This window comes from Lactuca sativa, chromosome 1 (genome assembly GCF_002870075.4).
Source record: "Lactuca sativa cultivar Salinas chromosome 1, Lsat_Salinas_v11, whole genome shotgun sequence".
Lineage (NCBI taxonomy): Eukaryota > Viridiplantae > Streptophyta > Magnoliopsida > Asterales > Asteraceae > Lactuca > Lactuca sativa.
This window is the reverse complement of record NC_056623.2, coordinates 214,334,253-214,406,341: the sequence shown is the minus strand read 5'-3', so window position 1 is coordinate 214,406,341 and position 72,089 is coordinate 214,334,253.

Below are 72,089 nucleotides of genomic sequence, written 5' to 3'. Positions count from 1 at the left end.
ATTCCAAGCTGTTTTATCGATTGAAATCAAGTTGAGCTTCTCTTAAGATAATAATTATGTTCAAAGGTTTTACAAAACTTATTTATGCTTTTATATTATAAATTGCATGCCTCTATATGTATAGTTATATAAGAAATGTTTAAAAGACTCAGGAAGGCTATCCACCCTGTTTCCTTTTCGCGTATAGTCTGTGTGTGTGCACTTGAAAGAGTGTGCATTTTCCCAAATCCGACTATCATTATCCAAAATATAGCTTCTACATTACCGTGCATCGTGTGAATGTTCATGAACTGAATGTAATTGGAAAAAGAAATAGTACTATGGTATGGTATTGAATAACTACAACTGTACCTAGGCCTAGCCAAATCAGACTCTAACTTCTCAATTCACATGCGTTGCTCTTCACTTTTGGTCGAAACCATGTCGAGTTGATCGGTTAAGTTGGAATTATTCAAAAATGTTCTTTTTAAACTTTCGCTGAAACTAGAGATTGTATATTTTAAATCATCTAATTCAGTTTCATACCTAGACGAGGAATATTTAGAGATTCAAGAATACTGTGTACCTTGTTAATCACCTTCTAACACTCACTGATCTGCTCAGGGACTGGTTTCGCAGCGAAATAGTTGTCGGAGACACGGCCACTCCAGTAGTGTGATTTTAGGGGTTTTATTGCAAATAAGGAAGCCTACTCGACGAGTTAAAGGCCCCAACTCGTCATGTAGAGAGTTGCCGACCCGTGTGATTTATGCGGTCTACTCGACGAGTTCGAGGACCTTAACTCGACAAGTAGGAGTGGAATGAGGAAACCCTAATTTTTAGGGTTTTCACCCTATTTAAAGAACTTATGGGTCATTTCTAGCCTCCCTCATCGTCATTACAGCCAGAGGAAACCCTATATGGAGTCCTAAACCCCCATTTTGTGTGTTGAGAGCTTGAAATGTGTCATTTGTTGATTTTGGAAGGGAAACTTAAAGAGTGAGAAGCTTGGAACGGGAAGGAGCTTCTAGATCCAGCATCTACATCGTTTTGGCTACCATTTGAAGGTAACAAGTTGTTACCTTGATCATTCTAGTGTTAGATCTCCTTATTCTTGGGTTTAAGGCCATTTTTTGCATATATGTGGATCGTTTCGGGTATTGGGCATGATCTGAAGTTGTAACTTTAGATCTGGACTCCTCTAAGTCCTGATAGTCATAAAGTTATTGAATTAATCAAGATTTTGTTAGATATAGTGTCTATGTCCATAACTATATTTGGTATGTACTTGACCCGACCCGACATGGTCCATTTGGGTTGCACTTCACTCGAACAATTTATGGATAATCTGTTAAGAATAGTACAAGTTATGATTTATTAAAATATTATAAGTTCTAATATATTAATATAAGATCATATTATTTAATTAGTATTGATCTATAATTAATCTAGGATTAATTTAGAGATCAAAGATATTACTAATTAAATATGGGCTTCTATATTTATATAGCGTGGGCTAATGCTTATTTGGAATGGGCTAGGCTTGCATGGAAAAGTCCATGGATACTCCATGGAGCTTTAACCCATGGATCTCATGGAAATGAAGAGACATGGGTATTAGGGTTTACATGGATGTAACCCTAATCCACCACACTATATAAAGAAGGCTTTGGTTCTTGAAATCACACTACTTGACACTTGTTGAGGTGAGGGCCGATATCAAGATAGTAGTGACTATTCTCTCAAAGTTCCAAGTTTGTGGTCATTTGTGATTTCCATTTGAGGCATCCACACTATTGGTGCTAGGCTCTAAAACTCTAAGGAATCAACTACAACTACAAGGTAAGTATTTCTACTAGCTTTATTTGATTCAAGTTCCCCATGCCATGCTAGTTAGGATATGAACCTTGGAAAAATAATTATCTGCATGTATCTTAGACAAAGATAGATCCAAGGTTTATTAGGGTTGCATATACACTTAGGAAGTGTTAGAATGCTCATAACCCATCAGTGGTATCAGAGCCTAGGCTTGTTTGTTTGATACTTGGTGCAAAATAGTTGAAAAAGTTGAAAAACTTGTTGTCTGCCTGATGAACTCGTCGATTCCATGGGGGGACTCACCGAGTTCATGTGTATCTTCAACCTACTCGCCGAGTAGGTTCATGCACTCGGCTAGTAGAAGCCACAGAATGCGGATTTTCGACTTTAGTTGCTGGAAATGGACTAGAAACATTACCCTAAACTGTTTTGGTACTTGAAAACTTGTTTTAGATGGTGTAATGTCTTTGCCAATCCATTTACAACAACTTGTTATCAAAATTTAAAAGTTTTATGTGTAATTTTTGATTCATGAAAGTGTTCATAGTCATGTTCTTGATCTTATGATGTTTAGATGATCATAGGAATTATTTGTAACCTATGTGGTAGTTTAATTCATGATCATAATGTGTTTTAATGGAGTCCATAACTTGTCCTCAAGTTATGGAAAACCAAAAGTCACTTGAATTAAAAACCATTAAAAGAACACAAGAGTTAGAAAAATGAAGAGTCTTCATTTTTATTACTCTATTAAACTCATAAGTTACAAAAAATGAAAAGTTTTGAAAGTTTACAAAACTTGCCCTCAATTTTTGGAACAAGTAAAGTCATATTATAAACTTTAGTTCCAAACCTTAGAATTTTAAAAGTTAAAATTCAACCCTTATACTTATAATATTATAAGTTAATAACATATATATATACATATATATATATATATATATATATATATATATATATATATATATATATATATATATATATATATATATATATATAAGATTAAATTCGTCTTACCGCTAGTATGCCTCATTCACGAAGCCGGTCTATAAGGTGGGTATAAGGTTGTTGCCTATTAAATGACAACTTAATGGGTGTCCACTCTCACCCACCGCTTGCTTGACTGGTGAAGGGTCGTTAGCCGAACGGGTAAGACAAGGACTTATAAATTCTCATTAAAAGTATGATGAATATTATAAAGTAACTAAATGTTTTATTAAATTCCCAAACTTAGTTACTTTAGGAAAAATGTGAATAAGGTGCTAATCCATGAAATTACACTTTACAGTTTGTCTAAGTCGTTAGTGGAGGGTGTGTGGTTAACCGGCACACTAACTTGGACTTAACAAGGTAGGTAAAGGGTGACTTAATATTTATCATAGTATCGATGGAGCGTGTGTGGTTAACCGGCACATCGATTGAGGGGTAATTTATTAAGGGTACCAAGTAATTTGCATTGTTACTTCACATCTCGTTTTGTGATCCTCGGCATCCCAGTCACGAAACTTGGAGGGCACACTCGAGATTGAAACATGCCTTTGAAAAGTTCATTGAATCTCAAAAGAATCTAGGAGTTTCTAAGAACCAAATTAAATATTTTAATATTTCGACTTCGGTGGAAATTGGTGAAGCGTCATTCGCCTACCTTTCAAATATGTTATTACTTAGATTACGACATACCTTGTCACACCCCCGAACCAGACGGCGGAAACGTCCGGGGGCTGTCGTGACTCAATTGAATACCATAACATTGAATATATATGAATCATAACAACATTCGTCACCATTCATCAACATAGTACAACCAGTAGTGTTTACATATCATACATTGTTTAAACATTACATTCCCCCAAAAATTAATTTGTTCAATTCATACAAAAATAAACTGCAACCGTCACTAGATATGATTTCTCTTGATTCACTGGTTCCCTGAGAATACAAGTATTTTGAAAAATGTCAACATATGAAATGTTGGTGAGTTCATAAGTTGTATTTGAAAACAATGCTTTGTATCGTTTGAAAACCACCAGAAAATCCGATATTTTCTGAAAATAGTATAGTCAAAAAGGTGTGAAGATCCATAAGTATGCCTGTTTGTTTTCTATACTTGTGAAATATTGTTTATTGAAATCGTATGTATTCTGAATTTGTATGTATTGAAAACCCTAGGAAAACCCGATGTCTTCCTAGTTCCTTGAATTCCATGAAATTACTTGAAACCATTGCAACGCATGAAGTTGTTATTCCAGACGACATTGGATCATTGATGAGCATGACTATCCGCCACAGACACGCGTTACACAAACGACTAGTCCATAGCAATACCAACGATCCCGAAGGCGTCGTTCGTACTAGTCACGCTATCCAACCGTCCTGTTGTCCCACATCCGTAGAGAAGGAGGACACGAAGGCCTTGACGACTCCATTAGTCGGTTGGGGATAAAAGGTACGAGGGGTCCCAGACCCGCCTCGCAAAAAAGGCAGACTTTACTAGCGACACTAAAGGACCCTTGGGGACCAGTAGTCTACAGCCAGTGAAAGTCCGGTTACGTTGTGTCGGGATGGTAAAACCCAACACTTCGTAAGATGAAGTCTTTGGGCCTTAAGATCAGGTCGTCGGGCTAGCTAGGCTCAACGAACAAGATTTTACACTTGTGGGGCCCAAAGATAGTGCGTAGACGTCTGTGCACATGTATAATGTATTCCGAATCGTTATTTGTATGAATCATAGTATTGTAGTATCATAGTATCGTTGTATTTGTGGTTTCGGATTTTTATTGGTTCGAGACCGAACCAATTCGTTTGACAACGACTTTTGGTATTGTAGTGTATTGTATTTTGTCGATAGTAGTAGTACCATTATTTGATCATATTGCATGTATAGGATTAGTCTTGGAAATTTTCTGTTTTCAGCCCCTCCTCTTTTGTAACGTTTACCTTTTCAACCCTTTATTTAAAATATTTTCCGGTTTGGTATTGAAATCAATTTTCTTGACATTTTAACACCAAAAATTATTGAAATAATCATTTTCCAGCATATTTTCCATAGAAAACAGCTTAAGACCCTGAAAATGCAGTTTTCTTGGTTTTAATCCCTTCTTTTCGCAAATTTGACAATTTTGGCCCAAATGGAAAATTTTTTGCAACTTTGGTCCTTTTTAAATTTAAAAAGCATTTTAAACCTTTGAAAAGGGATTGGAACACTTATAGTCCACTGTTTTACAGAAAGTTACAGTTTTGGCCCTCCAAAACAGATAAATTCGCATAATGGGCCTTATTGGGCCGAAATTTTCATTTTTAGCCCATTAAGCTTGAAATTCATGTTTTTAGTCCTCTAATTAAGTGTAACTCCAGAAATAGTTTTATAGAAACTGTTTTGGCACACTTTATCCATCAGAATCTGTGAAATGTCAATTTGGGCCCTTATTTTTGTATTTTTCACATTTTAGGCCCAAAATTTGTGTTTTTAACCCAAAGAAAATTATTACTAAACCACTTAGCCATTTTTCTTGAAACACTTTGTGTTTAGAAATATATTTGAAGCTAAAATCATTTAACACAAGATATTTCTCGGTTTTGATGGGTTTTAAGGCTAGATCCAACATTAAAACACATAAAAGCATACATATAAGCATGGAAATCATACAAGGCATACAAACACATATAGATCTACACTTTCACTTGTATTCCCCCCCCCCCACAAAACTCATAAAACAGAAAATAGGGGGTATGAAGCTCACCTTGGGGTGTTGATTCGGTTTTGCAAGAAAAATGGAAGGAAAAATGAAGTGTTTTTGGCCTTGGCTCCCTTTGATGAAGATCTCGAGTTTTGAGATGGTTCTAAGGTGCAAGATCACGATTTTTGCATAGATTAGGAAAGGATTTTGGTAACAAAAGAATTTAAACCATAGATCTATGCATAATCTTACCTTAGATGATGATTTACTTGCAAGATCCTCTTGAAAGTCCCTAATTTTCGAGATTTTTGGAGAGGGGGGGAAGGAGAGTTCTTGAGGGAGTTGAGAGATTTTTTTGTGAGTTTGTGTGTGTGAGTATGGCCGAGAGTGAGAGAGGAGAGAAGAAGAGATGTGATCTTGAAGTGATATGCATGGAAGAATGGGAAATAATGCATGGAAGTCCTATGGGTAATAGTGAGGTGGCACACTTAAGTGAACTATCTTCAAATCCTCTTGGGCTTGGGTATTGGGCCGAAACATGGAGGAAAAAAAAAGAAATTTGGGCCTTTTGATCCTAAGCCCAATATTTGAGTTAGCCTTGGGTATGTTTTTAGTCTAAAAGAATGTAGTAGGATTTTTATATTTTTATTGGACTAGTTTAGGTTATTCATGTATCAAGGCTTTTAATTCATTTAATTCTAGGCCCAATATGGCCCAAAATGTTAAAATAAATAAGTGTGGGTCCAATTAGAGCCCAATTAGGGTTCTAAGCCCATGTTAGTCTAATTGGAAGCTTATTGGTCCCTTTGGATCCAATAAGGGAGTCCTAGCCCAAAATGGACTTAAACAAGGACTTCTAGGGTCTCCAATTGTTTGATGACTATTTGAGGTACTAGCATGTTGTGTTTGATTGAAGTTTTTGATTCATATTAACTTGAATGTATAGATTACATAGCTCAAAATTTTCAGTTGTGACATCATCCCCCCGTTAGAGGGAATTTCGTCCCGAAATTTTGTTTGAAAGCTAGATTTGAGAATGCTAAAATAGGTGACGGTACTTTTGCTTCATTTGATCTTCGCGTTCCCACGTGAATTCTGGCCCACGCTTTGCGTCCCACCGTACCTTCACGATCGGGATGCGACTCTGCTTAGTACGCTTCACCTCCCTGTCCATGATTTCGATTGGTTCTTCGACGAACAGGAGATTCTCATTGATTTCGATTTCGTCAAGAGGAATGACAAGGGTTTCATCTGATAGGCACTTTTTCAGGTTAGAGACATGAAACACGGGGTGTACACCGTTTAGCTCCGCGGGTAGTTGTAGTCTGTATGCCACTGGACCTATTCGGGCGACGATTTCGAAAGGTCCAATGTATCGCGGGTTCAGCTTTCCCCGTTTTCCGAAACGTATAACCCCTTTCCAGGGTGAGACCTTCAACAGTACTCGATCACCGACCTGGAATTCTAAGGGCTTTCGCCGTTTATCAGCGTAGCTCTTTTGCCGGTCACGCGATGCCTGTAATCGAGCTTTGATCTGGACAATCCTTTCTGTGGTCTCGCGAATGATCTCCGGTCCTGTCATTGCCCTATCCGACGTATGTGTTCTTGCTAGCTGGGTGTCACCTACTTCAGCCCAACATAACGGTGATCTACATTTACGCCCGTACAGTGCTTCGAAAGGGGCCACCTTAATGCTCGAATGATAACTATTGTTATATGAAAACTCGATCAACGGTAGGTGGGTATCCCAAGACTTTCCGAAGTCTATCACACATGCACGAAGCATGTCTTCAAGCGTCTGAATGGTTCGTTCGCTTTGACCATCCGTTTGTGGGTGATACGCGGTGCTCATATCAAGATGAGTTCCCATTGCCTTGTGGAGTGACTGCCAAAAGCATGACGTGAACCTACTGTCCCTATCCGAGATGATAGATTTTGGCACTCCATGAAGTCTTACAATCTCTCGTAGGTACAAACGCGTCAGCCTCTCCATCTTGTAGGACTCTTTGATCGGCAGGAAATGGGCAGATTTCGTCAGTCGGTCGATTATTACCCATATGGTGTCCAATCCGTCCGACGTCTTGGGCAGCTTGGTCACGAAGTCCATAGAAATCCCCTCCCATTTCCACTCAGGGATTGCCGGTTGCTGTAACAATCCGGAAGGTTTCTGGTATTCCACTTTTACTTTGGCACACGTAAGGCACTTACTAACATAAGTTGCGATTTCCGCCTTCATGTTAGGCCACCAATAGTGCTGCTTAATGTCCAAATACATCTTGTCCGAACCAGGATGAATGGAGTATCGTGTCTTGTAGGCTTCCTTCATAACGGTCTCCCTGAATCCTCCGGTTTTTGGAACCCAAATACGGTTCATGAAGTAGTATACCCCATTCTCTTTGACTTCCAGGTTCTTCTCCATTCCGCGTAATGCCTCGCTAGTTCTATTTTCCGCTTTCATAGCCTCTGACTGGACTGATGCAATTTGAGCGGTCAGATGAGACTGAATGGTTATCGAGTGCGTTTTCGTACGGCGATTTGTGTACTCCTTCCGACTTAATGCGTCAGCTACCACGTTGGCCTTGCCTGGATGGTACTTGATCTCGCATTCGTAGTCGTTTAACAGCTCCACCCATCTTCGTTGTCTCATGTTCAGCTCCTTCTGATTCAAGATGTGCTGGAGGCTCTTGTGGTCTGTGAAGATGATGCACTTTGTACCGTACAGGTAGTGCCTCCAAATTTTTAGGGCGAAGACCACGGCTCCCAGTTCTAGGTCATGGGTTGTGTAATTTACTTCGTGCGTCTTTAGTTGACGGGACGCGTATGCTATCACTCTTCCACGTTGCATGAGAACGCAACCTAGGCCTTGATTTGACGCGTCACAGTAAACTACAAAATCTTCCGTTCCTTCGGGTAGAGATAGTACAGGAGCGCTACAAAGAGCTTGCTTCAAGGCTCGAAACGCAATCTCTTGTCGATCTGTCCACTTGAATGGCACACTCTTTTGCGTAAGCAAGGTAAGTGGCTTGGCGATTTTAGAGAAGTTTTGGATGAATCTCCTATAGTAGCCTGCTAGGCCTAAGAACTGACGAATTTCTGTGGGCGTAGTCGGAGTTGCCCATCCTTCCACAGCTTTGACCTTAGAGGGATCCACATGAATTCCATCTTGGCTAACTACGTGACCTAGAAAATTCATGCTCCGTAGCCAAAACTCACACTTAGAGAGTTTGGCGTAAAGCCTTTCCGATCGCAGCGTTTCTAGGACTTGTCGGAGATGTTGGCCATGCTCCTCTTTGCTTCGAGAATAGACGAGGATGTCATCGATAAACACAATGACGAAGTTGTCCAAGAACGGTCGACAGATTCGGTTCATTAGGTCCATAAATGCGGCGGGTGCATTCGTTAGACCGAAGGGCATTACGACAAATTCATAATGTCCATAGCGGGTTCGGAAAGCGGTTTTAGGAATATCTTCTTCTCGGACCTTGAGTTGATGGTATCCGGACCGTAGATCTATTTTAGAAAAATAGCTAGCTCCTTGGAGCTGGTCGAATAGATCATCGATTCGTGGGAGTGGGTAGCGGTTTTTAACAGTGAGTTTATTGAACTCTCTGTAATCGATGCACATTCTGAAGGATCCGTCCTTCTTTTTGACAAAGAGCACCGGAGCTCCCCATGGCGAGTAGCTAGGTCGGATAAATCCCTTGTCCAGAAGCTCACTGAGTTGGCTGGACAATTCCTGCATTTCAGCAGGTGCCAATCGATATGGTGATTTAGCGAGAGGAGTTGCTCCTGGGACGAGGTCGATTCAGAACTCAACCTGTCTCTCTGGGGGTACTCCCGGAAGATCTTCAGGAAACACGTCCGGGAATTCACACGCTACCGGAATGTCTTGGATGTTAATTTCTTCTTTGGCCTTGTCCACTATGTGAGCCAGGAACGCCAAATTGTTCTTTCGCAGATGTTTTTGTGCTTTGATGCACGAGATAAGACGAAGATTCGTGCTAGGTTTGTCTCCATAAATTACTAGGGTTTCGTGATTCGGGAGACGAAGGCGAACGGCCTTCTCATGGCACATAATCTCAGCATGGTGGGGGCTTAACCAATCCATGCCGATAATCACATCGAAACTCCTAATTGACACTGGCATCAGATCTATTCGTAAGACGTGTTGGTTGAGGGTTAGGGTACATCCGATGTAGATCTCCCTAGTGGATTCGGTTTTCCCATTGGCCATTTCCACCGTATAGGTTTCATTTAGCTTCTGGGGTTGTTGTTTTAGTAAATGTTTAAACTTCTTGCTCACGAAACTTCGCTCCGCTCCAGTATCAAATAAGATGCATGCATAAGTGTGGTTTAGGAGGAACGTACCGGTCACAACTGCGGGGTCCTGAACTGCATCACTCTGACCCATGGTCAGCATTCTTCCTGCTCCTCTGTTTCCTGAGTTGTTGTTGTTATTAGGGCAGTCTCGACGGAAATGTCCCGTCCTTCCACACCCGAAACAGGTGTGGCTAGGCCCTGCGTTGTTGCCGCCGGCATTGGTGTTGTTGGTATTGCGGTGGTTGTTGTTGTTGTTCTGGTTGTTTCCCTGACTCTGGTTCTGAGAAGGATAAGTCCTGCAGAACCTTGCAGTGTGTCCCCTTCGGTTGCAACTGGTGCAATGGAACTCCCTACATTCTCCTTGGTGATGGAAACCGCACTTGTTGCATTTGGGATGATTACCGGAATAGGGTCTTGAAGTATTTGAAGCAGCTGAGGCTGGAGCATGTGATGTGACTGGTACCGGCGCAGTGACAGCGTGAACTGCCACCGTTTGCTGCTTTTTAGAGGTCTCGGGACCCTGGCGCCCCTTCCTCTTGTTGTTCCATCCTTTCTTACCATCACTCTCCTTCTTCTTCTCAGTCTCTACCGGTTTCTCGCCCTTTTTGTGGTTATGATCATATAGCCTCTTTGCCAATCTCTTCGCACTGTCAAAAGTTTCAGGGTTCGCAACTATCACATTCCCTTGAATGGGGGATGTCAGTCCCCAAATGAATCGTTCAATCTTCTTCCCCTCTGATGTGATCATACCCGGGCACAACAGAGATAGTTCGCTGAATCTCAATATGTAAGCATCGATGTTCCCATTCTACACCGTGAGATTCCATAGTTCCTGCTCCATCTTCTGTATTTCGCCTCGGGGGCAGTACTCAGCCGTCAACATCTCTTTCATCTCTGCCCAGGGAATAGAGTTGGCGACAGGGAGTGTCATAGCTTCCACATGACCATTCCACCAAGTGAGTGCTTGGTCCACAAAAGTGCAGGCCGCGAACTTCACTTTCATCTGCTCGGGGCTCTCGCATATCTCGAATACCGACTCTACCTTCTCGATCCATCGCTTTAGGGCGATCACTCCTCCGGTACCGTTGAAAGTTCGGGGTTTAGCGTTTGCAAAATCCTTGTAGGTGCACGTTTTAGTGAGTCCTTGGTTCGTCCCGTTGTTCGAACTTCCGGATCCTTGCCCGTTACCTCCTCCGTTGTTCCCTCGGTGAAGTTGTGCCATAGCCGCTGTGACTGCAGCAGACACGGCTGCCTGGAAAGCAGTAGAGTCAACTTCGGGCGGGGTTGGTTCGGGATTTCCGCGAGTAGCTGGGCGAGGCATCTTTCTGTCGTGAAACGGAAAGATGTTGGGTGTACGTGGTTTCTGTGAGGTCGTGGTCCTACTGACTAGGTGTATGGCACGAACCTAAGTACTTCTATCATTTAGCATACAATCATAGATTTGCAACACATAGCAGACCACGTAAAAGTTCACTAATATTATCCTATGCCTCTTCCACTATTGCAAACTAAACAGACGTTCTCTTTTTGGTGATAAGGGGTATAGTTTTAGGTTCCCTGGCTATCCCGATCTCATCAAGACGTGTGTTAATTTTACCTTGGAGAGAATGTAGTTGATCAGGCTACATTCACTCCTTGGTATCACTAAGAACAGTCCCGAATTAACTGAGATACCAGTGTTATTGTGTTTGATTCAGCGTTGGATCTTTATTCCTAATGCAAGCAAGTGTGTTTTATTTACTTGTTCTGTTCAGAGTTATGTTAGTCCCTCTTTTTGGTTTATAGTTGCATATCAATGTATGGCTCGACATGCTAGTTCACTATAAACAAAGCTCTGATACCAACCTGTCACACCCCCGAACCAGACGGCGGAAACGTCCGGGGGCTGTCGTGACTCAATTGAATACCATAACATTGAATATATATGAATCATAACAACATTCGTCACTATTCATCAACATAGTACAACCAGTAGTGTTTACATATCATACATTGTTTAAACATTACATTCCCCCAAAAATTAATTTGTTCAATTCATACAAAAATAAACTGCAACCGTCACTGGATATGATTTCTCTTGATTCACTGGTTCCCTGAGAATACAAGTATTTTGAAAAACGTCAACATATGAAATGTTGGTGAGTTCATAAGTTGTATTTGAAAACAATGCTTTGTATCGTTTGAAAACCACCAGAAAATCCGATATTTTCTGAAAATAGTATAGTCAAAAAGGTGTGAAGATCCATAAGTATGCCTGTTTGTTTTCTATACTTGTGAAATATTGTTTATTGAAATCGTATGTATTCTGAATTTGTATGTATTGAAAACCCTAGGAAAACCCGATGTCTTCCTAGTTCCTTGAATTCCATGAAATTACTTGAAACCATTGCAACGCATGAAGTTGTTATTCCAGACGACATTGGATCATTGATGAGCATGACTATCCGCCACAGACACGCGTTACACAAACGACTAGTCCATAGCAATACCAACGATCCCGAAGGCGTCGTCCGTACTAGTCACGCTATCCAACCGTCCTGTTGTCCCACATCCGTAGAGAAGGAGGACACGAAGGCCTCGACGACTCCATTAGTCGGTTGGGGATAAAAGGTACGAGGGGTCCCAGACCCGCCTCGCAAAAAAGGCAGACTTTACTAGCGACACTAAAGGACCCTTGGGGACCAGTAGTCTACAGCCAGTGAAAGTCCGGTTACGTTGTGTCGGGATGGTAAAACCCAACACTTCGTAAGATGAAGTCTTTGGGCCTTAAGATCAGGTCGTCGGGCTAGCTAGGCTCAACGAACAAGATTTTACACTTGTGGGGCCCAAAGATAGTGCGTAGACGTCTGTGCACATGTATAATGTATTCCGAATCGTTATTTGTATGAATCATAGTATTGTAGTATCATAGTATCGTTGTATTTGTGGTTTCGGATTTTTATTGGTTCGAGACCGAACCAATTCGTTTGACAACGACTTTTGGTATTGTAGTGTATTGTATTTTGTCGATAGTAGTAGTACCATTATTTGATCATATTGCATGTATAGGATTAGTCTTGGAAATTTTCTGTTTTCAGCCCCTCCTCTTTTGTAACGTTTACCTTTTCAACCCTTTATTTAAAATATTTTCTGGTTTGGTATTTAAATCAATTTTCTTGACATTTTAACACCAAAAACTATTGAAATAATCATTTTCCAGCATATTTTCCATAGAAAACAGCTTAAGACCCTGAAAATGCAGTTTTCTTGGTTTTAGTCCCTTCTTTTCGCAAATTTGACAATTTTGGCCCAAATGGAAAAATTTTTGCAACTTTGGTCCTTTTTAAATTTAAAAAGCATTTTAAACCTTTGAAAAGGGATTGGAACACTTATAGTCCACTGTTTTACAGAAAGTTACAGTTTTGGCCCTCCAAAACAGATAAATTCGCATAATGGGCCTTATTGGGCCGAAATTTTCATTTTTAGCCCATTAAGCTTGAAATTCATGTTTTTAGTCCTCTAATTAAGTGTAACTCCAGAAATAGTTTTATGGAAACTGTTTTGGCACACTTTATCCATCAGAATCTGTGAAATGTCAATTTGGGCCCTTATTTTTGTATTTTTCACATTTTAGGCCCAAAATTTGTGTTTTTAACCCAAAGAAAATTATTACTAAACCACTTAGCCATTTTTCTTGAAACACTTTGTGTTTAGAAATATATTTGAAGCTAAAATCATTTAACACAAGATATTTCTCGGTTTTGATGGGTTTTAAGGCTAGATCCAACATTAAAACACATAAAAGCATACATATAAGCATGGAAATCATACAAGGCATACAAACACATATAGATCTACACTTTCACTTGTATTCCCCCCCCACAAAACTCATAAAACAGAAAATAGGGGGTATGAAGCTCACCTTGGGGTGTTGATTCGGTTTTGCAAGAAAAATGGAAGGAAAAATGAAGTGTTTTTGGCCTTGGCTCCCTTTGATGAAGATCTCGAGTTTTGAGATGGTTCTAAGGTGCAAGATCACGATTTTTGCATAGATTAGGAAAGGATTTTGGTAACAAAAGAATTTAAACCATAGATCTATGCATAATCTTACCTTAGATGATGATTTACTTGCAAGATCCTCTTGAAAGTCCCTAATTTTTGAGATTTTTGGAGAGGGGAGGAAGGAGAGTTCTTGAGGGAGTTGAGAGATTTTTTTGTGAGTTTGTGTGTGTGAGTATGGCCGAGAGTGAGAGAGGAGAGAAGAAGAGATGTGATCTTGAAGTGATATGCATGGAAGAATGGGAAATAATGCATGGAAGTCCTATGGGTAATAGTGAGGTGGCACACTTAAGTCAACTATCTTCAAATCCTCTTGGGCTTGGGTATTGGGCCGAAACATGGAGGAAAAAAAAAGAAATTTGGGCCTTTTGCTCCTAAGCCCAATATTTGAGTTAGCCTTGGGTATGTTTTTAGTCTAAAAGAATGTAGTAGGATTTTTATATTTTTATTGGACTAGTTTAGGTTATTCATGTATCAAGGCTTTTAATTCATTTAATTATAGGCCCAATATGGCCCAAAATGTTAAAATAAATAAGTGTGGGTCCAATTAGAGCCCAATTAGGGTTCTAAGCCCATGTTAGTCTAATTGGAAGCTTATTGGTCCCTTTGGATCCAATAAGGGAGTCCTAGCCCAAAATGGACTTAAACAAGGACTTCTAGGGTCTCCAATTGTTTGATGACTATTTGAGGTACTAGCATGTTGTGTTTGATTGAAGTTTTTGATTCATATTAACTTGAATGTATAGATTACATAGCTCAAAATTTTCAGTTGTGACATACCTCTTCTAAGTATAATATATTCTGATTGGGTCCTAGCCTTAATATTACATTTGGGTGTTTTATTAAGGACTATCTCTGAGTTTAGGGCACATGAAAGGGATGCCACCAAAGTGGCATGCATCATGATGGCCACTATGACCACAGATCTCCAAAAATCCTATGAAGATTTCAACCACTATGAGATGCACCAAGACTTGATGGAAAGATACCATCAAAGTGCTCGTCAAGAGAGGTATGAAATCATCTACTCCATGATAACAACTCGCATGAAGGATGGAGAACCCATCACGGGCCACATGCAGAAAATGCAAAGATTTGTGGACCGTTTGCTGAAGCTTAATGTGAACTTCCCCAAGGAGCTTGCAATAGATATCATTTTGCACTCCTTACCTTCATGTTATGATCAATTCTGCATGACATACCACATGAACAAGGAAGAGGTCACACTCAGCAAACGTCAAGGACTCTTAAAGACCACGGAAAGTGGTCTTAAGGGTAAGGCGATTGTTACTCCTACTCCTACCAACTCCGCCCCTGTCTTGGCAATTGGGAAAGGACGAGGGAAGAAGAGAAATAGTTCTTCAAAGGGTAACAATGTTAGGACCCTTGATGGATCTTCTTCAAGTGCAACCAAGAAAGGTTTCATCACTCCTTCTTCTGACCCAAAAAAGGCTGAATGCTTCTATTGCCATGAAAAGGCACATTGGAAGCGGAACTGCTCAAAGTACCAGCAAGATGTGAAGGATGCGAAAGTTAAACCCAACCATGCAGGTATTTACACTATCTTATCTAATAACTCACCCATTCTAATTCTTGGGTCCTTGATACCGGTTGTGGTATTCATATCTATTCTGATTTACAGGGACTAAAAAGAAGTGAGAATGTGGAGCAAGGAAGAATAAACTTGATCATGGGAAACAGGAAAGCTTCACCTATCACCAAGATTGGAGTTTATATTTTATCGCTAGGTAGTGGGTTTAGTTTAGATTTGAATAAGTGTTGTTATTCACCAAAAATGGCAAGAAATATTATTTCCTTTCATGCATTGTATAAACAAGGTTTCACCTTTTTCATTTGATAATGAAGTTGGTTCGATTAATGCTTTCTTTAATAATGTTCTTTATTTTAAAGCATTACCTTGTGATGGCGTGTATGAAACAGTATCTGTGGTTGATAACTTAGGAAATAATGTATTGTGTATTGATTCTGTTAATAATAATAACTTGGATAAAGCATCATTATGGCATTGTCGTCTTGGACATATAATTAAGAAACGCATAAGCCAACTCCAAAAGGATGGAGTCTTGGAGTCATTTGACCTAAAGTCAGATGATAGTTGCGAATCATGCTTACTTGGGAAAATGACAAAGTCACCCTTCACAGGTTCTTGTGAGAGGGGTGAAGGTTTGTTGGACCTTGTACACATGGATGTGTGTGGACCATTCAAACATGCCACAAGGGATGCTAATCATTATTATTTGACTTTTACTGATGATTACAGTAGATATGGATATGTCTACTTGATCAAGCATAAGTCAGAGACTTTCGAAAGGTTTAAGGAATTTAAACAGGAAGTCGAGAATCAATTGGGCAGGAACATTAAGATGCTTCGATCCGATCGAGGTGGTGAGTATCTTAGTTTAGAGTTCCTCGACTATCTTAGGGAATGTGGGATTGTCTCACAATTGACACCTCCCAGGACACCACAGTTGAATGGTGTAGCTGAGAGGCGTAATCAAACCTTGTTGGATATGGTTCCTTCCAAGATGAGTCCAGCTTCGCTACCAATCTCATTCTGGGGGTATGCCTTAGAGACTGTCGCCCATATTCTAAATCTAGTCCCTACAAAGAAAGTTGCCAAAAATCCTCACGAGATGTGGACTGGTAAAGTACCCAACCTAGACCACATCAAGATTTGGGGTTGCGAGGCTTTTGTGAGGCGCGAGACTCATGACAAGCTAGAACCCTGAAGCGAGAGGTGTATTCTCATAGGCTATCCACAAAGATCCTTTGGTTACCTCTTCTACAAACCTAGTGATAATGTGGTCTTTGTAGCAAGAAGAGGAGTCTTTCGAGAGAGAGAGAGTTTATAAGCCAAGGAGACAGTGGGAGGAAAATTGATCTTGAAGAAATTCAAGAGTCAAGCGGTGAAGGAACTGTTGGGTTTTGAGCATTCTAACACTCCTAAGTGTACATGCAACCCTAAATACCTTGGATCTATGTTTTCTCTATTATACATGCAAATAAGAACTTCCAAGGTATTATCCTAATCTAGCATACAAAACAATAAATGTAACAAGATAGAATACATACCTCTTTGATGTAGAAAGTCTTCATGAAGCTTGAGTGCCTAGTGCCCCAAGTGTGACACCTCAAATGGTTCACACAACACTAAATACACTTGGAATAACTTGAGAGAATTCTACACTCATGAAAATCGGCCAGCCCTTCACTAGAGTGATACTAGTCACCAATTTTGTCAAGAATAAGATCTTTATATTGTGTTACAATTAGGGTAAACCCTAATTTCCATGACATTCCATTTCCTTGGATCCATGGGTTCAAATACACCATGGAGCATCCATGGACCATCCTATGGGTTTTAGAAGAACTTGATTATCCATGGAGCATTAGCCTACTATACAAGTATGGATGATTTACAGAATCAACCCATATATTTAATTAGTCTTCTTTTGATCACTTAATTAATCCTAGATTAATTCTTGATCAATACTAATTAAATAATCTTATTATTCTTATTATTAATATGCTAGAACTTATAATATATTAATAACCATAAGTGTCTTATTTCTCTCATTATAGTCTATCCAAATGTATGATGCCATGCAACCCAAATGGACCATGCCGGGTCGGGTCAAGTCTTAACAATTATAGTTATGGACTTAGACATTAATCCAACAGTCTCCCACTTGGATAAGTCTAAAACTATTATTGCGTATGACTTTAGGAACCAACTGGCAATCGTAGCTCTCAAAAGCTTCTGCCGAACTCTGACCTTGTCGATGAACTCTGACCTTTGTCAATGACTTTTCCATTAGATAAGGGATCATATATTCCTCCATTCTAGATATCATATGGACTGAGACATGGATTATAATCATTCTCTCTGTCCATTTGTTGTTTCCCGATTTCCGATTTATGATGACTGACTAATTGAACAAATCAAATCAGTCCTGGCCCGGCCGAGCACTTCCATTTGTCATCATCAAATCATCGAGGGGCCCACAGATATCGCTTTTATCCCGAAGGTAAAAGGAATGGATAAACTTCGACTCATATGGCTTGTTCTACTACTGTAACGCCGAAAATTTCAAAACAATTTTTCATTTAAAAATAATCGTTTAGTTATTAAAAACACTTTGCTTAAAATCTCATTCATAATCAAATTACAAAACATAATTCCATTTTCACTTGCATAATAAACCAGGATCCTCAAAACATGATTCTTTCTCTGGTGTGTACAACCGAGCCGGTGTCGTCCCGTGATCCTGAGAGAAACCTGAAACACATAACACAAAACACTGTAAGCACGAAGCTTAGTGAGTTCCCCAAAATACCACACATAACACATATTAGCCACTCGAGGCTATAACTCTGTGGGTCCGTGAACCCTACTCTGTGAACCTTCCGGTTCTAACTCTGTGAACCTTCCGGTTCTAACTCTGGGAACCTTCCGGTTCTAACTCTGTAAACATGCACAACATAGATCACATAGAAATAATGCAGTACAACACGTAACATACACAACATACAAATACTCTGTCACATAACTCTGGTTACCTACTCAAGGTAAAGTATAGTGAGAACACTCACCTGGAAATCAGAAAGCAATTATCTGCACATGCGAACCTCGGACTTGCCACCGCCTAACACAAAAGGCAATTATCTCTAATTAGTACTCGAAGTCCCAACTCTAATTAACCGGCAATTACTCTTTCCCTCTCTAGTCAGGTAATGGGTAAAAGACCATTTTACCCCTCCCTGACCTCTATTACCTCTATTGACCAAAACTCCCAAAGTCAACATAAGACAACTTGAGTCAACGGTCAACACTGACCAGACTCGACGAGTACACAAGAGTGACTCGGCGAGTCCATGCGGGTTCTCTAAATCCTTTTTAAACCTCTTAGACACGACGAGTTCCCTCTCCACTCGTCGAGTTACTCGGCAACAAAACGCGGGGCAACCCCGACTCGACTCGTCGAGTTTGCCTATGGACTCGGTGAGTTGCTCCCATGACAACCCTCATCTGACCTTTTGAGGTCAGATCTGCTTCACCAAACCATAGATCTAACTCCCTCAAAGCCAATAACCACGAAAAGGTCGAACCTTGGGCACTCATGCAAGGTTCTACAAGCTCATTTGGGTGAAACCCTCCATTACATAACAACCCTAGCTCAAAACTCCAAATAGAATGCATAAAGCAGGATGGAAGGGACTCTCTGGACCTCTTTGGGTCCAGATCTATGGCTTCACACTCAATGGGACACTATACTCCACAAATCAAGCCATAAAAGAAGCTAGAAAACCCTAAAATCACCAATCTTACCCAAAACAGAAAAGGGAGAATGATTTGATACCTCAATGGTGAAGATGCAAGCTCAGAAGCTCTAAATCGACACCCCCTTGACCTCCCTTTGCTGGAAACGACTACTCCATTGCACAACCACCTCAAGAATGCTCCAAAATGGCTCTTCTTCACTCTCTCAGCTCTCTGGTTCGATAGGAGAGTCTCAAAGGTGTAGGTGGCCGCCACTGAAGGCCATAAGCGCCTTTAAATAGGTCCCAAACCCGGACAATTAGGGTTTTCCTTGACAGCGTCGACTCGGCGAGTCCAAATACCCGACTCGTCGAGTCCCTTCATTAAACTGGTCCCCAAAAAGCGATCCTACTCGACGAGTTGAGGCGTCAACTCGCCGAGTCTCCTCATTCCCCAATATAAAATACTCAAATTCCCATACCTGGATATCCGGATGTTACAATTCTCCCCCACTAGAATCAGACTTCGCCCTCGAAGTCTTACTCTGGAAATAACTCTGGATGCTGCTCACGCAACTCGCGCTCCGGCTCCCAAGTAAGCTCTGACCCCTTCCGATGTTGCCACTGGACCTGCACCAGAGGCACCTCTTTGTTCCTCAGAACCTTGATCTTTCGATCCCGAATAGCCACCGGTCTCTCAACGTAGTTCAGGCTCACATCCACCTGAATATCCTCTAATGGCACTACTACTGACTCCTCAGCTATATACTTTCGCAGCTGCGACACATGGAAAGTGTCATGGATCTGACCTAGCTCTGTAGGTAGTTCCAACCGATAGGCTACCCTGCCTACCCTCGCGATCAACCGAAAAGGACCGATATATCGGGGCCCCAGCTGGCCCCTCTTCCTGAATCGGATCACTCCTTTCCAAGGAGAGACCTTCAGGAGTACAAAGTCACCGACCAAAAATTCGAGCTCGGACCAGCGCCTGTCCGCATAACTCTTCTGGAGACTCTGAGCGGTCAACAACCTATGCCTGACCTGCTGTATCTGCTCTGACGTCTGAAGCACGATCTCTGTACTTCCCATCACACGTTGCTCTACCTCTCCCCCGCAAATGGGGTCTGATACTCCCTTCCCTACAACAGCTCAAAGGGCGGCATACTGATGCACTAATGATGGCTGTTGTTGTAGGAAAACTCTGCCAAAGGCAAATACGGGCCACAATCCCCCCCCCCCCCCCGAAATCTAATACACATGCCCGAAACATATCCTCGAGCATCTGAATCGTTCGCTCACTCTGAAGTGTCCGCAGACATCACCATCGTAAACTCTAGCTCATTTCTCATATTCATCTTTGATACCGAGTAGCAGGTCAGCTTTTGGCCCCACAACTGAACCCACCAAAGGTCACACATAACATGATCCAAAACATCTCACTAACTTCCTCCCCGTGACCACTATCACGGCCCAGTGACACGCAAGTCACGAAATTCCCTTTTTCCACATAAAAAAGAAAATACAATCCAATCGAAGATCGACTCAGCTCTAACCTCTGGCGTCTGCTGCGCATATTCTCCCGCATGCCTCGCTGACCCTCCCAACAGAGACAGAGACCCCAGTCTCGCCCCGGTTTAACCACTAGGCTCCAAAAACTCAACACTAGGGCTACTCAAGCCTAAAACTCTTCTGCATCATGCACTTATCGGAGAACACTCCATCATCACACTCTCTTGCCGTTTAGTGGGTACTATGGCTTCCCACAACATTACGAAAGCCTCTGACTAGTGAGTACTACGGCTCCCCGCAGTATCACAACGCTAACTAACTAGTGAGTACTACGGCTCCCCGTAGTACCACGACTCCCTCCCTCTGACTTGTGAGTACTATGGCTCCCCGTAGCATCACAACACCCTCTAACTGGCAAATACTACGGCTCCCCTCTTTGATGGAGAATGTCTTCATGAAGCTTGAGTGCCTAGTGCCTGAAGTGTGACACCTCAAATGGTTCACACAACACTAAATACACTTGGAATAACTTGAGAGAAATCCACAACTCATGAAATCGGCTAGCCCTTCTTTTACACTCACTAGTGGCCGATTTTGGTCAAGAATAAGATCTTTATATAGTGTTACAATTAGAGTAAACCCTAATTGTCATGGCTTTCCATTTCCTTGGATCCATGGGTTCAAATACACCATGGAGCATCCATGGACCATCCTATGGGTTTTAGCTCAACTTGATTATCCATGGAGCATTAGCCCACTATACAAGTATGGATGATTTACACAATCAACCCATATATTTAATTAGTCTTCTTTTGATCACTTAATTAATCCTAGATTAATTCTTGATCAATACTAATTAAATAATCTTATTATTCTTATTATTAATATACTAGAACTTATAATATATTAATAACCATAAGTGTCTTATTTCTCTCATTATAGTCTATCCAAATGTATGATGCCATTCAACCCAAATGGACCATGCCGGGTTGGGTCAATTCTTACCAATTATAGTTATGGACTTAGACATTAATCCAACAGGAACTTCAAACCCTAGCCCTCAACTTGAGGAGGAAACTCCTGTTGACCCAATTGACGAATCTGTACCTCTAAGGCGTTCCACAAGAGTTAGGAATGCACCTGAGCATTACTATGGTTTGCATATTACTTCGGAAGGTGAGATACTTATTAGTGATGAGACACTAGTAGGTCTGGATGAACCTAACAGCTACACGGAAGCCATGGCAGGCCCTGAGGCTGCTAAATGGAAAGAGGCTATGGATAGTGAGATACAGTACATGTATGACAATCAAGTTTGGAACTTGGTTGAGAATGTACCAGGTCGTAAGACTGTAGGGTGCAAATGGATCTTCAAGAAGAAGACCGACATGGATGGTAATGTACACACTTATAAGGCTCAATTAGTTGCAAAAGGTTATTCTCAAACTCCGGGAGTTGATTATGATGAAACCTTTTCACCAGTGGCCAAGATAAAGTCTATTAGGGTTCTGTTAGCCATTGCTACATTTCATGACTATGAAATATGGCAAATGGATGTCAAAACCGCTTTCCTTAATGGAAAGTTGGCTAAAGATGTTCACATGGTTCAGCCAGAGGGTTTTCTCAGTACAGAGTACCCCAATAAAGTGTGTAAACTCGAGAAATCCATTTATGGATTGAAACAGGCACCTCGTAGATGGAATCTTTGATTTGATGAGAAAGTCAAGGAATTTGGCTTTTCCAGGAGTGAAGATGAATCTTGTGTCTATATCAAGGCTAGTGGGAGCATAGTCAGCTTTTTGGTACTGTATGTGGATGACATACTACTCATAGGAAATGACATCCTAACCGTGCAGTAAGTAAAGTCCTGGCTTGGGAAGTGTTTCGCTATGAAGGACCTTGGTGAAGCTGCCTATATCCAAGGGATAAGGATTTTGAGAAACAAGAGTAAAAGACTAATTGGACTTAGTCAAATCACCTATGTGGACAAAGTGTTGAAAAGATTCAACATGCATAACTCCAAGAAAGGTGAGTTACCCATTCAGAGTAATGCCAGATTGAGTAAGACACAAAGCTCTAGTACTGAGGCTGAGATAGCATAAATGAGTCGACTACCTTATGCTTCAGCTGTAGGATCGATCATGTATGTTATGACGTGTACTCGACCTGATGTAGCCCTTGCTTTGAGCATGGTTAGCAGGTATCAGGGGAACCCTGGCAAGGCACACTGGACTGCGGTAAAGAATATCCTCAAGTACTTGCGGAGGACTAAGGACTGGGTCCTTACCCTCGGTGGGAGTGATGACTTGAGAGTTGTAGGGTATAGTGATGCTAGCTTCCAGACTGATAGGGATAATTTCCGCTCTCAGTCGGGCTGGGTCTTTACCTTAAATGGAGGAGCAATCACTTGGAAGAGTTCCAAGCAGGAGACAGTGGCTGATTCTACTTGTGAATCAGAGTACATAGCAGCAAGCGAGGCAGCAAAGGAGGCTATATGGCTAAAGAACTTCATCGAAGACCCTAGAGTTGTACCATCCATAAAGGAGCCAATGGAGATTTTCTGTGACAGCAATAGTGCGGTTGCCTTAGCCAAGGAACCAAGAGATCATGGGAGATCCAGGCACATTGACAGAAAATATCACTTCATCAGACATCGAATAGAACAAGGAATCCTCGTGGCAAAGAGGGTATCATCGGATGAGAACCCAGCAGATCCCCTCACGAAGGGACTGAGTAGGGTTAAGCATCTCCAGTATGCTCGGAGCATAGGGCTGAAGGATGATATAAGTTTTAGTAGCTAGTTAAATTATGAAATTTGTAAAGTGTAATTGACATTAGATGATGAATAAAAGGTGTTTTATTTATGAGTAAAGTGTTTCTATCTCTTGTCGATCGTTTACTATATTTCTTTTGCATGTTTTGACTTGTAGAATAATTATGTTTGGTATATAATATTATTCAAACCTCCACAATCGGTCATATGTCGGAAGTAGGTATGAATCAAGACTGTCATGATTGGTTGCAGAGGTCTAAGGTGTTGGACATGGCTACAACAATCATGAGTGCTCATAAGTTCTGAGCATTGGACTCAACCCACGCTCACTGGAATCACTTCATGGAATTTTATCTCGAGTGATCGTCAGACGGTAATATCATATAAGTCTTCAAACCTAGAGATATGATTTGTTACTTATGAGTTGGTTATGCATTGATTGTACGAAAACGCATTGGTAACTCGATGTTATAAAATGTGCCCTTGTGTATAATTCAATGAGTGGTAGAACAAACATATGAGTAGAAGTTTATTTGTTCCTTCTTGGATTAGAAGCTGATATCTGGGCCCCTCGATGATTTTGTTTTCACCGATGTACCGGGCCCGGTCAGAACTAAATTGATGTGTTCAGTTAAGTTATATGTCAAACAAATCGGAAATCGGGAAACAAATGCTGGGCAATAAGTAAGATCATGTTCCATGTATTTTTCCAGCTGATATCTAGAGCAAAGGATTATATGATCACTTATCTAAAATGGCGCGTTCTAGTTCAACAGTGTTTAAAGAGCTACGATTGCTGATCGGTTCCTGAAGTCATACTTGCAACTATAGTTATTAGACTTATCCAACTGGGAGACTGTTGGATATAGTGTCTAAGTCCATAACTATATTTGGTATGTACTTGACCCCACCCGGCATGGTCCGTTTGGGTTGCACTTCACCCGAACAATTTATGGATAATCTGTTGAGAATAATACAAGTTATGATTTATTAATATATTATAAGTTCTAATATATTAAGATAATATCATATTATTTAATTAGTATTGATCTATAATTAATCTAGGATTAATTTAGAGATCAAAGATATTACTAATTAAATATGGGCTTCTATATTTATATAGTGTGGGCTAAGGCTTATTTGGAATGGGCTAGGCTTGCATGGAAAAGTCCATGGATACTTCATGGAGCTTTAACCCATGGATCTAATGGAAATGAAGAGACATGGGTATTAGGGTTTACATGGATGTAACCCTAATCCACCACACTATATAAAGAAGGATTTGGTTCTTGAAATCACACAAGTTGACACTTGTTGAGGTGAGGGCCGATTTCAAGATAGTAATGACTATTCTCTCAAAGTTCCAAGTTTGTGGTGATTTGTGATTTCCATTTGAGGCATCCACACTATTGGTGCTAGGCTCTAAAACTCCAAGGAATCAACTACAACTACAAGGTAAGTATTTCTACTAGCTTTATTTGATTCAAGTTCCCCATGCCATGCTAGTTAGGATATGAACCTTGGAAAAATAATTATTTGCATGTATGTTAGACAAACATAGATCCAAGGTTTATTAGGGTTGCATGTACACTTAGGAGGTGTTAGAATGCTCATAACCCATTAGATTTACCCCTGCTCTTTGACTTAAACCTCTCCTTTAGCTTTGTTTTAGCATTTAAGACCTTGCATGCACGTAAAGTTTTCAACTTTACATGGAATATGTGCCTTAGGAAGCTAGATCTGCAATTTAGAGCTATGGGGTAGCTTAAAAGTGTTTGGATGAGAAATGGACTGAAGGACTTGATGAGTTGCATGGTCAACTTAATGAGCCAGATGAATATTGGACGTTATTGGTTTCTACATGCACTTGGCACGTCAGTGAGAGGACTCGACGAGTTAGTTAGGGTTTTCCCAACATTTAGACAATGCATAGAGTCGACAAGTTGTCTAGAAACACAATGAGTCAGTGAGCTACACTCGACAAGTTGGGACAGCATGGACTGTTGACCTTAACCTTTGACTTTGACTTTGACCAAAGGTTGACCAGTTTGACTTCCAGGTGTATTTTAGTAAATTGGAAATTTATGGAAGTGGATCACTGGTGGATGTAGGTGATTGAGTGTGGAGCTATATTTGGAGAATTGACATTATCATCCCGAGCTACTTGTGAGGTGAGTTTTCCTCACTATACTCAAGGGTCGATGGTACCAAGGTCGGACCTTTGGATTGTTAACCTGCTTTGTTATTAGGGAGATCGGTTAGATCGATATCCTGGTAGATAGGTGTTGGGTTTTGAGAATTCTAACACTCTTATGTTATACATGCAACCCTATAAACCTTGGATCTATCTTTTCTCTATTATACATGTAAATATTAAATATTCGAAGGTCTCATCCTAACTATCATATAATGAAGCACCTATACTACAAAGTTCTAGTTAGATGACATACCTTTTGATGTAGCTTGATGTCTTCAAGCTTAAGAGCTTAGCACCAATAGTATGGAAGCCTTAAGTGGAATCACAAATCACCAACAGATATAGGGAGACCTTCTTTGGGGGTGAAGCTCCGTGGGGGGGGGGGGGCTGTAAGCAGAGACGCAAGATTTATTAGCGGGTTGGCCATGAAGAGAGCGGTCAATGTTATTGATTTGATGGGCCTTCTTCCACAACTATGTGACCCGCATGTCTATCGACGATATGGTGGTTTGTGGAGGCCGCTTCTTTGGAGACATTCAGTGGTGCCTGGCTTCCTTACCTATTCGTTTCGGTGGTTTGGGTTTGTACTTGGCCTACGAGGTTTCCTCTTATGCATTTGTAGCCTCAAGGGCCCAATCTTGAGCATTACAAGACCACATCTTACGTGACAGTAGCATATGTGGTATGGACTCGGATTACCTATGTGCTATGACTCGCCTTCGAAATACGATTCCGGGATTTGACTATAGCGGTTTCAATAATAAGGACACCACCCCTCTAAATCCCAAAAAGCTTTGGCGTGTGCCCTTTTTAGCAAAATCGTCCAAGATATGGAAGTCGACTTTGACATGACTCTCAAACTAAAAGCTGATGGGTTTTGAGCATTCTAACACTTTCTAAGTGTACATGCAACCCTAATAACCTTGGATCTATGTTTGTCTAATTATCATGCAAAGTTGAATTCCAAGGTTATATTCCTATCTAGCATACATGGGGAACAATTTCTAACTTGAATGAAAGATAGAATAACATACCTTGTTGTTGCTTATGTTCCTTGAAACCTTATGAGCCTAGCACCCCAAGTGTGATGCCTCAAATGCTTCACACAACACCAAATGCTCTTGGAAAGACTTTTGAGAGAATACACACTACTTGAAATCGGCCTAGCCCTCTAGTTTCTTATGTGTAGCCGATTTTGGTGGAGAATGTGATCCTTATATAGTGTTGACACATCTAGGGTTACACCATGTAAACCCTAATGTGTCATGACTCTTCATTTCCATGACCCATGCGTTTGTAACTCCCATGGAGCATCCTATGGGTAGAACCCAACTTGATAATCCATGGAGCCTCTTAGCCCACTATACAAGATATGAATGATTTACATAATCAACCCATATATTTAATTAGTTATCTTTTGATCACTTAATTAATTCCAAATTAATTCTTTGATCAAACTAATCAAATAATATTATTAATATATTAGAACTTATAATATATTAATAATCTCCAAGTGTTATTCCTCTCATTTAGTCTATCCAATTGCATGGTGCCATGCAACCCAAATGGACCATGCCGGGTCGGGTCAAGTACTGACCAGAAATAGTTATGGAATTAGACACCTTATCCAACAGTCTCCCACTTGGATAAGTCTAATAACTATAACTCCAGTACTTCAGGAACCGACCGTCAATCGTACCTCTTTCAAGGTCTCTCGGAACTGAGAAGATGTTGATACGCCATTTAAGATAAGTGATCATATAATCCTCTGTTCTAGATATCAGCCGGACAAATACATGGAACAATGTCTTACTTATTGTCAAGCAGTTTGTTTCCCGATTTCCGATTTGTTTGACAAAGAACTTAATTGAACACATCAACTTAGTTCTGACCGGGCCTGGTACATAGGTCAAAACAAAATCATCGAGGGGCCCAGATATCAGCTTCTAATCCAAGAAGGAACAGATAAACTTTGACTCATATGTTTGTTCTACCACTCATTGAATTATACACAAAAGCTTGTTTTATAACATCGAGTTACCAATGCGTTTTCGTACAATCAATGCATAACCAACTTGTAAGTAACAAATCATATCTCTAGGTTTGAAGACTTATATGATATTACCGTCTCACGATCACTCGAGATAGAATTCCATGAAGTGATTCCAGTGAGCGTGGATTGAGTCCAATGCTCAGAACTTATGAGCACTCATGTTTGTTGTAGCCTTGTCTAACACCTTAGACCTCTGCAACCAATCATGACAGTCTTGATTCATACCTACTTCCGACATATGACCGACTGTGGAGGTTTGAATAATGTGTTATACCAAACAAAATTATTCTGGAAGTCAAAACATGCAAAAGAAATATAGTAAACGATCGACAAGAGATAGCAACACTTTACTCATAAATAAAACACCTTTTATTCATCATCTAATGTCAATTACACTTTACAAATTTCTAGGTTATCTAACTACTAAATCTAATATCATCCTTCAGCCATATGCTCCGAGCATGTTGGAGATGCTTAACCCAAGTCAGTCCCTTCGTGAGGGGATCTGCTGGGTTCTCATCCGATGATACCCTCTTTGCCACGAGGAGTCCTTCTTCTATCCGATGTCTGATAAAATGGTATTTTCTGTCGATGTGTCTGGATCTCCCATGATCCCTTGCTTCCTTGGCTAAGGCAACAACACTTTCACTATCACAGAAAATTTCCATTGGCTCTTTAATAGCTGGTACAACTCCAAGGTCTCCAATGAAGTTCTTCAGCCATATCGCCTCCTTTGCCGCCTCGCTAGCTGCAATATACTCTGATTCACAAGTTGAATCAGCCACTGTCTCTTGCTTGGAACTCTTCCAAGAAATTGCTCCTCCATTTGGGGTAAATACCCAGCCCGACTGAGAGCGGAAATTATCCCTATCAGTCTGGAAGCTAACATCACTATACCCTACAACTCTCAAGTCATCACTCCCACCGAGGGTAAGGACCCAGTCCTTAGTCCTCCGTAGGTACTTGAGGATATTCTTTACCGCAGTCCAGTGTGCCTTGCCAGGGTTCGCCTGATACCTGCTAACCATGCTCAGGACAAAGGCTACATCAGGTCGAGTACACGTCATAGCATACATGATCGATCCTACTGCCGAAGCATAAGGTATTCGACTCATTTCTGCTATCTCACCCTCAGTGCTAGGGCTTTGTGTCTTACTCAATCTGGTGTTACTTTGGATGGGTAACTCTCCTTTCTTGGAGTTCTGCATGCTGAATCTCTTCAACACCTTATCCAAGTAGGTACTCTGACTAAGTCCAATTAGTCTTTTACTCCGATCTCTCAAGATCCTTATCCCTAGAATATAGGCAGCTTCTCCTAGGTCCTTCATAGAGAAACACTTCCCAAGCCAGGACTTAACTTCCTGCAGAGTTGGGATGTCATTTCCTATGAGTAGTATGTCATCCACATACAATACCAAAAAGCTAACTATACTCCTACTAGCCTTGACATACATGCAAGACTCATCTTCACTCCTAGAAAAGCCAAATTCCTTGACCTTTTCATCAAAGCAAAGATTCCATCTGCGAGGTGCTTGCTTCAATCCATAAATGAATTTCTCAAGCTTACACACTCTATTAGGGTACTCGTTGTTGACAAAACCCTCTGGCTGACTCATGTAAACATCTTCAGCCAACTTTCCATTAAGGAAAACGGTTTTGACATCCATTTGCCATATTTCATAATCATGAAATGCAGCTATGGCCAATAGAACCCGAATAGACTTAATCTTGGCTACTGGAGAAAAGGTCTCATCATAGTCCACTCCAGGAATTTGAGAGAAGCCCTTTGCAACCAGTCTAGCCTTATAAGTGTGTACATTACCATCCATGTCGGTCTTCTTCTTGAAGACCCATTTGCACCCTACTGTCTTACGACCTGGTACATTCTCAACCAAGTTCCAAACTTGATTGTCATACATGGACTGTATTTCGCTGTTCATTGCCTCTTTCCACTTGGCTGACTCAGGGCCTGCCATGGCTTTCGCGTAACTGTTAGGTTCATCCAGACCTATCAATGTCTCATCACTGATAAGTGTATCTCCTTCTACAGTAATATGGAATCCATAGTAATGCTCAGGAGCATTCCTAACCCTTGTGGAACGCCTCAGAGGTACAGACTTGTCAATTGGCTCAACGGGAGTTTCCTCCTCAAGTTGAGTGCTAGAGTTTGAAGTTCCTTCACCGCTTGACTCTTGAATTTCTTCAAGATCAACTTGCCTCCCACTGTTTCCTTGGATTATGAACTTTCTCTCTCTAAAGAAAGCCCTCCTAGCTACAAAGACCACATTTTCACTAGGTCTGTAGAAGAGGTAACCAAAGGATTGCTATGGGTAGCCGATGAAAATACACCTCTCGCTTCGGGGTTCGAGCTTATCATGAGTCTCGCGTCTCACGAAAGCCTCGCAACCCCAAATCTTGATGTGGTCTAGTTTGGGTACTTTACCAGTCCACATCTCGTGGGGAGTTTTGGAAACTTTCTTTGTAGGGACTAGATTAAGGATATGGGCGGCAGTCTCTAAGGCATAACCCCAGAATGAGATTGGTAGCGAAACTCGACTCATCATGGAATGAACCATATCCAACAAGGTTCGATTACGCCTCTAAGCCACACCATTCAGTTGTGGTGTCCTGGGAGGTGTCAATTGTAAGACTATCCCACATTCCCTTAGATAGTCAAGGAACTCTGAACTAAGATACTCACCACCACGATCGGATCGGAGCATCTTAATGTTCCTGCCCAATTGATTCTCGACTTCCTATTTAAATTCCTTAAACCTTTCAAAAGTCTCTGACTTATGCTTGATCAAGTAGACATATCCATATCTACTGTAATCATCAGTAAAAGTCAAATAATAACGATTAGCATCCCTTGTGGCATGTTTGAATGGTCCACACACATCCGTGTGTACAAGGTCCAACAAACCTTCACCCCTTTCACACGAGCCTGTGAAGGGTGACTTTGTCATTTTTCCAAGTAAGCATGATTCGCAACTATCATCTGACTTTAGGTTAAATGACTCCAAGACTCCATCCTTTTGGAGTTGGCCTATGCGTTTCTTGCTTATATGTCCAAGACGACAATGCCATAATGACGCTTTAGCCAAGTTATTATTATTAACAGAATCAATACACAATACATTATTTCCTAAGTTATCAACCACAGATACTGTTTCATACACGCCATCACAAGGTAATGCTTTAAAATAAAGAACATTATTAAAGAAAGCATTAATCGAACCAACTTCATTATCAAATGAAAAGGTGAAACCTTGTTTATACAATGCATGAAAGGAAATAATATTTCTTGCCATTTCTGGAGAATAACAACACTTATTCAAATCTAAACTAAACCCACTACTTAGAGACAAAGTATAAACTCCAATCTTGGTGACAGGTAAAGCTTTCCTATTCCCCATGATTAAGTTTATTCTTCCTTGCTCCACATTCTCACTTCTTCTTACTCCCTGCAAGTCACAACAAATATGAATACCACAACCGGTATCAAGGACCCAAGATTTAGAATGGGGTGAGTTATTAGAAATGATAGTGTAAATACCTGCATGGTTGGGTTTAACTTTCCCATCCTTCACATCTTGCTGGTATTTTGGGCAGTTCCATCAAGGGTCCGAGCCTTGGTACCCTTAGAAGAGCTCTTTCTCTTCTTCCCTTGACTTTTCCCGATTGCCAAAACCGGAGTAGAATTTGGAGTAGGAGTGTTAACAACTGACTTCCCCTTAAGACCTGTTTCTGCGGTCTTGAGAAGTCCCTGAAGTTTTCTGAGTGTGACCTCTTCCTTATTCATGTGATATGTCATGCGGAATTGATCATAGCACGATGGTAAGGAGTGCAAAATGATATCTATTCCAAGCTCCTCAGGGAAGTTCACATTAAGCTTCAGCAATCGATCCACATACCTTTACATTTTCTGCATGTGGCTCGTGATGGATTCCCCATCCTTCATCATGGTTGTTATCATGGAGCAGATGATTTCATACCTCTCTTGTCGTGCACTTTGATGGTATCTTTCCATCAGATCTTGGTGCATATCATAAGGGTAGAAATCCTCATAAGACTATTGGAGTTCCGCTGTCATTGTGGCCATCATGATGCATGCCACTTTCGTAGCATCCCTTTCATGTGCCTGAAAGTCAGTGATCTCCTCAGGAGTTGCAGTGGTCTAATCAATCTTCTTAAGCTCCTTGTCAAGGACATATTCTTTGTCCTCGTAGCGGGTAATCATCCTGATGTTTCTGATCCACTCATTGAAGTTGGATCCATCAAAAGTGACTTTCCCACACAAGTTCATAAGGGTAAAGGAGCCATTAGGGTTAGAGCCAGAAGCAGTATTGTTTAAGACATCTGAAAGAAAAGGACAAGATTAGTTTAGATATTAAGAGAATCCTTAATAAAACACCCAAATGTAATATTAAGGCTAGGACCCAATCACAATATATTATAACTTAGAAGAGGTATGCCATAATCCAAGCTATAACATATTTGAAAGGTAGGTGAATGACGATTCACCAATTTCCACCACAAAAACTGAAATATTAAATATTAGGTTTTGATTGGTTCTTAGAAATTCCTAGATTCTTTGAGATTCAATGAACTTTTCAAAGGCATGTTTCAATCTCGAGTGTGCCCTCCAAGTTTTGTGACTGGGATACCGAGGATCACAAAACGAGGTGTGAAGTAACCATGCAAATCACTTGGTACCCTTAAAGTTTATCACTCAATCGATGTGCCGGTAAACCACACACGCTCCACCGATACTATAATAAACTTTAAGTCACCCTTTACCTACCTTGTTAAGTCCAAGTTAGTGTGCCGGTTAACCACACACGCTCCACCAACGACTTAAACAAAGTGTAAAGTGTAATTTCATGGATCAGCACCTTATTCACATTTTTCCTAAAGTAACTAAGATTGGGAATTTAATAAAACATTTAGTTACTTTATAATATTCATCATACTTATAATGAGAATTTATAAATCCTTGTCTTACCCGTTCGGCTAACGACCCTCCACCGGTCAAGCAAGCGGTGGGTGAGAGTGGACACCCATTAAGTTGTCATTTTACAGGCAACAACCTTATACCCACCTTATAGACCGGCTTCGTGAATGAGGCGTAGTAGCGGTAAGAGGACTTTGTTCTTATACATATATATATATATATATATATATATATATATATATATATATATATATATATAATTATTACATCATAATAATATAAGTATAAGGGTTGAATTTTAACTTTTAAAATTCTAAGGGTTGGAACTAAAGTTTTTTTTTAACATGACTTTACTTGTTCCAAAACTTGAGGACAAGTTTTGTAAACTTCCAAAACTTTTCATTTCTTGTAACTTATGAGTTTATTAGAATAATAAAATGAAGACTCTTCATTTTTCTAACTCTTGTGTTCTTTTAATGGTTTTAACTCAAGTGGCTTTTGGTTTTCCATAACTTGAGGACAAGTTATGGACTCCATTAAACACATTATGATCAAGAATTAAACTACCACATAGGTTACAAATAATTCCTATGATCATCTAAACATCATAAGATCAAGAACAAGAACATGAACACTTTCATGAATCAAAACTACACTTACAACTTTGTAATTTTGATAACTAGTTGTTGTAAATGGAATAGCAAAGACATTACACCATCTAAAACAAGTTTTCAAGTACCAAAACAGTTTAGGGTAATGTTTCTAGTCCATCTCCAGCAACTAAAGTCGAAAATCTGCACTCTGTGGCTCCTACTCGTCGAGTGCATGAACCTACTCGGCGAGTAGGTTGAAGATATAAGTGAACTCGGCGAGTCTCCCCATGGACTCGGCGAGTTCATCAGGCAGACAGCAAGTTTTTCGACTTTTTTCAACTTTTAAGCACAGATAACAAACAAACAAGCCTAGGCTCTGATACCACTGATGGGTTTTGAGCATTCTAACACTTCCTAAGTGTACATGCAACCCTAATAACCTTGGATCTATGTATGTCTAATTATCATGCAAAGTTGAATTCTAAGGTTATATTCCTATCTAGCATACATGGGGAACAATTTCTAACTTGAATGAAAGATAGAATAACATACCTTGTTGTTGCTTATGTTCCTTGAAACCTTGTAAGCCTAGCACCCCAAGTGTGATACCTCAAATGCTTCACACAACACCAAATGCTCTTGGAAAGACTTTTGAGAGAATACACACTACTTGAAATCGGCCTAGCCCTCTAGTTTCTTATGTGTAGCCGATTTTGGTGGAGAATGGGATCCTTATATAGTGTTGAGACATCTAGGGTTACACCATGTAAACCCTAATGTGTCATGACTCTTCATTTCCATGACCCATGGGTTTGTAACTCCCATGGAGCATCCATGGAGCGTCCTATGAGTATAACCCAGCTTGATAATCCATGGAGCCTCTTAGCCCACTATACAAGATATGAATGATTTACATAATCAACCAATATATTTAATTAGTTATCTTTTGATCACTTAATTAATTCCAAATTAATTCTTTGATCAAACTAATCAAATAATATTATTAATATATTAGAACTTATAATATATTAATAATCTCCAAATGTTATTCCTCTCATTTAGTCTATCCAATTGCATGGTGCCATGCAACCCAAATGGACCATGCCGAGTCGGGTCAAGTACTGACCAGAAATAGTTATGGACTTAGACACCTTATCCAACAATTAGAACTTATAATATATTAATATAAATCATAAATATACTATTCTCAAAAGACTATCCATATAAATTGTGTCGTGAAGTGCAACCCAAATGGACGATGTCGGGTCAAGTCAAGTACATACCAAATATAGTTATGGACTTAGACATTAATCCAACAATCTCCCACTTGAATAAGTCTAAAACTATTATTGAGTATGACTTCAAAACCTAACTGGCAATCGTAGCTATTAAAGCCGTTGTCGAACTCTAAACTTTATCAATGACTTGTCCATTACATAAGGGATCATATATTCCTCCATTCTAGATATCATATGGACTGAGACATGGATTATAATCATTCTCTCAATCCATTTGTAGATTCCCGATTTCCGATTTATGATGATTGACTAATTGAACAAATCAAATCAGTCCTGGCTTGTCCAAGAACTCACATGTGTCATCGCTAAATCATCGAGGGGACCACAGATATCGCTTTTATCCCGAAGGTAAAAGGAATGGATAAACATCGACTCATATGGCTTGTTCTACTACTTGTTGAATCATACACAAAGGTACATTTTATAACACCGAGTTACCGAATGTGTTTTCGAGCAATCAATGTACAACCAACTCATAGTAACAACTTATATCTCTAGGTTTGAAGAATATAAGATATCATCTTCTCATGATCACTCGTGATAAAATACATGAAGTGATTCAAATGAGCGCGGGTTGAATCCAATACTCAGAACTTATGAGTACTCATGAGTGTTGTACCACTACTTTGTCCACCAACTTGGACCTCTACAAGCCAACCCATGACAGTCTTGATTCATATCTACTTCCAACGTATGAACGACTGTGGATGGTTTGAATAAATTAGTCATTCCGGAAGAATAACCTAGTTATTATGGAAGTCAAAACATGCAAAGTGAAACACAAGAATAAATGAATCTAATATGGTATCAAAACCTATAAATAAAACACTTTCTATTTATCACCATACTGATTACTCATTATTCATTGTTTCGGTTTTATCAACTTTATACTTGAATTAAAACGCTAGGTGTCCCATGCTCCAAGCATGTACACTATGTTTTCTAAACAATAGCTTTGCCATACACTAAGTATGAACTCTATGTTTGTCTATGATCCTTTTCTTTGTGAACTAGATCAATTGAACATAATTTCAATGATTCTCTTTTCAGACTCCCAAATCCTTGTCTTAAAGGTATGAATTCCAAATTCCTATCATTTATCGATTTTTTTTTAGATTTTAAACTTATATGCACTGTTCCTCTTGTAATGATTATGCACAAAGCCACAAAGGCTTGGCAACAATCATTACAGAGTATCCCAATGGAGAGCAATTCCATGGAAATGATGTCTCAGATTCAAAGCGTGTTGCTTTGAACATGCTTCTTGCATTAAGTTTTTCTAATCTTACACAGATTGCTTCCACCTATGAAGACAAATCTCTATTCCCATTTCGACTACCACTTCAGAACAAGAGTCGCCTCTTTTCAAACTATGTAAATATGGTCCTTCCAATATTAATAGTATACTTCCAACTGTCCTAGGGCAACCAATCATTGGTAAACCTTAGATTGTCCTCGACAATTGCTTAATCACTTTAGTCATATCGAACTCTAGACATTGTTCCCCTGAATGCCCCAGGGCATTTGGAAAATTCAAAAAGGATAAATATTATAGCACATGTAATCGATCTTGTACCCAAAGTAAATGGGACACGATTCATGATGTTTCACGTAAAGACATGGTTCTAGACCAGTCTTTTGCTATAATAATTTTTGTTTACCATATTATCAAAATTTAACTATGAAAAGGTATGTCGTAATCATAATCGAATTTTGAGAACGCAATATATAGAATTTTCTTAAGTTGAACCAATCCAACATGAAATTCATATATATATATATATATATATATATATATATATATATATATATATATATATATATATATATATATATATATATATATATATTCTTGACTAAAGGAGATTAAAACCTCAATATAAGCTCTTTAGAATGATTATAAACTCGATCTAAGCTTTTTAGAATTAAAATGAAGTATAATTTCCTCTCCCTTAATTATAGCAAAACAACTTTTTCAACCACTGCAACCTCACGAATTGAAACTTTTGTTTTCTATAATTAACATTGCTAACTTGTAATAATTATCATAATTATAATGCTCCTACTAACATGATGATTATTAGTATAACACTTCTGCTCCCACTAGCTTTGACATGTATCCAGAAACAGTTGGACCTCTAGAAGTCAATACTTTCATCCTTACCAAAATTCAGATTTCTGTAATAGGAGGCTTTGATAAGACTTTATCAAAATCATACACCTTATCTTAGATAGCTCACAGGTGAGTCTAAACAATTTCAGAACTATGAAAATGGATGCCATAATCATAGTCTCAATTGTTTAGACTATTTGCCATTTCTCATAAGTCAATGTTAGTGTGGTGTTTAACCACGCACGCTCCACTAATGACTTTGAGAACTGCAAATATCACAATTGCTATCTACTTAAAATCTACTTAGTGAAAGAATTTCCTCACCATCATTTTAATGAATCGGAGAGAAACCTTATGACACTTAGATTTTATGGTGTATGTGTTCTTGTTTACGTGAATTTGTCAAAACCATAATCATAAGACTAGGTTACTGACAAATCCTAACTCATATGGATTGAACTTGTGCAACCTTAACTTCTTGCCACCTGGCAACTCAAGGACCTTCCATTGCTTCCAACTAGCTATGAAAACAATTGAGAACATGTAGAGCTCAAATATATAGCCAAATTAACTGGAATAGGCACATAAATGTCAACATGATAGGTTATAAACCTCTAATTGTGTGCTAGTGATGAAATACAGGTTTTATTCTTGATTACTTCTTCAAACCCTTTCAGGATCTTTTAGACTCCCACTGTCTTCTTGACCAATGAGACTTTCTTGTCAAATATTCAAGAGATAGTGTGGATTCTAATCAAGATAAACACTTCACACAATTGGCCTTAGTTGGTCTTTGTTTTATCCAAAACATCACAAATTACCAATTTCAAATGTACAAGAGTAGAAAACTTTTACTCTTACATTTGACAAGTGTTTTAAACCTTCTTTAAGGCATGTCACTCAAGTTACAATCTTAGTGTATAACTCTAAGAATTGTTTTTGGAACAAAGTATGAATAATCTTCTTGATTTAACCATTTCAATAATTCATAACTCCTCTTCTTAGCTATCAAAATGCACTTAGAGGATGAATTGTGATAAGGTCTCAAAATCATTAAGATGATTTTAAAACATGATACTAAAGTACTCTCCCATCTTTTCAGATTTGAGAAATTTTATCCTTCAGCCTAATTTGATTCTTCTTATTTGTTTTGTCAAACATTGAAACTTTTCCAATGTCTCAAAATTATACTTAAGCTTGTAAGTATAATCATATTTACTAATCCTTAGTAAATCATGACGAATAGTCTTATCCATCTTTTGTGGTGGACTTTGTCAAGTGCACAAGAAAGTGTACTTGATCCCTTAGTCCTTCTCATGAGTCACATATACATGTGAACACGGAACTAGTCTTAATTTTCCAAAGTTGAAACTTCTCATACATCACACTAAACACCTTGTATGATTCCAAGTTTTGGTCCAATTAAAACTTGGGTGATGAGAAACTTTCCTTATTTGGTAAATTTAGACACTACCACAAATGAAAGAATCAAAACCATTTTCCTATATTACTAGCAATGGAATCATATAAGCAACAATTTTCCCAAAAATGCCATTGTAAGGATACATAAAATAAATAAAACCAAAAAAAAAATTATTTTTAAAACTTTGCGGAAAACTTATCCTTACAATCAAAAGCATATGAAAAACTTATTGTTATCTATTCCTAAGCAATATTTCATAACTCCTAAGTAACAGCTCAAAATTTTGATCACCGACCCATGCGATCAAAATCCATCTTCGCGATCAGAATCAAAATATACTTCCTTCTTCACCTTTTTCTTTGATTCTTAAAACATCAATATGTGACCCATTCATATCATGTAATAAGAATCTCATAATAGAAACTTAATAGAGTTTGATAGTGGACTTTACCTTAAGTAGAGTCAGACTTATTGACTTTACCAGCCTTATGATCTTTTAGGTAAATTTGGTAGTGTAACATCCCAAGTTCAAAAGCAAGAAGTTGAAGGGTGCTATATGAAAATAAAGGAAGGGACTCGGCGAGTAGGTCTCTTGACTCGCCAAGTCGAAGCGAGTGTCGGGCATGTGATTAAGTGGCTTGACTCGCCGAGTCAGCGACTGGACTCGACGAGTCGGTGCTGGATGAGGAAAAGTGTAAGTCCCCAAACCTACTTGTGTATCAATCAGATCCAATTGATGGTGCGGATTCCCAATGTTGGAATGAAGCTCCTTACACAATGATTCATACACACACACACACTCTTCTCTCTAACTTTCTCTCACACCTTAAAATGCACACACTTAAGCTCCTTGGTTATCTCATCACCTAACCCACCTATCACCTATATATACAAGGGCCACAAACTCAAGGCCGGACCGGAAACCCGATGCTAGACCGAAAACTGATGGGTTTTCGGTCCAAGCTACAATTAATCCCAATATTAGTTTCGGACCAAATGATAAAACAATAAATTCTTAGAAAAGCAAAGTATAAACCAAATTTAGACCCAACAATCTCCCCCTTGGTTTATAGCTTTCTTTTCTAATTGACCCAACAAGCTCCCCCTAAAAAGTAGCTGGCACTTCTTGTCAATCTTCATTGGGAGCTTGGCTTCAGCTATTATCTTCAAATTCTTCACAGCATCAAGATGAATATCTGAATCTTCTATGAATGAATTCATCTTGAGCAGTTGGGCTTTTCTTCAAGATTTGACACTGAACGCACATTGGGTGAGGAAACTTTATGTATTGATTATTGAAAGATAGCAATTTCAGCTTGAGAATCATCAGAGAGAATAGAGAGAATGAATCTTCTATATCACTTCAGCATGTTTATAGATAGCAACAGACTGATTGAGGAGGCTTCAATGCAATATGTCACATAATCTTCAAGTGCAGCTTGACCTTGCTTATGGGTTGAAGGATTGAATGTTTAAAGAATAATCTTCATTTCTTGCTTCTTCAAATGAAAATTCTTCGATGCTCACAGATGAAGCCTTGGCTCATAAAATCTTCAATACAGTCTCCACAAGTCTCATCTACGCCTGAACTTACTTTTCAAGACAAAACAAAACTAAAAGAAAAATTAGCACACAAAAAATATTTTTGGATTTTTGATATTTTCTGAAAAATAAAACAGAAATAACACTATTTTTTCATTTTTAATTTTCTATTTTTTTTGTTTGATTTTTGAATTTTTCTTATTTTTGTTTGATTTTTGATTTTTTTTAATTCTCCACCTAAATTTGTGCATGGTTGAGAATGAAATTAAAATGCGCAAATTTAAACTATCCTAGACAAAAAATAATCCTCGAAGCGAATCATTTTCAAAAAATGGACCAGCACATCGAATCGAGCTTTGTTGAACGGCTTGGTGAACATGTCTGCCACACTTTGATATCAATGTGCTTGGTCTTTGAGTGTTGGACCGGATTTTTAGCAATTTGGATCGCAACCTCATTATCACAAAATATAGGGGTTTCTTGAAAATTCAAATCGTAGTCCAACAGTTGATGTTGGATCCATATGACTTGAGAACAACAGGCAGACGCAGCGATATACTCCGCCTCTGATGTTGAGGTTGAGACGGTATGCTGCCTCTTGCACTACCATGAGACCAGTCTATCTCCCACAAATTGGCATCCTCCTGAAGTTGATGTTCTATCAAGCTCGCACCCACCAATGTTGTTGTCTGCAAAAGCATAAACGTCAAATTCAGGATTTTTTAGATACCAAAGACCCAGTTTTGGGCAACCTTTGAGGTACCGACAAATTAGTTTAACAACAATAAGATGAGAAAGTTTAGGATTAGCCTAGTAGCGAGCGCATTGACAGACCGCAAACATTACATCTGGACGACTAGCAGTCAGATACATGAGCGATCCGATCATTGATCGATAGTACGTCTAATCTACGGATTCGCCTTCAAGATCAGGAGCCAGTAAAGGTCTCTCCGCCATGGGTGTAAGAGCAGGTTTTGCGTCTCGGAACCCGAACTTCTCCAGCATATCATCCATATACTTTTCTTTGTGAATAAGGATTCCGGTTGAAGATTGTTTGACCTGAAGCCCCAGAAAAGTGGTCATCTCCCCAAGCGATCTCATCTCGAACCGCTTCTTCATCACGTATTTGAATTCTTTGCAAATTTGTTGGCTTGTCGACCCGAATATAATGTCGTCCACATAGATTTGAACAAGAATTTGATCCGGACCGACATGTTTGATAAATAAGGTCTGATCAATGGTGCCTCGGGAATAGCCGTGATTGAGCAAATGTTGAGTTAGGGTAGCATACCAAGCTCTAGGAGCTTGATGTAGCCCATACAAAGCTTTTTCTAACTTGTAGACATGGTTGGAAAGCTTTGAGTTAATGAAACCGGGAGGTTGGTCAACATAAATCTCCTCTTTAACCTTGCCATACAAGGAAGATACGAATGTAGGAAGCATATGCAAGGAAGATACGAATAGCCTCCAAGCGCTCCACCGGAGCATAAACCTCCGTATAATTGTAACAACCCGTTATTTCCAAGCATTATAAACCGAGTCTTGTAACCCCTTTTGAATGTAATGGGATTATCATCGATAAATGAATTATTCAAAAGCTCTGATTTGGAGTACGCTATGTGGTAGATATCATCTTAAAGGTTCCAAATATATAAAGAACACTAAAATCTGAGTTATGGCGAAGAAGCTATGACCATTCTAAGATTTCTGTCAAAACCGACAACACCGATCAAACGAAAAATGCAAAGTTTCAATACGATAACATTTAGCCTTAGGTATCTAAATGAAAATCATAGATAACATTAAACCGTGAGCGTACACAAAAAGAACGTCCAAATCTGACTTCGCATGAGGAAGTTATGATTTTTCAATGAAATTCCTTAAAAACGATTAGTTATAAAATAAATAATAAAAATAATTTTGGAAATTGCCAACGGAGTCTAAACGAAAGTTGTAGATCGTAGTCTCACCTACGCGTGGATATAAAGACCATCGAAAACGGAGTTCGTATGAAGAAGATATGGATTTTTGAAGTTTATTAAATAAATTAATTATTTATTTAATTCAAAATTCGGATATTATCCGAAGAGGAGTCAGCGTCCTTCTCCGAAGTACGCGCTGCGTACTCCTGTACGCCCCGCGTAACCGAGAGGATTGGCCTCGGATCGTCCACGTCGCCATATCCGAGGAAGCCGACCCGTCCGACCCGTCCGACCCGTCCGACCCGACGTCCCATCCGACCCGGCGTCCCATCCGACCCACCTCCCCAGCAACCCGTCCCATCCGACCCGATAACCCAAGAACCCGTCCCATCCGAACCGAGGCAGTCGAGGCTTCGGTCATGCATGACGTACGCGTACGCAGCGCGTACGAGCGTACGCCCCGCGTACCGAGGCAGACTTGCCTTCCTATAAATAGGATGCGAGGGTTTCCAAGAAAAGGGCTCATTTCTTCTCTCTCTCTCACAGCCTTGCCTCGTTTTACGTGTCCGCTCAAACCCGAAGCTCTGGTCTTTTTGCTCAAATCCCGAGGCTCGATTCTACTCCCGAGATTCCCGAGAATCCCGAGAAAAATCAGTTTCCCTAGTCGAAACTCTGCCCGGTTTTCCACCTTGCAATCTTCAAACTATCAAGTGAGTTCATATCCCCTTCGAACACTCTTTAAATACATTTTAAATGTTTTATACTCTTTTTGGGGAGGAATACAAGTTAACACATGACTAAATTCGTGTGAAACATTAACCTTTTGATATACTTTTCATACTGTTGTTTTAACTATCTTGTGAAGTTATTATGATACAAAACCCCTCACAACACAACTTTACCCTCTTTGGGATATAATATGTTTATAAATAGAAATATGTTTTATTTATACGTTTACATACAAACACATCATATCAAGGGTAACATTCTTTACTAAGTCATTTCATGCATTCAAAGAACTTATGATTATGCTTTGTCAAACATTGTGTAAGAGGTTAAACTTTGCATACAAACTACTACCTTATTACGGACTTAGTTGAGAATCCATGAGTCGTGTATATCTTCAAACGTTACTTTCTTTATTAGAAAATAATGCAACAAGTCCTGTCTATAACCAGAGTCTCCCGTTCGGAGAACGTGTCAAATGTGTATAGATCTATACGGGAAGTCATGATCCCGCGCCCTGACTGTTAGCTACAGTCCGTCTTTTTGGGGTGACAGTTGTCATAACGCTACGACGCCTGAAGAACGTCGCTACAGGCATATTATGTTTAGTATGGTTATAAAACTCATCGGATATACAATTATTATGGTATTATGCTTTTATGAAAGAGTAGCTATTAAAACTATTCTTCATCTAACAAATGCGATCTTCGTATAGCTTTATTATATAAAACTATGCCACACCTTTCGAGCACGTCGATTGCTTGCGATTTTCGGTCTTAGAGACTGCCAGTTATGTCAGGAAAATAAGGGTTTTTCCTGTATACAAACCAAACAACTAATAGGAAAATAAGGGATTTTCTCGGTACAATTAGTTGCAACTTATAACACGAACATTCATATGCATTTCATACTTTTATAAGAAAATAAGGGTTTTTCTTGGAAAACACAACAAATCATAACTCCTTACATTTGAAACAGTGCGTTTTCTGGAAAACATACACGAACTTTCGAATGGCGTACATTTTCTCAAAACACTACTTATGAACTCACCAACTTAATTGTTGACACTTTTTCTTTGAAATAACTTGTATTCTCAGGGAACCGCTAAGCAGATTTGGAAATCAACTTTTGGGGATTAACGTGCTGACGTTAATTACTTCTTTTGAAGGATGTTTTTGTATTTATCTTTTGAACAAGTAACGAATACGATTATGTAAACATTTTGGAAACTTTAATATATATGGTGGTGTGTACTTTCCTTTCTATGAACTGTTATGATACTGAATATGACGTCCTCCGCCCCAGAACGTTTCCGCCGTTCGTGGTTTTGGGGTGTGACAGATTGGTATCAGAGCATCGTTTATAGTGAATTAAGTATATCAAAACCATTTTTTTATATACAACTATAAACTCAACTGGGCAAAAACACTCTGAGAAGAGTCATACTTTTGAAATTAAATCTATTTAGTTTTTGTAAAGTAAGCATGCATTCATTTAGTAATAAATAACAGTTCCACATCGTACCATATTAGAAGTATTATTAATAAGTTGTGCAGTACAGGTACGCCTTGGGACACGTAATCGGAACTGGGAAGGATATAGCCTGATCAACTATATTTGTCCGAGAGCCGACTAACGTGTGCCGAGGGGTGTCTGCAGTGGACAACAAATTTTAAAAACTTACCAAACCGTTATTAGAATCAAACACAGTAATTTAAATACTATAGGAGTAATTGCTATTTAAACTAATTTACATGTTTTGCATGTTCCGACTTTATTCAATTCTTATGACCCTATTTCTCGTACAGTCAAATGGCTGGATTTCACCACCCCAATGACCCCTACTTTCCCAACCAAGGCAACGGAGGATGGATCGAAGATGATCCCGAAGAGGATGAGGAACCCATAGAATTGGGTGATGACTCCGGTACTGACTCAGAGCCGGAAGTGATCAATCCACCACCCATTCAACCTCCTGTCCATGTGAGGAACTTCCAAGGACCCACTCCCGTCTGGGGAAGTCACCTACATCATTGGAGCCAACAACAAGGCATACGCCCTCCCTACGGCATGTGTCGGGACTTCTATGATGTCCGCGGTGGAAGTTCGGCTGATCGAGCACTCCCGGTAATGGTGGGTAAGTTAGCCAACCAGTCCTATCAGTCCGGAGTACAAGCAAGCCGACTCCGGGATATCAACGTGGAAGTGCAGGTTCACACTTCTGATATCCGTAGGCTGGACAAGATACAAGATAATGTTCAACTCCAGTCTGAGGCATTTCAGGCACAGATAATTGCAGCCCTAGCCGAGTTAAGGGAGCAACAAGCCGCTTTTGATCGGCGCCTAATGGAATCGAAGCAGTCAGATGCGGAGTCAAGCTCCAAGCGTAATCTACGTCGCAAATAGTGTCTGCCAGGATTTCAAATTTTGTTATAAATTAGGACTCGGATAAGAATGTTCTTTTCGTTAAAACTTTCTGTAATCGGAGACCTTTAGATAGGTCAAAAAGTTTTGTCTAAACCCGGATGTAACACAACTATATGTTTTATATATATATAGGGCATACCCCCTTTTTCTGGTTTTAAATATGTGTATTCCGTTCAACTCATAAGTGCATCCATTCACACGTTATTAATAAATCAAGCTCAAAACCCATTGTTGATCAAACCAAATTCTTAATCTATTTTAAGGCAGTTAACTCAATATCATTCAACACACAACCACCAAAACTCATAATATCTCATTTTTTTCCTTTTGACAGAGCAATGCCTCCCCGTAGATCAGCACGTACCAACGCAACCCCACCACCACCTCCACCACTAACTTATGATCCGGCAATGGTCCAGGCTGCTATCACAGCAGCAGTAGCAGCAGCCCTCTCTCAAATAAACTCCAATGCCAATGGAGGTACAGGAAGCAGCACGAATCATCCAAATCGTGGCACCGGCCAGGGCCATGTTAGAGAGTGTACTTACAAGGAGTTCTCCAACTCGAAGCCAAAGACTTTTAATGGCAGTGGCGGAGTCATTGCACTAATGCAATGGTTCGAAAAGACCGAAACGGTCTTCGAGATCTGCTCGTGCCAAGAAACAAGCAAGGTTAAGTTCGCTGCTTGCACCTTCATAGATCGAGCCCTCACTTGGTGGAAAAGCCATGTGAACTCAGTGACGCTCACTGTCGCTAACGCCATGAGTTGGGAAGAACTGAAGGTACTACTACTGGAAGAATACTGCCCAAGGGGTGAAGTGCAAAAGCTTGAGCAGGAGCTCTGGAATTTGAAAATGGTCGGGTCTGACCTAGTCGCTTACACAGCTAGGTTCAACGATCTCGCTGCTTTGTGCCCTACCATGGTCAACCCAGAATCAAAGAAGGTCGAAAGGTACATTTGGGGGTTGTCACCCCAGATTCAAGGGCATGTCCTAGCCTCCAACCCTATCACCTACAACAGCGCTAAACGCCTGGCGCAACGACTCATCGATCACGGAGCGAAACAGAGTACCATCACAACAACCGCAAATCCACCTAGGGAGGCTCAGGGACAGAGTAGGCCTTGGAACAAGAGGAGGGGACAAATCCTCCAGGAGAACCCTAAGAAACAACAAGTGATAGCGACCCACGCCATTACTGTACCTACCAACTCTGCCCCCACAAGTTCATACAATGGAAAGCTACCGAAATGTAACCAGTGCAACTTCCACCATCACGGTCTCTGTCATGGCCTTCAATGCACCAGATGCAATAAGAAGGGTCATACAGCCCGCTATTGCAAGGAGCCAACCCAACAATCCGCCCCCACTGCTAATACCGGAGTAAGCCGCGCTTGCTTTGAGTGCGGGAGCACAGGGCACTACCGCAAGGACTGCCCGAAGGCAAACAACAGGAATACCGGCGGAAGAGGCCGAGTTTTCGCAATGGGACAAGATGAAGCCATTGCGGACCCTACTGTTGTTACGGGTACGTTCCTTCTCGATAACTCGTATGCATGCATTTTGTTTGATAGTGGAGCGGAAAGGAGTTTTGTGAGTCACGACTTTAAAAGCATGCTAAAACCAATACCACAATCATTAAGTGAACCGTTCATAGTAGAAATGGCCAACGGGAAAACTGAAGGCACTAAAGAGATATACTTAAATTGCACCCTAACTCTAAACGATAATCCCTTTCAAATCAACCTCATGCCAGTCTCGATTAAGAGTTTCGATGTCATCATTGGCATGGATTGGCTGAGTTCACATCGTGCGGACATTCTATGTTACGATAAGGCCGTTCGCCTTAATCTGCCAACCGGCGAAACCTTCCTTGTCTTGGGCGACAAACCTAATACCACCCTTAGAATCATCTCAAGTATCCAAGCTCAGAAGCACATACGAAAGGAGTGTCACGCATTTCTTGCACATGTTGTAGAAGTGAAACGCGAAGTCCGGGACATCAAGAATGTGCCCGACGTTTGCGATTTTCCCGATGTGTTTCCCGAGGACCTTCCAGGGATACCACCCGTAAGACAAGTCGAATTCAGAATCGATCTGATTCCCGGAGCTACCCCAGTAGCCAAAGCACCCTATCGATTAGCCCCAGCAGAGATGCAGGAGCTATCCAGTCAACTGAATGAACTACTGGGAAAAGGATTCATCAGACCGAGCTTCTCACCTTGGGGAGCACCCGTGTTGTTTGTGAAAAAGAAAGATGGATCGTTCAGGATGTGCATCGACTATAGAGAACTCAACAAACTGACGGTCAAGAATCGTTATCCTCTACCACGCATAGATGATCTATTCGACCAACTACAAGGGGCGAACTATTTTTCTAAGATTGATCTGAGATCCGGGTATCACCAGTTACGAGTGCTAGAGGAGGATGTGCCGAAGACCGCCTTCCGAACTCGTTACGGACATTACGAGTTCGTGGTGATGCCATTCGGATTGACCAATGCGCCCGCAGTCTTCATGGATCTGATGAATAGAGTATGCCGACCTTACTTGGATCAGTTCGTCATCGTCTTCATTGACGACATCCTAATCTACTCCCGAAGTAAGAAAGAGCATGGCGATCATCTGCGACAAGTTCTAGGGACATTACGAAAAGAGAAACTTTATGCGAAGTTCTCGAAATGTGAATTTTGGATCCGAAGAGTCGAATTCTTAGGACACGTGGTAAGCGAAGAGGGAATCCACGTGGACCCAGCCAAAATTAAGGCCATTGAGAACTGGTCAGCACCGAAGACTCCTACAGAAATTCGTCAATTTCTAGGTCTCGCTGGCTACTACCGCAGGTTCATTCAAAACTTCTCACGAATAGCGAAGCCTCTTACAACCCTAACCCAGAAAGGTGTGGCCTTTGACTGGGAAGAGAAACAAGAAAGAGCGTTCCAAACGCTCAAACGAGCCTTGTGCACCGCACCAATACTATCCCTTCCCGAAGGAATAGAAGACTTCGTAGTTTATTGCGATGCATCAAACCAAGGACTCGGATGTGTTCTGATGCAGCGAGGTAAGGTCATCGCCTACGCCTCGAGACAGTTGAAAACACATGAGGTTAACTACACGACCCACGATCTTGAGCTAGGAGCAGTAGTGTTTGCTCTGAAGATCTGGAGACATTACTTGTATGGAACGAAGAGCACTATCTTTACCGACCACAAGAGCTTACAACACATTTTCGATCAGAAGGAACTCAACATGAGACAACGGCGATGGGTCGAGCTACTCAATGATTACGAATGCGATATTCGTTATCATCCGGGTAAAGCCAACGTAGTAGCCGATGCCCTTAGTCGAAAGGAGTACTCAGGCCGAAGAGTGAAGTCCTTAGCTATGTCGATCCATTCGCACCTATCAACGCAAGTCAAGGAAGCTCAATTAGAGGCCTTGAAACCCGAAAACGTGGCAGGTGAGGCCCTTAGGGGGATGGGCAAGAACTTAGAAATCAAGAGTGACGGAGCACGCTACCTCATGAACCGGATCTGGACACCAAAGTTTGGGGGATTCAGAGAGGTAGTTATGAGCGAGGCACACAGGACCCCATACTCCGTACACCCAGGGTCAGACAAGATGTATCTAGATCTCAAGCAACTCTACTGGTGGCCAAACATGAAAGCAGAGATCGCTACGTATGTGAGCAAGTGTTTAACTTGCGCCAAAATAAAGGTAGAACACCAAAAACCCTCAGGCCTACTCCAACAACCTGAAATACCTGAGTGGAAATGGGAGCAGATTTCCATGGACTTCATAACCAAACTGCCCAAAACTCAGAGTGGCCAAGATACTATTTGGGTAATCGTCGACAGATTAACCAAATCAGCCCATTTCTTACCTATCAAGGAAACCGATAGGATGGAAAAACTATCAAGAACCTACATCCGGGAGATCGTACGACTTCATGGGGTGCCAATGTCCATCATCTCAGATAGAGACAGCAGGTTCACTTCCAGATTTTGGCAATCATTGCAAAAATCCATGGGAACAAGGTTGGACATGAGTACAGCATACCACCCTCAAACTGACGGACAGAGTGAGAGGACGATCCAAACCTTGGAAGACATGTTGCGAGCATGTGTAATCGACTTTGGCAAGGCATGGGATATTCACTTGCCTTTGGTCGAGTTCTCCTATAACAATAGTTATCATACTAGTATCAAGACCGCCCCATTCGAAGCCCTTTACGGCCGTAAGTGCAGATCACCCCTGTGTTGGACGGAAGTGGGCGACACCCAATTGGCAAAAGGTCTAGTCACTAAAAGCACCCTTACTGGTCCAGAGATCATCAGAGAAACTACCGAAAAGATCGTGCAAATACGAGAACGACTGAAGTCCTCAAGGGATAGGCAAAAGAGCTATGCCGACAGGAGACGTAAACCCTTGGAATTCCAGATTGGCGACCGTGTGCTACTGAAGGTCTCACCCTGGAAAGGCATGATACGCTTTGGGAAGCGTGGAAAGCTAAATCCCAGGTACATTGGACCCTTCGAAATCATTTCGAGAGTTGGTCCAGTGGCCTACAAACTCCAACTTCCAATCGAGCTTAGCAAAGTGCATCCAGTATTCCACGTGTCGAACCTGAAAAAGTGTTTGTCCGACGAAACACTTGTAATTCCACTCGATGAAATCGCGTTAAACGAAAATCTTAACTTTGTGGAAGAACCCGTCGAGATCATGGATAGGGAAGTTAAAAGGACCAAGCAGAGTCGCATTCCAATAGTAAAAGTTCGATGGAATGCTAAGAGAGGACCCGAATTCACATGGGAACGGGAAGACCAAATGCTACAGAAGTATCCGCATCTCTTCCTCAGCCCCTAAAACTCTTACCTTGTATTAAATTTCGGGACGAAATTCCGTTTAACGGGGGGATGATGTAACAACCCGTTATTTCCAAGCATTATAAACCGAGTCTTGTAACCCCTTTTGAATGTAATGGGATTATCATCGATAAATGAATTATTCAAAAGCTCTGATTTGGAGTACGCTATGTGGTAGATATCATCTTAAAGGTTCCAAATATATAAAGAACACTAAAATCTGAGTTATGGCGAAGAAGCTATGACCATTCTAAGATTTCTGTCAAAACCGACAACACCGATCAAACGAAAAATGCAAAGTTTCAATACGATAACATTTAGCCTTAGGTATCTAAATGAAAATCATAGATAACATTAAACCGTGAGCGTACACAAAAAGAACGTCCAAATCTGACTTCGCATGAGGAAGTTATGATTTTTCAATGAAATTCCTTAAAAACGATTAGTTATAAAATAAATAATAAAAATAATTTTGGAAATTGCCAACGGAGTCTAAACGAAAGTTGTAGATCGTAGTCTCACCTACGCGTGGATATAAAGACCATCGAAAACGGAGTTCGTATGAAGAAGATATGGATTTTTGAAGTTTATTAAATAAATTAATTATTTATTTAATTCAAAATTCGGATATTATCCGAAGAGGAGTCAGCGTCCTTCTCCGAAGTACGCGCTGCGTACTCCTGTACGCCCCGCGTAACCGAGAGGATTGGCCTCGGATCGTCCACGTCGCCATATCCGAGGAAGCCGACCCGTCCGACCCGTCCGACCCGTCCGACCCGACGTCCCATCCGACCCGGCGTCCCATCCGACCCACCTCCCCAGCAACCCGTCCCATCCGACCCGATAACCCAAGAACCCGTCCCATCCGAACCGAGGCAGTCGAGGCTTCGGTCATGCATGACGTACGCGTACGCAGCGCGTACGAGCGTACGCCCCGCGTACCGAGGCAGACTTGCCTTCCTATAAATAGGATGCGAGGGTTTCCAAGAAAAGGGCTCATTTCTTCTCTCTCTCTCACAGCCTTGCCTCGTTTTACGTGTCCGCTCAAACCCGAAGCTCTGGTCTTTTTGCTCAAATCCCGAGGCTCGATTCTACTCCCGAGATTCCCGAGAATCCCGAGAAAAATCAGTTTCCCTAGTCGAAACTCTGCCCGGTTTTCCACCTTGCAATCTTCAAACTATCAAGTGAGTTCATATCCCCTTCGAACACTCTTTAAATACATTTTAAATGTTTTATACTCTTTTTGGGGAGGAATACAAGTTAACACATGACTAAATTCGTGTGAAACATTAACCTTTTGATATACTTTTCATACTGTTGTTTTAACTATCTTGTGAAGTTATTATGATACAAAACCCCTCACAACACAACTTTACCCTCTTTGGGATATAATATGTTTATAAATAGAAATATGTTTTATTTATACGTTTACATACAAACACATCATATCAAGGGTAACATTCTTTACTAAGTCATTTCATGCATTCAAAGAACTTATGATTATGCTTTGTCAAACATTGTGTAAGAGGTTAAACTTTGCATACAAACTACTACCTTATTACGGACTTAGTTGAGAATCCATGAGTCGTGTATATCTTCAAACGTTACTTTCTTTATTAGAAAATAATGCAACAAGTCCTGTCTATAACCAGAGTCTCCCGTTCGGAGAACGTGTCAAATGTGTATAGATCTATACGGGAAGTCATGATCCCGCGCCCTGACTGTTAGCTACAGTCCGTCTTTTTGGGGTGACAGTTGTCATAACGCTACGACGCCTGAAGAACGTCGCTACAGGCATATTATGTTTAGTATGGTTATAAAACTCATCGGATATACAATTATTATGGTATTATGCTTTTATGAAAGAGTAGCTATTAAAACTATTCTTCATCTAACAAATGCGATCTTCGTATAGCTTTATTATATAAAACTATGCCACACCTTTCGAGCACGTCGATTGCTTGCGATTTTCGGTCTTAGAGACTGCCAGTTATGTCAGGAAAATAAGGGTTTTTCCTGTATACAAACCAAACAACTAATAGGAAAATAAGGGATTTTCTCGGTACAATTAGTTGCAACTTATAACACGAACATTCATATGCATTTCATACTTTTATAAGAAAATAAGGGTTTTTCTTGGAAAACACAACAAATCATAACTCCTTACATTTGAAACAGTGCGTTTTCTGGAAAACATACACGAACTTTCGAATGGCGTACATTTTCTCAAAACACTACTTATGAACTCACCAACTTAATTGTTGACACTTTTTCTTTGAAATAACTTGTATTCTCAGGGAACCGCTAAGCAGATTTGGAAATCAACTTTTGGGGATTAACGTGCTGACGTTAATTACTTCTTTTGAAGGATGTTTTTGTATTTATCTTTTGAACAAGTAACGAATACGATTATGTAAACATTTTGGAAACTTTAATATATATGGTGGTGTGTACTTTCCTTTCTATGAACTGTTATGATACTGAATATGACGTCCTCCGCCCCAGAACGTTTCCGCCGTTCGTGGTTTTGGGGTGTGACAATAATCAAGACCCTTAATTTGCCGAAACCCGCGAACCACTAATCTCGCCTTGTTATGCACGATAACACCCGAGTCGTCTTGCTTGTTCCGAAAGACCCATCTGGTATCAAGAGATTTCTTTCCTTTGGGTAGCTCCACCAACTTCCAAACCCCGAGCTTCTCGAATTGATTAAGTTCGTCATGCATGGAGTCAACCCAGTTGGGCTCATTCAGAGCCATTTCGACATTCTTGGGCTCTATCTGAGAAATAAAGCAGGAGTAGAGACATGTATTGACGTCACCACTCTGACTTCGCGTTTGAACAACGTCGGCCAAATCTTCGGGTTTGCACCCTATTTAAAGGACTTAATGTCCTCCCCTTAGCCCCTTAGCCCCATTTGAGATCCAGAAACCCTAATTTCGTTTGTAAGAAGCCTTCGAAGCAAATTGGTGTGCTTTGTGAAGGGATCTTCAAGATCAAGAAGCTTGGATCAAGAAGACTTGAAGAGATCCAGATTATACTTCAGTGGGAGGTCATTTTGGAGGTAAGGAATCGTTATCCTTGGCCCTCTCCTTTCTAGTTTCATTTTCATGGAGTTATAGGGTTTGGTTGGAGAAATATTGATGAGATCTTGGTGCATAAGTTAGATCTGGAGTTGAAACTCCAGATCTGAGTTCTATGTGGATCATTGATGCAGAAAGGCTTTCTAGTTGTTATGCAAAAGCCATTCCCCATGAGTTAAGTTCCTTTCTAGCTTGGTTTTTTGAGTAATGGGGCATGAAGCACATAAAGGTAGTAACTTTATGTTGCTAATGGACTCTAGAGACCCAGATCTATTGTTTGGAGCAAAGGAGTAGCTCTAAATCTCTCAATTTTGGACATGCACGTATGAACTCGGCGAGTCTGGGAGATGACTCGGCGAGTTCGGCCAGGGTTTTAGGCTTGAGTCGGGTAGTAACTCGGCGAGTCACATAGGTGACTTGGCGAGTCGTATGAAGATGAGCTTGGACTCAACAAGTTGAAGAACAACTCAGTGAGTCTGATGAAGATTATCGTGGACTCGACGAGTCTGTTCTTGGACCCAGCGAGTCACAAGCAGAACCTTCAACCTTTTTTGGTTAAGACTCTGAGCAGTGAGTTGGGTGGTGATTCAGCGAGTTGGTCAGGATGAGATTCAGAGATTGTTGAACTCGACGAGTCATGGGGTGACTCGGCGAGTAGAGTCAGTCGGAAGGTTGGCTTTGACTGAGGACTTTGACTTTGACCTTCAGGGGTATTATGTTAATTTGGATATTTATGTCAATGGTTATTTATAGATATAGGCATTGGGGTTTGAGGCAGTGCTTCGGGATTGTGCTCTCGTGATTCGGTTCAGCAGTTGCAAGGTGAGTTATCCTCACTATATCAATAGGGTCTAAGGCACCAAGGTCGGCCCTTTTAGTTGTTATTATGGTTACAATATGCTACATGTGGTTATGATATGTTAGATCGGTATCCGGATAGACAGTATGTTGTCAAGCTCTTATGATCTGTTAGGATTGGTATGTTAGTGACCTGGTTAGGTCGGTGTTTTGGTTATGAGAGATTACTATGATCGATGATTTGTGAGATAGTTATATCTGATATCTGTACGTGTACTGTTTGATGTGCTTATTGATCTGTTTAGATCGGCGTCCTGGTAATTAGGACAGTATTATGTTAGTGACCTGGTTTAGGTCGGTATCCTGGTATATAGGATGATGTTATGTTAGTGGCCGGTCAGGTCGGTATCCTGGTTAGGATGTTGTTATCCTTTATGATCTGCTAGATCGATTTGTTTGTCTATGGACTGTTATGTGATTACCTGTTATATGTGCACATGGTTATTTGCTTGATGTTTGGGTTGAGGCGGTCCTGCTTTGTGCTGAAGGCCAACATACCCTACGAGCCGTCCAGATAGATTGTAGGCCCGTATGGCAGTCCAGTCATACCGAAGGCTCGGGATAGATCCAGATAGACTGAGGGCCCGGTGCAGGCAGTCCAGTCATACTGTAGACTCAAGGAGTGGACCAGGTGGACTGAAGGCCTGTTGCAGGTGGACCAGTCACACTGCAGACTTGAGAGGCATGGTTGTTCTGTATTGTGATATGATAAGATATGATTATGGTTGTATGTGGTTGGTATTTTGGGGGAAACTCACTAAGATTTCGGGCTTACAGTTTCAATTTATTGTTTCAGATACATCAGGAGATCGTGGCAAGGCAAAGGCGTGATCGTACCGCTTCTCATATTCATGATTTTGTGATTTGGTTCTGGGAATATGCTGATGTTTAAATTATTTTAAAAAACAAGTGTATAACTTAATGGTTTTTGAATGGGTTAAAATGTTTTAAATTGGCTTGAATTTTAAGGGTGTTACAGGCAGCTTCGCAACCAACGCCCTTTCCTTTTGGCACTTTAACATATGGACCCTTTGGTAATGGTACATGGGACTTTCACAGACGTAGTATTTCTCTTTACCATTTGGTCAACCGAGTAGACTATGGCTGATCCCTTTCCATTGCGAAGAGAATGCTTTTTCTGGATTTCCGATGTCACCATTGTCAATGTTCATAAAGTTTTGGGAAGTCGAAGTTCTAATAAAATTTACTTTACTAGCCTTCCAAATCATTGTTGATTCAGCAGCACCAAGCGTATAGATAAGATCATTAAGGGTCTTGTCATAGTCTGTTTCATAGGAGTCCCAAAAGAACTCACTATATGACTTAGAAAGTGATTGAACCACCAACTTTCTCAAGACTTTAACAACCAACTCTCCTAGCTTGTCAATATGTGACTTCATCTCCAAGATGTAACCACACCTAGACCTTGCCTTGCCAATAGGGCTTGAGTGACCTTGAACTTGTGGGTTAGAGAGAATAATTGGAGGAGGTGGAGGAAGTGAAGTTCCACGAGATTTGGGAAGATCATATATGTCTGAACTTGACATCTACAATGGGAGAAATTCAAATAAAGTTGATTTAAAGTCCTTAATGTAACACCCAATATGAAATATTATGGCTAGGAACCAACACAATATTTTATAACTTGGAAGAGGGATGTTGTAATCCAAGCTATATAATATTTGAATGTAGGCGAATGACGATTCACCAATTTCCACCATGAAAAACGAAATAAATTATTAGGTTTTTTAATTGGATTTGAAACTCCTAGATCTTTTGAGATTCATTGAACTTTTCTGGCATGTTTCAATCTCGAGTCCACCCTTCAGGTTTTGTGACTGGGATGTCGAGGATCACAAAACATGGTGTGAAGTAACCATGCAAATTACATGGCACACTTAATATTTACCCCTCAATTAATGTGTTGATTAACCACACACGCTCCATCGATACTATGATAAATATTAAGTTACCTTTTCCTATCATGTTAAATACGAGTTAGTGTGCCAGTTAACCACACACTCTCCACTAACTGACTTAAACAAAGTGCAAAGTGTAATTTCATGGATTAGCACCTTATTCAGATTTTCCTAAAGTAACTAAGATTGGGAATTATAAATGTTTAGTTACTTAGTATTTATCATTAATACTTTTAATGAAAGGATAATTATGGTCTTTGTCCTACCCGTTCGGCTAACGACCCTCCACCAGTCAAGGAAGCGGTGGGTGAGAGTGGACACCCATTAAACATCCACTTTATAGGCAGTAGCCTTATACCCCCTTATAGACCGGCTTCGTGAATGAGTCCTACTAATGGTAAGACGACTCGCGGTTATACATATATATAAATATTATTAACTTATAATATTATAAAGTATAAGGTTTGAATTTTAACTTTTTAAAATTCTAAGGGCTTAACTTGGAATTAAACTATTCATAAGGGAAAACTTTTCAAATTCCAAAACTTGAGGGCAAGTTTTGAAAATATTCAAAACTCTTGGATTTTCATAACTTATGAGTATAATTAAAGCTTTTAAAACTTTTAATGAAGAGACTCTTGGACATCCATAACTTGAGGACAAGTTATGGAGCCATAAAAACTATTTATAAGAAAAGACTATTCATTTTTTGTAACCTAAGGCATTTTTTATGAGTTTTAAGATTCATAAATGTGACTTTTCATATAATTTGAGGACAAGTTACAAAAACACATTTTATGAACAAGTTTTAGATTAATTTGGATTGAAAACAACTAACACATATTTTTCATTAATCTAAAATAACTCATAAAACAAGGTAACACAAATTTTTTTTGGTAATCCTTAACTTGAGGAAAAATTATAGACTCCATTAAAATACATTTAGATCAAGAATTAACTAACAAACACTTTTGTAAATAATTCCTATGATCTACCAAAACTCATAAGCATGAACAATCCATATCAACAATTTCAAGAATTACATCAACATAAATAAAACTTGAAATTTTGATTTTAACCTTGTAATTGGTTTACTATAATCATTAACACTTTAAAAACAGGTTTTCTATGTCCAAAACAGCTTAAGGTAATGATTCTAGACCAATTCCTGCTTTAAAACTTGAAGATATGCTGTCAGGGGGTCCAACTCGTAGAGTGCATCAACGAACTCGGCGAGTTGGATGAGTTTGCACTTGGACTCGTCGAGTCATTTCATGGACTCGTCGAGTCCCCTGCCTAGACAGCACAAATCTTCGATTTTTCAGCAATTTAAGCAAGTATAAAAAGAAAACAAGCCTAGGCTCTGATACCACTGTTGGGTTTTGAGCATTCTAACAATCCTATGGTGTACATGCAACCCTATAAACCTTGGATCTATGTTATCTCTATTATACATGCAAATATTAAATATTCCAAGGTTTCATCCTAACTAGCATATTATGAAGCACCTATACTACAAAGTTCTAGTTAGATGACATACCTTTTGATGTAGCTTGATGTCTTCAAGCTTTAAGAGCTTAGCCCCAATAGTATGGAAGCCTCAAGTGGAATCACAAATCACCAAAACACCTTGGAAGAACTTGAGAGAATATGTATGCACACTAAAATTGGCCCACTCTTATGTCGTCACACACTAGTTTCATTTCTTGTGCCAAAGGCCTCTTTGTATAGTATGGAGGATTAGGGTTACATCCATGTAAACCGTAATATCCATGACCTTTCATTTCATAGGATCCATGGGTTAAAACTCCATGGACTATCCATGATAGCTTAGCCCAACCTAAATGAACTTGGCCCATTCCATATATATAAGAGTCCATATTTAATTAGTTCCTTTTGATCACTTAATTAATTTCTAAATTAATTCTTGATCAATACTAATTATATAATGTGATTCCATATTAATATATTAGAATTGATAATATATTAATATAAATCATAAATATACTATTCTCAAAAGACTATCTGTATAAATTGTGTCGTTGAAGTGGAACCCAAATGGACCATGCCGGGTCGGGTCAAGTACATACCAAATATAGTTATGGACTTAGACATTAATCCAACAATAGGAGGTTCCTATGATTAGAGATCTATAGATCGGTTTGACTGTTTGTAGACTGTTATGTGAATTACCTATTATATGTGCACATGTTTGATTGGTAGTTAAGGGTATTCCATCATGTGGATTATTGGACCCTAGTATGTTATCTATATAGACTGTTATATGATTATCTAATATAGGTGCACATGTTTTATTGGTAGTGAGAGTATTCCATCCCGAGGATGATTGGACTCATAGTATGTTGGCATTCCAACCCGATGGTTGAGGACCTGGGGTATTCCAATGTGATAGTTCAATTGATCCATAGTATGTTGGCATTCCGACATGATGGTTGAGGGCATGGTGTATTCCAACCCGATGGTTGATTGAACCCATAGTATGTTGGCATTCCAACCCAATGGTGAGGGCCTGGGGTATTTCAACCCGATGGTTGATTGGACCCATAGTATGTTGGCATTCTAACCCAATGGTTGAGGGCCTGGGGTATTCCAACCCGACGGTTGATTGGACCTATAGTATGTTGTTTGTGATTATATGTATATTGTTGTGTGTATGGGTATTTTGGGGGAACTCACTAAGCTTCAGGCTTACAGTTTTAGATTTTGTTTCTGGTGCTTCAGATGAACACGGGAAGGCGAAGGCGAGATCGTGCACCTCCTCAAATTTTTTGACTTTGTTTAAGGCATACTCTAATATGGAACTATTTTGAAAACAAATTTGTAATTAATATTGGTTTTTGAATGTTTTAAAGTTTTAAATTGGCTTGAAATTTATGGATGTTACAGCCACCATCTGTAGCATATCCTCTTAGCGTCGAAACTTCATTGTTCACCATTAAGCACCTTCATCTGAACTGCGAAACATCATCTTTCGCTACGAATCTTCTCCCGTGAGTTGGTCTGCGAACTTCTTCGTCCTCAAAGTCAGTCGACCATACTTCAACTCTGCCAAACTCATCTTCGTCTTCTTGTACAATTAAAGCAAGCATATCATTATCAACATTTTTCTTCTTCTTGATCTCCTCCAGCTTTCTGAGATAGTAGGTCTCATCATATTCTTCCTCTTTCTTCTCGTTCATTGTCCTCAGCATGAATTCCTTAGCTAGATGGTTTTACCATGACAGTAATTGTAGTCATAGTCGGAGTCACCCATTAGCTTCTTTTCCTTCTTCACGTCTTCCTTTTGAGAGTTTTTAGAACTCTCATCCTTCACCTTCTCAGAATTGTAACTTCCCTGCCAGTTTCAGTTCTTGTTGCGTCAAAAATTCTTCTTTGTGAACCTTTTAGGATTAGACACCATCATAGCATACTCTTCCTTTGAGATTTCACAATCGAAGAGATCAGACTCCAAAGCTTCTTCCTCAACAACCTTCTTGCCCTTCACAACTAGGGCCAACGATCCTATCCCAAACACTACCTTTCGTTCCTTTTTCACTTCATCCTCGTGTGACCTAAGAATACCAACAAGCTTTGCCAAAGAGTAGTTTTGAACTACTCATGCGCCTGAACCGTCGACAACACACCTTTCCATTCAGACCATAACCTATTCATGAACGTGAGTTTTTGTTCTATCAATTCACGTCTATTTTTGTGTTTCATCATCCTACTTAATAGATGATTGTATCGGTTGAACATTTGATCGAGACTCTCCTCTGGCTTCTGAATGAAGGCTCCAAACTCCGAAAGTAGGAGTGTTTGAATAGAGTGCTCAAGACTTGCATCACTTGAGTAGATTTATTGTAACGACGTAAATTTTCAAAAAAAAATTTCATTTCTTTTAATTATAAAATAAGTCATTATACAAACTCAAACTCAAAGTGTCTCAGTAAATACATCCCATAATCTCAAATACATAAAACTCCTTCAGTGTGTACTGACCATGCTGGCGTCTTTCCGCGATCCTCACTGGTACCTGAAACACATTTCACATAAAACGGTAACCATAAATGCTTAGTGTTGGGCTGAAGTTTTGTTGAAGATTGCGTCATTTGGGCTCGGTTATTTATTTACTTTATTTATATTCCGGTTTGGGCCTGCCCAACCGAGAGCCCTTTTTGTTTATTATATAAGTATATGCTTGCATGCATATTAGGTTAATGATTGAAACGATAGATCAGAGCATAACGATAGAATTTACAGATTTCTTTAATCGTTCTTGTAACCAGCAATCCTCTACAGTTGATGTTCTTAATCGAGCTCTTCTGAGGATTTTGTTTTAATCATTCGACACGATTGATTCACTCTTGCCTTGTTCTTATTTTCGTGTTCTTGCTGTTTTTATAATTAATTACCTTTTTAAGATCTAATCGATCTTCATAGATTAAAGTTTTAATCTCATCAATTGGTATCAGAGCCGGAGACTGTGTAATTGATACACATCTTTTCTGTGAAAAGGTTTAAATTAGGGTTTTTCCGCAATTACTGATATTTATTGAGCCGTCATCTCATTATTGACGTATCTTGATATTTATTGTTTTGCCCTAATCTGAGTTATTACTTGTCTGATCTTTTAACAGGTTTTTTTTCCCATAATGGACGAATCGCAATCAAATCCTATCAATATTTCCAACAGCATCGGTTCGACGACAAAGATTCCAATCCTATATACCCATGACTATGAAGTCTGGGCGCATCACTTCGAAGACTACGTGATAGGATCTGAGGATAATGGATACCTCATATCGGAAGCTATCATTAATGGACCTTTTTCTCATTCTGCAACGTCCAGGATTATCAAAACTCAAAAGGAGTACAATGATCTGCTGAAGGATGTTAAAGATATTACACAAGATGAAAAGGATAAATTCCAGTGCAATATCAAGGCGTTAAGATTGATTAGATTTGCCCTTCAATCCGACACCTTCAGGTTGGTCAGCTCATACACGACGGAAAAGGAAGTTTGGGATAGACTTCGCGAACTGTACTCTATAGACGAGGATCTTGAACATTCTATCCAAACCTTACTCTTATCGGAGTTTGGAGAATTCAGGCAAGGAGCTGAAGAATCAGTGACCCAGACATTCGATCGCTTCAATCATCTTCTCAGCAGGATGATCAAGCATGGCATCGAAAGGAAGCTTATTGAGCAGAAGGTTACATTCTTAAATGGTCTAAGGTCTGAATGGAGAGCAGTGGTGTCTACAGTCAAAGCCCATGAGCAGTTTAAATCATATTCTCTGGAGAAACTGGTGGGTATTCTCAAGTCCCAGGAGAAGATCGTACCGCAGGAGAAAAACATTGTTTCAAGCCTTGGTTCGTTGGCCCTCCTGTCAAAAAGTAAAGCTGCGGTGGAGGATGAAGACCTTAACTTGGAGGAGTATGACCTCACGTCTGAGGATTATGCTATGATGGTGTCTAACCCCAAGAGGTTCATAAAGAAGAGATTCCCCAGCAATAGAAACCGAAACTGGCAGGGGAGTTATAGTTCAGAAAAAGTTGACAATGAACCGAAGGTTGAAGAGCCCAAGAAGGAACCGAAGGCTGATGGTGATTCTGGAGTAAGCTGTTACTACTGTGGTGGGAAAAACCACTATGCTAAAGATTGTGTCCTTAAGAAGATGGCTGAAAAGGATGACGAAAAGGATGAGGAAGATGTGCTGCAGAAAAGGCTAGATGAGATGAGAAAGAAGAAGTCTACCGCTAACCCTTCTATGAATGCTCTTATTGTGCAGGGTTCGGTTGCTGATGACGAGTTCGGTAGAGTGGAAGTTTGGTCTACTGACTCAGAATACGATGAAGTGAGGAAGCCTACTCATGGAAAGGCTTATGTGGCAAAGGAGGAGAGCAGTGGAGGAAGATGCTTCATGGTGTCTGATGTATCTCAGATGAGGGGATACAACACCGATAGTGGAAGCAATGAACCGAAGGTGCAGGAGGACATGTGCTTTACAGCCAAGCCACTCAGCCAGCAGTTCAATGAGCTTGATGAACTGATAAAGAAGGTACAATCGGTTTTTGTTTCATTTAAAGTACCACCATCCTCATATGAGAAAGAACTAAAAAATGTTAATACAAGAATTTCTCATCTAGACAGTAGCTTAACTCAAACTCGAGTCACCAATTCTAACCTAACTGATCAATTAAGCAGGGTGTCGTCGAAGAGTGAGGAGCGGCGCATGTGGATCGAGTTGAAGGAGTCTGAATTAGTTAAAATTAAAGACGAAAACATTTATTTACAAAGAGACAATTTAAAGTTGTTAAAACAGCGGAATGTTTTTTGTTTAATTGCAAAACGTCTTTATTCTAATATTACTCAACTTCACTTAGACTGTGAAATAGGCCAAAAGATCCATCGCATGATTTTGCCCTTCCTGGAGTTTAAGGAGGATGAAATTGATGCTGAAGCTTATAACTGTGAAAGTGTGATATCATCTGATGATGTCAATCCGACCTACATGTATGGACTGGACAAAATTGAATCTTTCATTAAATCCAAGGACCACAAGAATATGCTTAAAAACCTTTTGGATGAAAATGATAGACTTAAACTGAGAACCGAAACCATACAAAAATTTGACTCTTTAAACGCCAACGTAAGCTCAGAAAACAAAATTGATGTTGAAAATGCATCTGAGCTTAACGAGGACGACAACATGAGTGAAATTTCTGTAGAGGACACGGTTGACTGCTCAGAATTTGTAAAAAGCGAACCTGAAACCAACAAGAATCTAATTTCTGAAAATTCAGTGGAGTTTGCTCGATTGTCCCAACAAAAGTCCCCGATCTTAGTAGAGAAAGCAGTTGTGTATCAAAAGGTCAGGACCACTCCGAATCAAGTATACAAGGTCACTGGAGTAACCGAACATCAGACAGCTGAACTCACAGCTATTGTAAACGAAGACAATGTTGATGGTTGCGATGAGTACTTCTGGTCAGCACCAATAGATAATGCAAACGAAACGGTGGGTTTATCAGAAAGAACCTCTTGGATGAGTAAAGGAAGATACATACCTGAACCCTTAAATAAGCCAGATAATTTCGATGAGCCAAGCACCAGCGGTACAAAAGACATTCCTCAGGAGAATGAAAGTTCGGCAACAGAAGACGTTCCCTCTACTTCCTCAGTGCAAAATGAAACTCCTAAAGTTCAAAATGAACCAGCCAAGGAGAAACCGAAAATGAAAGCTAATGTTCATCATCAACCAAAGCAGATGAGGAATAAGAAACGAGAAAGCAACCAAAGATACAGGAAGAATTTCTCTGAAAGGAGACAATTCTGGCAATCCCAGAATGCATACTTCTCACATCAAGACAAGAATCTAAAGTATGAAAACAATCCTGTCAGAAAACCTGAGAGTCACAACAACCGAATGCCAAGGTTCGGTTCACAAGAAAATACCAACCGAAAACAAAGGTTCGGTTCAGAGAACGATTCCAACCGAAAGCAAAGGTTCGGTTCTGAGAATGACTTCAACCGAAAGCAAAGGTTCGGTTCAGAGAACGATTCCAACCGAAAGCAAAGGTTCGGTTCAGAGAACGATTCCAACCGAAAGCAAAGGTTCGGTTCTGAAGTCAAAAGAGATCAAAACTCTAAGGTCAGTCCCTCTAATGATCAAAAGCAAAAGGGTCACTTAGAGTCTCCTGCCAAGAAGTCCTCTCAATCTAAACCCACTCCTTCTAGTTCATCTAATTCTTCTACTTCCACCAATTCATCTCCATTTTGCTCTAAAGCTCATTCTGTTCATTCTCAAAAGTCTCATTCGTCGTCTGAACAAAAGGACAAACCGAAGGTTAATGAATCCACACCAGAGTCTAAACCGAACACACTCAATCCTAATAAAATAAAAGTCTTTACCATTAAAAAGAAATATGAAACAACACTTATAAGACGAACATATCTTGTTGATATCTCTCTTACTGTTCCTGTTCCCATGAAAAACTCACGTGGACCCAAGAAGCTTTGGGTTCCTAAATCTGCTTAATTTTTGCAGGTTATAAGTGACGAGCAGTACGACGAAGAATGGTACATCGATAGTGGTTGCTCACGTCACATGACAGGGAGGAAAGAGGAGCTCAGGGAATACAGGTCTCTTGCAAATGGTGGCAATGTCATGTTTGGAAATAATTCTTTCGGCACCATAAAGGGATACGAGATGATAACAAATGGTGACTTTACTATAAGGAAGGTGGCTTATGTGGAAGGACTCCAACACAACCTCATCAGTGTATCTCAGCTTGTTGGAGGTACAGGTCTCAAAATCTCATTCGATGATGAAGGTTCTGAAATTATTGAGAAAAAGACAAAGAATGTAATTCTCAAGTCGGAGCGAAAGGGTGAAATGTTTCCTCTAAACCTTAAACCCATCAAAGGAAACCCAGCTATATGCCTGTTATCAAAAGCTCAATCTGACGAAAGCTGGTTGTGGCACCGAAGACTCTCTCATCTCAACTTTAAAGATATCAATAGACTTGTCACTGGAGATCATGTTAGGGGTCTTCCATTGCTCAAGTTCGACAGAGATCATTTGTGTGCTGCATGCGAAATGGGGAAGCAGAGTCATCAAAGTCACCCATCTGTAATTAACACAAAAGTTGTTAAACCACTCGAATTACTTCATATCGATCTGTGTGGTCCTTCATCTATCGAAAGCATCGGTGGTAGCAAGTATATTCTTGTTATTGTTGATGACTTTTCACGATTTACATGGGTGTTCTTTCTAAAGCTCAAATCTGAAGCGACTCATAAGCTGAAAGTGTTCATCAAGCAGATTGAAGTACAGCTCAAGAAGGTCGTTCGCAACATCAGAAGCGACAATGGTCTTGAATTCAAGAACAGGGAGTTTGAAGAATTTCTTGCAGAAAAGGGAATAAGTCACAACTTCTCAGCTCCCTACACACCACAACAGAACGGAATTGTCGAAAGACGAAACCGATCTTTGTGTGAAGCTGCCCGAACTATGCTAAGTTTCGTTTCCTTACCTCTTTATTTTTGGGCTGACGCTATTTTTGCTGCTTGTTTTACACAAAACAGGTCTTATCTCAACAAACGATTCACGCTCACACCATACGAGATTCTCAATAACAGAAAGCCTAATGTGAAATTTTTCCACGTGTTCGGCTCACGGTGTTTCATCTTTAATTCTAAAGAACACCGCAATAAGTTCGACGTCAAAGCTGATGAAGGAATCTTTCTGGGATACTCTCTCACATCCAAGGCATACAGGGTCCTAAACAAGCGTTCAAGAAAAATTGAAGAGACATATTACGTGACCTTTGACGATGGCTATGTCAAAAAGCTACAAGCCAAAGAAGACACCGCTGGGGAAATCTTTCCTCAAACTGGGCAAGTCACAGTCTCGATCGCTAATTTATACGATAAATTTCTGGAGCTCTTTGACGAACCAGAGAAAGCTTCTCTCTCAGAAGCAGGTGCAGCAGACAACAAGGTCGACCACATGAAGCAAATTGTCGAAGAAGCTGCCAGGAGAATGAATGAAGGAGGATCGACTACTGATGACCCTCCATCCAACGATGCTTCAGTCGAGGGGAAGCCAAGCTCAAATGTCGAGGGGGAGCCAAGCTCTACAACTGCAACCGAAAGTGCTTCTCCAACCGAAAGTGCTTCTCCAACCAAAGGTGCATCAACGCCTACAAGTCCAGCATCGCAAGAAACCTCTGAACCTCAAGTTTCTCAAAGTTCATCAATCGAGGGGGAGCATGATGACATGACGCTTGACTACGATAGCCAATCTGAGCCAGAAGAAATGATCGATGCTGAACTAGACCCAACCTTTGATCCAAAGTACCCTCCTCTTACCAAATGGACCAGAGATCATCCTATCTCTCAAGTGGTTGGTGATGTCTCTGAAAAGGTTCTGACCCGATCATAACTGAAGGCAAAACAGACATCCTTATTTTCAAAAGTTTAGTTTTGTATGTTTAACTCATTCGTATCAAAAGTTGAACCGAAGACAGTTAACACTGCCCTCGATCACTCTGATTGGGTTCAAGCAATGCAAGACGAACTGAACGAATTTGAAAGGACAAAGTCTGTCGCCTCATTCCAACTCCTCCAGATGCTTCAGTTGTTGGTCTCAAATGGGTCTTTAGGAAAAAAATGGACAAGGAAGGGAATGTTATAAGGAACAAAGCTCGTCTGGTAGTAAAGGGATACTGTCAGGAGGAAGGGATTGATTATGAAGAGACCTTCGCTCCTGTAGCTAGGCTGGAATCTGTAAGAATATTTCTTGCTTATGCTGCCCACAAAAACTTTGAAGTTTTCCAAATGGACGTCAAGTGTGCATTTCTCAATGGAGAACTCAAAGAAACCGTGTATGTGGAGCAACCTCCTGGGTTCGTGAACGAAAAATATCCAAATCATTGCTACATTCTGGATAAAGCTATGTATGGCCTTAAACAAGCTCCGAGAGCCTGGTATGAAATGCTAACAAAATTTTTAAAGATGTCTAAATTCAAACAAGGTTTGGTTGACCCAACCTTCTTCCGCAAAAAGGAAGGTAACCACCTTATGATTGTTCAAATTTATGTCGATGACATCATCTTTCGCTCTACGAATCCCAGCTTAACAGTTGAATTCAGAAAGTTGATGGAGACTAAATTTGAAATGAGCTCAATGGGTCCTATTAACTTTTTCCTTGGTTTAAATATTAGACAGGGACCCGAAGGCATCTTTATCAATCAGGAAGCTTACACGAAGACTCTCCTAGCAAAGTTCGGTATGATGGGAGACTCAAAAGTCAAAGTCCCAATGGCATTCGGCACCAAGCTAACTCCATCCCTAGACAAACCGGCTGTCGATATCATGCTCTATCGTCAAATGATAGGCTCACTAATGTATCTTACTGCCAGCAGGCCTGACATCATGTTTTCTGTGTGTTATTGTGCTCGATTTCAGGCGAACCCACGCGAACCTCACATGCTTGCAGTGAAGAACATCTTACGCTATCTCAAGCGAACCACCTCCTTAGGTCTATGGTATCCTTCCAACTCAGGCTTCTTCGTTCAAGCCTATTCTGATGCTGACCTTGGAGGATGTGGACTTGACAGAAAAAGCACAAATGGTGGCTGTCAATTCCTTGACGGGAAGTTGGTCAGCTGGCAATCCAAGAAACAAACGTGTGTGTCGTTGTCTACTGCCGAAGCGGAATACATTGCCACTGCATCCTGCACATCCCAAGTGATTTGGATCCAGAGTCAACTTCGAGACTATGGACTCAATATGAAGAAGATCCCACTATATTGTGACTCTGAAAGTGCAATTAGGATCTGTCATAACCCCGTGCAACACTCTAAAACCAAACACATAACACTGAGGTATCACTTTATCAAAGATCACGTGGAAGATGGAAACGTCGAAGTTCACTTTGTAAGGACCACTGATCAACTGGCTGACGTCTTTACCAAAGCTCTTCCTGAAGCATCATTCAACAGAATACTGCAAGGGCTAGGTATGATGGAATCAGAGTCAGTACCTCACACTATCTCTCAACCTCAAACGTAAGAAGCGAATCTAACTGAACGTTCAGGTTCGGTTAAACCATCTGATTCGCTCATCACTACAAAGGTAGTTTTTCTTTGTTGTATATTTCTTGTACAAAATTTCTTTTTCTTAATATTGAAAGTACTTTCCAATTGCATGTCTAAATCCCTTGGTTTCTCAAAATTTTCCAAAACCGAAACCTACCGAAGGTTCGGGTTCAGTTTTTCAAAATTTCGTTGAACCGAAACCAACCGAAGGTTCGGGTTCGGTTTTTCAAAATTTTGTTGAACCGAAACCAACCGAACGCTCGGGTTCAGTTTTTCAAAATTTTCTGGAACCGAAACCAACCGAACGCTCGGGTTCGGTTTTTCAAAATTTTTCCTAACCGAAACTAACCGAACGTTCGGGTTCGGTTTTTCAATTTTTTTTAAGTTTTTTTTAAACTCATTTTTTTTTACTTATTTTATTTTTTTTATAAATCTCAAAATTCCAAAAAAAAAAAAATTATTTTTTTATTATGTGTTTGTTCGTTTATGGGGATATAAATGTTGAATTAATTAAGTGTCCCTAGAAGCATGCTGCTGTATGTGTCCCAAGCCTCATAAGATTTTGAATAATAGCCTTCATGACCTGGTATAAACAAACCTTGTCTTCCCAATAAGGCTAACACATTTATTCTAATCGTGAGCTACCTCACTCTCTTCTCACATGAGTTAAGAGTTTTTCTGCTTGGTCCTTATTTTCGTAGCAGAGGTACTTTATCTTCTTACACCATCTCCATTACACTTCTCCATTACATTTGTTTCATCAACGTAACCCTTGAGACTCTCAGAAATTACCACTGAGGTTTATGGTTACACAACATCTGTGTTTATGATCTTAGTTTCGTGCCACTACGAGCTGAGTGAAACCCAAAATTCAACACCAAATATGAATTGACGGTGAACAATTAATTTGCTCAAGTTTTCACCAATGAATTGATGAATGTACCTTCATTAAATCTCAAATTTTATTTTGTGTGATTCCTATGAAATTGTTAAACACCATAACATTTCTTCCCTCGGGATCCAGTTTTTAATTTTTTTTTATGTCTGAGATTTTATATTTTTCCAACCCATTTTAAAATAAATTCCTACCTACTTGTTCAATAGACTACACTGGTCTCACAAGTACTTTGATCCCTTTCTTTCTTATTTCAAGATTAGAAGTGTTGCATCAAAGCGAAAGCCACCCTAAAGTAGCCTAAGTAAAAGAAGCCTTTCAACATTTCTTAAAAAGTGATTGATCGACATTCAACGGGATTCCACATTAACACTTTAAGGTCTCTCTTGACCTTGAAGGAAGAGATTCGTGCCCAGGATCATCAGTTTCGTGTCATTATTGACATCACAGAAAATCCTTAAAAGAGTTGCTTTATTTCTTTTCCTTTTACACCCTTTGCACGAAAATCTTTGATTTTCCAAAATTCTGTTACTAATTATTCCAGGCTGTATTATTCCTTTGGTGGTTAATTATGAAGCTGTGTTCAAAAATAATCCACGTGGGTATTTAATTCAAAAGATGCCATTTAAAAAGATAAGACGAAAGGTTGCTGACTCGGCGGGAGTTAAACGGATTGAATTTCAAACGACGGTAAAAAGGGGGCGCGTGTGAATTTGAAACGCCCATACTTTTACTGACATCAGGGACGCGTGTGCAAATTTCAAGCGCCATCTTTCTGGCACTTAAAGGCGCATGAGGATTTGAAACGGTTTTCTTTTGAAACGGCGCTTGTTGGGTGGCGTGATCCTGGGAATCTGGCACTCTCTCTCCTACGTGATCATCGCATAGAAGATTTGAAACGATTTTTCTCTCTCCAATCCCTCACTATAAAAGGCAGTCTACACTCTCATTTACCTTTTTACTGCTTCCGGATTTTCTAGAGAGCAAACACTCCCAAAAGCTTCACTGTTCATCTTCTTCTTCTACTACATTCAACAATGGCGGAATCATCCTCAGTCCATGCTACCTCACAAATCCTTCCTATTCGTCCGCAACAATGCCTGGTGATCGATCTCAACCCTCTGGCGTACGACTCCTACATGTCGCCGATCATCGAGTGCCTGAAGTACTCCCAAATCGCTACGGCTCTCTCCAGGATCGAGTCCGTGCCCATGGCGTCTCTCTCGTAGGTTTATGTGACTGCCTATTACGACAAAGCAGTTGAGCGGGTGTTCTTCAAGATTGCTGAACACAAGACCTCTATTTCTCGACAACGTTTCTACACAATGCTAGGGTTGGCTGTTGACCCATCGAGAATAAATCCGGAGACGATTCCGGTTGGGTATCTGTATAACATGTTTTACAATATGGGGTACACGGAGGTTCTCACCTCCGTCGCAAAATTCAAGAAATCTTGCTTGCCGCCACAGTGGAACGGCATGTTCACAGTCCTCTTCAAGGGCTTGTCGAAACGGAGCTCAGGGTCCGACGGTGCTAGTCGACTTTTCTTGTCAATCATGTATGCAGTCTACAACGGGGTCAACTTGGATTTTGGGTTGGTCCTCTGGCAACAGCTCATCCAGAGCCTTTCTTCATCATCACGACACTATGAGGTGTCGCTGGCCCGGTTCTGGATTTTAATCACAAAGTGGGCGATGGACAAGTTCGACATTCCCACTCCTACAGGTGCATCGATGTCTTCAATCGGTACGTTTCATACCAAGAAAATCATCGTATCGGATGCATCTAAATTCTCATTCATTGGCTCTATTCCGGAGACAATGTATGGCGCTGTTCCCTCTGACAACAGACTAATTCGGACGATCAAGGAATTCAGGGCAACTGGTCCTAGGGAACTTACACCGGAGATGCTAAAGTCAATCCATGATGCTGACAAACCGGTTCCCAGGGGAAAAAAGGCGGAAAAAGGGAAGCAAGCGACCAAAGCTCCTAAGGGTCCTTCTCCCAAGAAGAGGAAACAGCCTAAAGCTGCACAGTCCCCACAACCGAAGAGGAGGAAGACTCAACCGAAGCGAAAGCTTTTTATTCCTTCTTCTTCGAGTGAATCAGAAAACGAGAGTTCGGGTTCGGACGGCTCTCAAGGAGGCGAAACCCCTCAACGAGGCAACACACCACCTCGATCACCTACCCCAGAAATGGAACCTCATAATTCACCAGTTCCTTCACCTCCTCCAACCATTCCTACTTCCATTCCGACCATAATCCCCACTACCACTATTCATCCAACCTCTTTCCCTATACCACCACCCATTTTCACAACTGCAACCGAAACACCACCAGTAACCGAAACCCCACCCGTAACCCAACCACCTCAAACCGAAACCCAGTATACAACCGAACCTACCTCCACTCAACCACCACCCGAAAGTAACCCCACACCTACTCAACCTGAACCAACCAAAACAACCACACCCCCAGCTTCACCACCTCCACAATCTCCAGATAATGCCTCTGATGGAGATAACCCGTTTCTTGGCGGTGATAACATGCACTTCGATTCGGTCTACTATAGTCCGTTTCAGGTTCAAAGTGATGAAGAGGAAGATGCTCCAGTGACAAAGAAGCATCTTAAGGAGCTCAACGAGAAGGTTGACCTACTTCTCGCCTCATCTTCCAACCAACAATCCTCTCTCTCTGAAGCTGCACTTCAGAAGATTGTTGATGCCTTCTCCAGGGCTCAACATGATTCGGTAGCCTCAGCCACTGCCGCCATAGACGCCTCAACCAAAGCCTGTGAGGCAGCGACCGAAAAAGTCGATAAACTATTCTCCGACGCTTCTATCCTGTTGAAGTCCTTACAGGAAAGCGCCGACGCCACAAAGACAACTTTGGAACCGATTGTTCAGCAATTGGAAACGTTTGTTTCTACGGAGTTGACCTCGTTCGCTACACTTCGCCAATCCCTAAGCGACGACAACTCGGCCCTTCGTGCCTCCATCGACGAGCGCCTCGCTAAGCTTCAGGAGGATCTCGCAGCTGAAAACTCATTGATGGACGTTCTGGCGAGCAAAACAACCACCCTCAAGGTCAAGAGCACGCAGCTTTCAAACTCACAACAACAACTTGAAGCTCTTCGATCCGAAAGGGAGGTCATCAATACATGTGTTTCGGATGTACACGCGGCCTTATCAAACATCCTAGAAGCACACGATCCTATTCTCAACCATTCAGTGAGGCAAACCCTTGCTGAAAAGCTTTCTCCTGCCATGGACCTTCTCAGCAAAATAGAAGGCTTACCGAGTTTCGAGTCCATTCCGAAACAAGGGGGAGAAGAGAAGAAGACCGGATCGAAACCACCTCCTTCCTCCAAAGCTACTCACACAACCGAACCACCTCCGACTGGTCAAGCTTCGGGTTCTGGTGTGAAGGACAAAGGGAAAAACATAGCTGAGGAAGAAGATGAAGATGAAGATGATGAAACCATTGCTGACATGTTGAAACGAAAGAACAGTCGCAATGTGGATGATGATGTTAATCGTGTGGCGCGAGAGGCTGAAGAAGCCGAACGCAAGCAGAAGGAAGCCCACGTTCTCCTTGAGAGCAGGAAGACTTTCTTCCCTGCCTGGACTCGAGAGCGCTTGATTAAAGAGTCCATAGATACTCCCAGCATCTTATGGCTCGAGCTGGTGATCTCGTTTGACTGCTACAACTCTGTCGACTCGCAGTTTGACATGCCGCTGACTCGAAAGGCGTTTATATTCCACGCCTTCTCAAATATCTTTGAAGTCCCTCATCCAGATGCTGAACTTGATAGGGAGCTCATTGATTTCTATCTGAAGGCTGCTCATCCTCAGTATCTGACTTGGAGCACCCAGAAGATAGTGAACGTTCGGGTCTTAAAGCCTTACACCGAAGGAAGGTTCATAAACGTTCGGTTCAAGGTGATTCGAGGATCTGCAAAAACTGCACATCATATCTCCCTGGCAGATCTACCGAACTTAAATCCTCATGATTGGATTGTCTTGCATAATATCCTTTTGACTAATGAAGCCGAATATGGTCCCATTATAGACCATATCAAAAGGATGTTAGTCTGTTACATCATGGAGGTTGCCCTTATGGATCAGGAGGTTGCCACAGTCTTCAAGAAGAAACCGAGGATAGCTCCTATGGGATCGGCCAGTGATCTCAACCAAATGCAAATGGGCAGGATCGACCCGA